This window comes from Halichoeres trimaculatus, unplaced genomic scaffold, assembly GCF_033239565.1.
Source record: "Halichoeres trimaculatus isolate MK-OKI-2021-1 unplaced genomic scaffold, fHalTri1.1 fHalTri1_scaffold_23, whole genome shotgun sequence".
In the NCBI taxonomy this organism is placed as follows: Eukaryota; Metazoa; Chordata; class Actinopteri; order Labriformes; family Labridae; genus Halichoeres; species Halichoeres trimaculatus.
The window spans coordinates 12,247,228-12,303,264 of NW_027437201.1; the positions used below are offsets into that span (position 1 = coordinate 12,247,228).

Genomic DNA, 56,037 nt, shown 5'->3' on the forward strand with positions numbered 1-56,037 from the left:
TCAATGTCACTTTATATGAACTGTGAAACATGCACTCCTTCATACCTCTGCTCTGTGCATGCATGATTTTATGGACTTCGCTTTATGACATCTGTTGCAACACAGGCAGCGTAGGGTACGATCAGCTGGAGTAAAATACGACGAGCCTTGAGGTATTATTACCCCATAAAACATACACATCAGACTCTATTACTGCACATGTAAGACCACTGCAGTCTGTGTTTTTGCCATTCAAAAGGGCGTATTGATTCAGCTTTACACAAAAACATTCCTGCCTTATTTCCCTTAAGACCTCTGACTTACCTCCTGCTCATGTTGTATATATTGAACTGTTACCTCTATACATCAACACACAGGTGCAAACCTTCATCTCTCTTCTCTTTGTCACCTTTCAGGTGGATTTGATGAAAGACTGTGAGTTTTCTCATGGTGATGACGCACTTGGTCTCTGGTGTAGCTTATATGCTGGAGGCTGTTTGGTTCTTTTAACATTTAAAACACTGTAATCCCCTAAAAAATGTGTAGGAGCTTTGATTTCAACCTCTGGTGAATTAGCCGTCAAAGTCCTGGATATATGTTTCACTAGATCCATCTTAAAGTCTGCTTCAAGGCCACACAAACCTGCACTGGCTTCACACCATCCCTCTCACCTCCTTGTGAGTTCTTTAAACAGAGGCTCCACATCTTCCTACGTAAGGACACACTCGGTTGTCGTAGGCAGTGGTTTACGTTGGCAGGAGCAGGTGGCTGGTCCTGATTTGATTAGACTGATGACGAACAAGGACGACCACATGGGAAGAAAATGGTTGCGGATTCATTTCCTGAGAGTGAATTTCTGTGTGGAGGAACAAAAAATCTCTTAAGTTTGTAAAACACAAAGTACCATCGTACCAAAGGCAAAAAGTGAATGTATGGAATAACTAAAGTAACATTTATTGAAAACATGAAATATTTCATTGTTTGCCATTGAAATAATTCTTTAGAAGGTACACAAGTTCTTTTCACATGTAAAATTTTATAACCTGTTGACTGGAAATGCAGCAAAAACAAAGCAAGTGCAACAGAGGCAACATTTCAAATCAAGAAGCAAAGAGCACTGGTAAAAAAAAAAAAAAAAAAAGGTATAGAGTTGTTTGCCTGGACTGACACAATGGATCTCTTCCCACCAATACCAATTGAGCTTTAAGGGGCATCGGTACACCGATAACCGATACCACCGATCGGTATCGGTGCATCCCTAGTTTTAGTTGCTGAAAACTTGTCTCCAAATAGTTATAACATATATCATATAAAAGCTAAGGATCTCTGTGGGCATATACAAAAACACAACAGAAGATAAACTCTTGAGACCATGAGGAAACAGCTAACTTTAGGGTGTATTTTAATCCTCCATATATAATCTCTGAACCTAAAGACAACATATAATGCCCTGGGACATAAATGTATACATAGTTACTTACAGATTAGACTTCCCTTTCTGCGCGAACTTAAACACCAACATTTCTTTCACCATCAGTCGACCATTAATTGTGCCCGTTAAACCCTTTCTGGTAGTTTTCAGTATATAATAAGTTACAAAGAAGCTTCACTCCAGTTTACCACAGTCCAATAAGCTCCAAAGAAAGCCAATTTTCTTGTGGCATACTTACAAACAGAAATGCATGATCATCTGTTAATGGGTTTACAAAGATTTCAGCAGTAGATCTGTAAGTTCTGTTCAAACTCAATCCAGAGTTAACATTAAAACCTCAAGAAAGTCCAGTGGTTTGCCCCCTTCCTTCTATAGCATCAATGGTTACAACTCTCCAAACCAAGTAAAACACTGGATCCACACATTTCTACCCAGGAAATCTCTCTCTCTCTCTCTTCAGGAAATCTAAACGCGGACCCTCAAGCTGAAGTTGGTGTTGCAGGAGATATACGCCCAAAAAGATAAATTCAGCAACACCAGATCACTACAGATGGGAGGCATGATGTGTTTACATTTTGCCTGTTTTTGCTCATCATACAGACTTTGATTTCCAGCATATATCTAATCCTGGTGCAACTGGTTAATCACGGTAAGAGTTGCCAAAAACAGAGAGAAAAATACTTTTTATCCATCCCACGTGTTGCTTCTGCAGCCAAACAGGAAGTAACAACAAAAAGCAGCATTCATGAGTCAAAACCTGCAGGACTGAACTAAGGAACAATGTAAAAAGCCAAACAGCTGCTGTGTGACTTATTAACCACGCCCAGTTGGAGCCCAGTAGACAACATCTTAACAACTGCTCTCAAAATTACACTGTGCAGTAAAAGTGATGAAACAGGTTTAGGTTTTCAGTGGCTGTGTGAAAAAAAAGGTAATTTATCAGTTTTAACATTTCTTTCACTTCTTGCTCTAATTTTCCTCGCAACAATAAAGGCAAAGCCTTAGTTTTCTGTTTCCCCCAGATTGCCATGCCTCTGTGTATATCAGTAATTTCTCTCTATCTGATCCCCCGTCGCTTAAAATCCCACCTGCCTGCCTGGGCTTTTTGCCGGAGCTTTGTTGGGCTCTGAGAGCAGCTTAATACCTGTGGCTGATCTTAAACCAGCAAAAGGCTTTCTCTCCGGCCTCCCACTGCACCTCATTTCCTTTCACCAACTGTTGTTTGTAAGAAAGACGCAAACAGGATTTGTAAAAGACGGAGGTTGAACCGTGGCATTAGAGGGGGGTGCAGGTGGGTGTGGAGCTGATAGATTCAAGGTCTCTATTATGAATCCAAAGCAGCAAAAGAAGAAACCAAGTTCTCTCAGGGAGTTTGGATCATTGCATGTCCGTCTAGGAGTGGATGATATCATAAAAAGCGGTTGCAGGGTCTTGTTCTTAATCAGTGTGGAAAAGGACAAATCCTTTGCAATCATCCGAAATGGCGATTCATCAAAATTGTTCCCGGCAGGGTTTTTTTTGTGTATCTGCTTGTTTGTTGAGTGTAATAGAGTCAGGAGCCTGTTGTGTTCAATGTGGCAGACTTTCAAAGAAGCTGAAACTCAAAGGGAGCGCCTACAGCATCCATTGCATCTCAAAGCATCGAATGCCGTGCCAAGGTAAATACGGCGGTAAGCCAGCTGATTTGTAACAGCACTCACCTAAATGGATACCACTCGTTTGGAATGAAAGCAGGCCTGTGTACAATGACAAATTCAAACCAAGAGTAGATGTACTCTGTGGCCAGTGATCACAATCAAGCCCAAAGACACTAATACCCTCAGTCTCAATCTGTCATTTAGCCCACTTTAAATCAAGGAGAGCAATGGAAAACAATTCAGGGCCTCGGAACAGGCGCGGTCAAATGGGGCTAAAAGAAAGCAAATTGGATTAGTAGTCTTCGATCATTCAATCCCACCATTGATCTGCAGCCAGAGGAAATATCTGGATAGCTGCTGCAGTATCTAAAGTGGGATTGATTGGGAGAATGGGACGGACACGAGCTGATTAGTTGATGCATCCAATCACTTCTAAGTTTCACAAACACACAGTGAGCTCTAAACTCTGTTCACCTCTAAGGGACATCCACATACACACACAAACAGCATTAAAAGTGAAGTTTCCAGAAAATTGTTGTCAGTCGGTTGATCAAGCGTTTTAAATCTGCTCAGATGATCAGTCTGATTATTTGCTTATAATCAGAGTGTAAGGTCAAAGGGCCAGCTTTAACAAGACATGGCAACTTGTTCAACAACATGTTAAACAATTTTGAACACAGAGAATTAAAAAAAGACCTTTTGGAGCTGGGGAGCTCAAACAAAAGGAGTGAATAGGCGGTGGCTTTCCTGTAGAGTAATTAGATCTGTCCTCAGAATATCACAGAATCTTGTGCAGATGTAAGTTCAGGAAGAAAAAGAATAAGTCATGTGTGTTTGAAAGTGTACACCCCCCACACACATACAGAGAGACATGTGAAAATTACTTGTATTGACTGAATCTGAAGGCTCTTATGATTCAAATGAGAGAAACTCACTAAGTGCCGCTTTTTCTGCTTTGCCACGGCACAGTGGGCTGATTGGACTGATTTTTCTGGTAAAAGAGGCCAATCAAGACCAATTCCAGGTTTTGATTTGCTTTCTGGGGTTTTCTTCAAAACTAGATTTTAAAAGACTGCGAAAAAATTTGAAACGTACCCATTCAAAATAAACCAGTTAAGGTTTCTTCCTCAAAAATTTTATTGCATTTTTGCAGCTAGAACAAATGAATAAGCAGTCATGGATGTACCGTCATAAAGCAGCAGATTTTTTTTTTTTTATGACAATGATTTCTGAAAAAAAGCCACAGTTGCCAAAAGAAAAACATGATGGTGACATTGTTTCAAAAGCAAAGGGCAATTCTGGAGTGCTGAAATTAAGCCTTAAAGAAACAGTAGCTCAAATGAAATTTTCATAGATCTAACAAAGTTTACAAAAAGGCATCAGAAGTCCTATTGAAACGTTGGCATGTTGGTTTATTAACAGTGAGGGTGCAGATAGACTTCAACTAAAGCCAAAACTATCCCCAAAGCTTTTTACTGTGCAACATCCTGAGTAAGGCTACTGGAGCCAGAAGACAACAGAAATGTTTAGTTTTGAGGTGATATATCACAGCATTCAATATAGACATAAGAGCACTGCTCCACTTTGCTTTTAGTCTGGAGTAAAAGCCTCTTTTGCCTTCGTGCCTGAGCAAACATTGAGTCTCTGGTATTGATCAACAGCTCCCATCGGCCCCCATCAGGTCATTTTGTTCTCCGGGGCAATAAAAGCCTTACTTTCTGAGAACAGCTCTGTGATGATATGAAAACTTCCGACACCAGCAGCTCTGCCTGGTTGCATTATGTTTCTGCTCATTTTCTCAAGTGTTGCCGATTCACTATTGTTCACCAGGAAGTGAACAACACATGGTCAGACCAGTTGGACTGCAATCAGGTTTCTTGTTTATCTGCAGCCCCCTCAGCATGCTTTTCCTGTGTCCTGTGAGGCTGTTGTTCATTTTAGTTGAAAAGCATTGAAGCATGTGAGAAAAACACACATGCGTGACGACACACAGTAAGGCGTGGTCTGCTGGAAAATCAATTCTTATGTCAGTGGTGGACATTAGGGTGAGAACTACAGAAGAACTACAACGGGTTGGATTGACTTCTACTAAAGTTTCAACCCTTTTACATTTCACTGGGTAGTGTCAGTCTCTGGGTATCAATAACCACTAGCAGGGGGAAAAACCTTCTCACTGCTGCTTTCAGTCTTCAAACCAATCACTATGTATGTAGCACTTGTGATGTCAAGCAAACCTTGCTATAAACTAATTAGGAAACTGTGATGGCTTCACAGAAATAAATCCTGTTTTCCAATATCAAGCTACAAAAAGATTATGGGAGTCATGTTCCTATCTGTTCTGGATTACAGTGATATAATGTACAGGCATGCAGCAGCTTTATCTCAAGCCCCTGGACTCAGTTTACTACTCTGCTCTCTATTTCACGACTGGTGACAGGTACAACACGCTTCATTGTCTCTTTTATGAGAAGGTTGGCTGGCCATCTGTTAATCAGAGACAGAACAAACTTTGATTTCTGGATATTTTCAAAGCATTTACTGGCAAACTACCACCCTACCACTCAAACCTGATGGGTCCTAAATGACTCATAAGTAAGTGACTCCAAAAGTCCCTTGAGTCAAAAGTGAATTTGGCAAATCTGCATTTTTATATGATGCCCTTTTGTTTGTTGCTAGGCCCAACCCGTTGTGGTTGCCTGTTACAGCAGCTCTCTCTTCCTTGTCTGTTTCATGTGATGTTTTCATCTCTTTTTCTACATCTCTGCATTTGGAGTGGATCATTACTTTGTATGGTTGTTGGTCGTGGACACCAAACTGGTTTTGTCTGCAGTGATATTTTTTACTATTTTGCTCCTGTGTTTGTCTTGTTAGCAGTCTGTAGCATTTCAATGCTAACTGGTGCAAGGCCTGATGTTTCCCCACAGGGTGAGGACAACGTGCTGGTACTGAGGTGCGAATTAAGAAGTGACGTCATGGACCTGTCCTTCCATCCATCGTTATTGGGAACGCGAGACGTATCTCCAATAAGATGAACAAGCTAGCCATGCTAACCCAGCAACAGAGGGAATACCAAGGTAGAGTAGCATCGTGGTATTCACAGACATGGCTAACAGAGCTAACAACAGACACCAACACCACATTGGAAGAACTTCACCTGCTGTGAGCAGACAGGATACAGGAGATAGAAACTGAACAGACTGCTGAAGAAGCTCAGTCCTGGACCCTGTGGAGGTGGAGACTGGCTGAACTGGACAATGATGGACAAGCTGTCATCATCTATTTTCTTATGGGCCTTTTGGCACTTTCTATACACTTTCTTTCTTTTGTTTTCTGATTGCTGCTGTGACTCCTGAATTTCCCCTTGGGGATAAATAAAGTGTTTCGTATTCTATTCTATTTTGTTCAATTCTATTCTTAGTCTTATAATACAATCCAACAAACTCTTAAGACAACAACTTTTCCCTTTCTTTCAAAGTTTAAGAGCTTGATTACACTGTAAGGATGTATCTTACACTGTGGCTATGAACAAGCATTTGAATGGTATCATCGTGATACCAGATGACCGTGAGACGTTACAAATAGGGAGTACAGCTGGGGAACGGCTTAAAAAACGGGTGACTCCCCCAAGAATCATGAGTGTTGGGGGGGTCTGTTAGTGAAGAGGTGGGATTATCTGGAAGGTTATAAGGATCTAAGTCACTTAACGCATCGACTACAGCGGGTTAGCACTGCCCACATTTGCAAAACTAGTTTTTCATCTCTCAGTTGTCACCAACAAGTAAATGGATTGAGTAATATGCACAGTTCAGGATAGCACGGAGTAGCTCGTTGTTGACATGTGATGATTATTGTTTAGTTTTCTTTTGTGGGTCATAAAGATGCATCAGTATTCATTTCATCCTGTTTCATAATCAGCTAGTTTCCCCTCACTGTTTCAGGTGAGCTTTTTTATCCAAAAGGTGAAGCACACTCTTGAATTTATTTCTCATACCCCCAAAAATCAACACTCTATATGCCCATAAAACCTTTGGCAGATATTTCCCTCTTTCCACATTCACTTCAAAGCAATAATCACTCAATTTATCTTTTGAATTTCTACGGATAAAAAGGCCTGTTTGTAAATCAGAAGACGCTTCCATTAAAACTGAAGGTGGATGCTTTAAACTCATGGCATCTGTTATTTAAAAGATAGACACATGGAGATGGTGATAACATACATGAAATATCACCATCATTATTAACCACCCTGAGCGCCTGACAGACGGCGCCCATCACAGAATGGCCAGTGTTGTCTTATCTGGGCAGCGGCAGATTGAAATGTTAATGAGGCCTTTTGATCAACAGCAGCCCTGTCTGTCAGGCTTCGCCTTTAGACTGATCGTTTGTTTGTTGGGAGGATGCAAAAACAAGCCTAAAGTCCAATGACCTCTTCAACAAAAAACTATTTGTATCTCTTAATTCGACTGTGTTCTCTGGTTGGTTGGTTCCCCCTTATTCACCTCCTGCCGAGTATTGATTTAGTCCTGAAGAAAAAGGCAGAAGAAGAAGGTCTTTGATGGGGAATGAGGATTTGTTCAAGAAATCCCGTTTGGGAATGAGTTTCAAAGCTCTCAGTCTGGCAAACATCAGCAGAGAGAGCGATGGTGAAAGGGCTGAAAGAGAAGCAGAGATGAGATGAACTAGAAGGAGAGAAAAGGAGAAGGCTGAACATATTCAAGACTAAAGAACAGATCTTTGATGTTTCTCAGTCTCCACGTTACAATGAAGAATGTAACTTCATTATGTCTCACAATACAGGCTCCAGCGTGCCTCACTATGTGGCAATCATCGTCACTTAACCATCACTGAGCCTCCTCTGCACAGTCTTAATGTGAGCGCTGATTGCAAATTGATCCCCGGAGAGGGATCTGTCACACAGCTTCACACACATCCTTTTGAAGTCTTTCTTCACCTTTTATCCAACAGTTAGCATAAAAATAATTACATTTGCCATGATGTCAATCTAAAAGCTTCGGTCAGAATTCTTCATTTCTTATTTTAGAAAGCACCTGGTGCTGTAAAAACATTGTACATGTGAGCATCTGAACAGGTTTCAGAGAAAAACTGATTCCCAGAAGAAATGATGCATCTGTTGCCTCCTCGAAACGATCTCCAATTTTCTCTCCGCTCACAGCAAACACTGAGCTGACAGGGGTGTACAAGGTTCTGCTGTTTGTGCTAAAAAACAAAAAAAATCAAACAAGAATAGCTCTGCATATTTTCCTTGAAATGAAGAAATAGTTCCTGAGAAAAAAAATCAGAATGAAATTGGAATTCATTTTTGTGAGGAAGCAGGTTTATTTGCACAGATTGTTTGTGTGCATGTGGTGTGTGCGTGTGTGTATCAGTTTGTTAGGAACTAATCCTGCAGACGACAGAACCAATCAGCCTAACAGTCTGTGCACATTTTTGATCCTGTATGCAAAGAGATGTCTTGTGCTTGCCCTGATAAACAGTTTTTAAATGGTTATTTAGTTACTGCTGTCTTCTAAAGCATCAATAGGAGCTGACTTTTCCGTTTACCTACAAGGTTTTCATGGGCCGAAAGGAGAGGAGAAACTTCTCTAGATCTGAATCCTGTTTTTAAAATAGACAAGCTCATGCCAGTGGAGTCTCATTTTGCCTTTTCGACAGCTTACATGCTAAGATGACTCATAAAGACTTCTCATCGTCCATCATGTATGTGGACAGGAGGTAGCTGGAGCTGGCTGCGGCACATGGATCTTCTGTCTGTGAAGATTAAATAGAGATGTCCTTGCTGCTAAACGACCCATGAGACCTGTCAGCTCAAAGAGGATTGTGTACAGTTTAAACCTCTACAGTGACCCTAGGCCATAATGACCAACGGAGTCGTGGACAGTAGATACTTTTTGTCCACGTTGCTCTGCAATACCCCTCCAAGATGTGTGAGGGCAGTGTAGTCTGTACAACTATCAGATCACTATTTTCCAATCCCACTAGGTTTTCTGCTTGCTTTTTCACGGCAGGGTTTGAGCAGGCCATTCTTAAAATGTTATAAATACAGGAAACACAATACCACTCAGCAGACTAATCACAGGGTCCAGTCGTCTCTGTGTTCCACATCCTTTTATATTGTTACATGTGAGAAGAGGTGCCGGTCAGGCTATACAAGTGGGCTTTTGCGTCCAAAAAAAGGGCTACACAGAGCACACCATAGACAACACCATTGGTTAAACCAATAAGTGTAATCCAAGAGTTCTGTGTGAGCTGCTAGCATAGACTGTATAAAACATAGACATAGTACAACGCCATGTCTGTTCCTGAAACAGTGAAATTAAGCCATTCAACAGCCACATTGGATCTGACTCAGGCTTTGAACTTTCTTTCTAACAGCTATAGAGCCCCTGTTGGTCAAGTGAGCTAGGCTCTGTGTCTGATTGGACAATCAGACAATCCCAATATCTTCTAAACCAAGGGTCCTCAACCTGTGGCTCTGCAGCCTCATGCAGCTCTTTGATTCCTTTGCAGTGGCTCTTTGTAGCTATAAAAAAGTATTATTGAAATAAATAATTTTATTTTTCCTCAAACGATATTGATGATTAAAGACACGACACTGACACCAATTTAAGTTTCTAAATTTCTGTTAAAGATTTTATTTATTTATTTATTTTTTTTTTTTTGGGGGGGGGGGGGGGGGGGGGGGTTGAAAGTATTTTTTTTTAAGAATAAACAAATTCTTCCTTTTTTTTGCAACGTTTTTTTTTAAATAAAGCATTTGTTTTTCAAAATCGCACTTTTTTATTTTTAATCTTTCTTGCAAAATTAAGAAATTTTGGCAATAATGAAATTTCAAAAATTTTGAAATTTTTACCCAATTTTACATTTCATTGTTTTAAATCTTTGCAAATTTGGGAATTCATTTATTTTTTTTGCAAATTTTTGCAAAATTATGAAATTTAATACATTTTGCAAATGAAATTTATGATAATACATAGTTTTATTTTATTTTTTGCCAATTTATATAGAATAAAAAAACAATACAGTACAGATTTACAATTTTATAACCACAAAAAACTTCTTGTTTAGATAATTTTCACTAGATTTTTACTATTTGCAGAATTTTATACACTTTTTTTGCCTTTATTGTGAAGATTAAGCAGATTTTGTGACTCCTAAATGACTATTATCCAGGAGAGCTGAGGGAAAATGGCTCCTATGAAAGTAAACAGTGTGTTAGTGTTTTAGACCTAAGCTGTTTTGAACTCGGGTGTAAATATGTTTTTATATGTTTTAATTTTTATTTTTTTTAGCTTGGTGTGTACATGGTTTTTGATCTTTTTGCAGTCAGCCCCGCAAGGATTTCAATGAACAGCAACTTTGAGCACTTCTGGTGGAGAGCAGAGGAAGCTGACCTTTATGAGGGCTGGACAAACTATTTTACATACATGTGACAATCAGTAGATAAAGCCAATGACCTGTAAGTCTGCTACACCGCCTCCTTGTAGTAACGACACAGTAGTCCACCCATGGATGTTTTTAAGGGGGACCAACAATTTAAACACAGCAGCTAATGCTGTTTGTGTTTTATCTGTTTCTGTCAGTATTTGACGCCTGCTTCCCTCCTATTAAAGAGTGTTCAAATGTGCACTTTCTTTTTTTCCATTAAATTAATTCCAGCTCTCTGAGGCTAAACTGCTCATCTGCTGCATGAAACCCCTTCCACCACTACTTATTCCATCAACACTCATCCACACCCACAGTCACCTTGACCCACAGGTTAACATGTTCACAGAGCAAACAATATGTTCTCAGAAAGCCCATGACCTCAAACGATACAACATTTGTAGAGAAATCTGAAAAGGTAAGCTATTTATGTGTGCCGACACACCTAGGATAAAAGAAAAACACCTGAGAATTGATAAAATGTGGTTTAATTCACTGTCATTTAGTGACGCTCATCTTGTTGCTCAAAGGAGTAAAACTGTGTGGCTTGTACTCACAAATATTACTTTCATTAAACAGTCACACGCTGCTTAATGGTCTGTGAAATTCTCTAAAATCTTTGGTTTAACAGCTTTTATAAACACTAATTTATAAATCCTGAATAGAAGGAGAGAAAATATTTTCTATTACATCCTGAAAGGAGCGTTTAAAGACTGCAGGGTTTCATTCTTTCAGAAACTAAGAATATGGACTCTAGCTGTGAGGCACTGCTGTTGAATTTTAAAGAAATATATGCATTAAAATAATATTTATACTCCTTCACTTTTCATATGGTCAAGCCTCATTCAATAGTAGCCTGAATGACCCCACTGCAGATAATTCCAGGCTCAGTACTCTGTAATGGAGAGAAGAAAATGAGATTTGGAATATTTTGCATATTTAAAGAAAGGAAGAAGAAAGTTAAATGAATATTTGCAGGATGGGGGACTGGAATATTTATTTTAAAGTATTCAGACTCAGTTTGTGATAAAAGCAACAACGACATCTGTAAGTCTTCTTGGGTTTGGTGTGACAACCTAAGCACGCCTGGATTTGGGGCTTTTCAGCGTGTCCTCAGCAGAGCGTCTAAAGCTCAGTCAGGTTAGAAGAAATCCCTCAATAAACCCCCGCTTCAGGTCTCTCCAGAAATGTTTTGATTGGGTTCAGGTGAGAATCCTGACCGGGCCACTCAAGGACAATCATAGTGTGATCCCCAAGCAGCCCCAGCATCACCTGGGCTGAGGGCTACAGCCTAATGTCCTGTTTAGCCAGATCAAGCTCTCTGATCAAGGCTCCATCTTTGGCAGTTTTCCTCAACCATGACGGTGTTACTAGCCTCTGTTACAGCCCCATTAATGAGATGTGTGCCTACCGTTTTAGCAGTGTCATCTCATTTTTTACATCATTCAGACTAATTTTTTATTTTGTGTTTTTTCATATCATTTTCATCGGTATGTGAGAGGAATTTTAAAAGTATCACGTCCTTGTAAGTGATGAAAAACATTTCTGCCATTGTGAACAGCGGTGAGAAGTTGAATGCAACACATTCATTTTTCAGTTCAATGAAGTAAAACTACAATGTAGAATTCTTGCTTTGCCATGAACTTTATACTCTCAATTCCTTTTTTTGAGACGGTCAAGACCTCAGCCTTTTCATGATACAAACATGCTTTTTTTTCTCTCAGCCACAGAGAAGTTTCTCTGTGAAACGGCCTTCACAGAATCTTGTTTCTCGATCTCTCAAGTCCTTCAGTTTCCTCTTTGGAAACTTCCAGCGAGCATTCATGTACTGAGAGAAGTTCTTTTCAGGCTACTCCATAACAAAGCACAGATTTTTCAAGTGTTGCATTGATGGATTGCCTTCTTGGTGATCTCTCTTTCAGAGGCCTTTCTTCCTCGATTGCTTGCTTCGACCAAGCTGCCAGCTTAAGGAAGAGTTTTATTTGTTCCATACTTCAATATCAGAAGTTTTTTTACTCTTAGGAGCCTTCAACGCTGCAGAAACTTTTTGTCACCTGTTCTTTTCCACTACACTATCTGAGCTCTGCAGGCAGTTCCCCTGACTACATGCTTTGGATTTTGCTCAAATGCAGATTGTCAGGTGTGTGATCTTGCAACAGTCCGTACCTTTCAGTCATGTCACATGTGCTGATGGATTCCCAGGGGAACTGGAGGTACCTGAGCCAACTCGCTCAATCTGTCTAATGAAAAAAAGGGACTGCTCTTTGTTTTTGTATGTTTTAAGGGTCCCATATTATGCAAATATTACACAATCACTTTATTAAGTCTTTTAGTGAAATTTGTGGTTCTTTGGCTTTCCTCCTAGCCCACAAAATGTGATATTTAATGACAAAACCTGTACTAAGTAGTGCTTGTGAATGTAAAATCCTGACCTAAAATGAGCTGTTTGGATTTTGGGGATTTGCTGACGTCAGCGATTCCCTTTTTTGACCAATCAGGAGCAAGTCTGACTTGATTGGTCCACCGGAGCAGATACTCCTGCATCCCCTCCCCGCCACATGCACAAGCTTCCCATCACGGGAGAAGACAAGACTAAGTGGCAAGAGTTCATTTATCAGGAAATGTGCCAGCTACACTCAGTATAACTGTGCATGTGTGTGCTAGTCACTTCACGGCCGACTGCTTTTCCGACTTTGTACAGTACAACAGAGGGCTAGCAAATAGACTGGTCCTGAATCCACGCGCATTACCAACCGTCCGCCAACAAACCTTGGACCCTGGAAATGAGAGTATTTTAAATGCTGTGTGCTGTGGAGCAGATGTAAGAGCTTTTCCTCAGTGTCCCCCTGTCTCTGTGTTAGCTTCAGGATGCTAACTTTAGCTGCGTAGTGTTACGGTAAACGTGCTTCGCTCTCAGTGACGCTGAAGAGCAGGGCGGTATCAGCGGTGGCTCATTTACATACGAAGGTCGCGCCCACTAAATCAGAGCGTTCTGAACAGAGGGGCTATGAGAGCCTGGAAACAATGCTGCTGTGCTTGATTTATTGGCTTTTTGGACCAAAACATGTTACTACCATTTCATGAAGACATCAATGATCAATGTTAAACTGCAGAAATGGAGCATAATATGGGACCTTTAACAGTGGTTTCAGCTGGAATAGGTGAGTAGAGTGTACTGATACATATATCGCGCCAGATATCAGTTTCAGCTCTGGAAAATCCCTTTCATGCAGCTATGGTTAAAATTCTTTAAATTCGCTCTGCATTTATGAACTGTATGAGTTTTTCATGGATAATCACAAGATAATTTTCACAGTACAAGAACAGCATACATCATGAAAGCCTATCTGTAGCCTTGAGGACAAAGGCCTAATCATCGCCCATGAGAGGAATAATAACCTTCATTACTTCCTTTCAAAAAAAACTCCTTAAAGTAAGACCTCTTCAGTGCTCACAGGGCCCGGGGTCACAAGGAGCATAACTGCTCCGAGTGCCTCTCAACTGCACGCCTAACGTCATTCGATCATTGTTCCAACATGAGGTATACAATGTCTCATTTATCTCACTGTGCTCTCCTCATTAACCACGCTGCTCTCTGAGACCGTCTCTGGAGGCCTAATAGCTGCAATTAGCAAAAGAGCTGCTCAGTAGCACGAGACACACATGACATCGAGACCCCTCTCCCAGCCACACACGTATTGTGGGGCTGAGAACCTGTCAGAGGGAATATATCCCCGGTGTGTTAAGATGGAGGGAGAGCCGGAGCCAGCAGGCAAAAGCAGAGAGTCTTGTGCATTTGCTAATAATGTTGGGCTGTGGGTGCCAGGCCTGATTTCATTAGCTGTCAGGATGAGGACCACTGGGCTCGGATTAGAGCTGGAGGTAGAGAAAAGAGAAAAAAAGTCACGATAAATTAGGGTTTGTTCTTTACCAAGAAGAGGAGCTGCTTTTCATTTCACTAAAAGATCCTCTATTAGCTGTGTTTAAAGCGCTCTATCCGGTTAAATATAATCTCAGCCTAAGTGGATAAACAATCGACTTTGTGAAGGCTGCTGGCAGGGATCTGTCTTAATTTTAGTCCCATTAGTTAATCCTCATTTGGAAAAGGGTTTCTCATTTTCACTTCACAAGATTGGCAGGTCTAAGTGGGATGATGGATGTCACGTAATGTTATAATCTGTAACCTGTGGTTTGTGATGCTCAGATTGTAAACTCGACCAGTTTGAATGATTGATTAGTAGATCCATTATCTTATTGGTTTTCCCTGACATGTCTCATTTGTTACTGATTTATTTGTAGCATACATTTCCCCCCTTTATGTATTTATCCATTCACATCACAAGTTATTGATCAACTGACAGAACTCTGATTTTGATTTTTTTTTTTCCTAAATAATCTCTCTCAGACTTAAGAAAACAAAAAGATCTTGTACCATAAAAGAAAAAAAAGGACTGAAAATGTTTAAGACATGTGACTTAGATTTCTGCTCACATCCATGCACAGCTATGGGACAAGAGACAGGGCTCAGATACTGGAATCTAGTAGAAGCTACAGGATAAGAGCTAACCAGCAAGTGTTCAAAGGTTCAAACCAAAGACTGTATAAAGAGTGGACAGCGTGGCTCCGCCATTTACCATTGTATGGTTTTGAAGCCAAAATACCCCGTCACAGGCGCCGGCATTAAAGCAGTTGTGCAGCCAGAGTCTGCACAGTAGAGACTGTGAGGGATTCTGGGAGAATCTGAGTGGAGCTGGGCGACAGATTTTTTTTTTTTTTTTTTCTTTCAAGAGTCTAACCACTTCTTGACTCTTGACAATCATCGTTAAACGTGGCGTAAAACCTTATTTTTAACCTCCTATAACTAATGAAAATGAAACTCTTCAGAAAAAAAGAGGACTGCAATGCATGGCAGCCAACTGATATCTTCAAATCACTACAACAATCAGACGTGAGAAACATTTCTACAAGGTGTATTAATTTTTTAAAGTTTGACCACAGCCCATCTGGAATGGCTGTAGAGTTGGAGTTTTTGCCCTATACTGCAGCCAGCCACCAGGGGGAGCAGTGTTTGTGGCAACCTCACTCCGAGCCGAGCAAGATGACGTCCATTTTTTTTTTTACAGTCTGTGGTTCAAAATGACTGTCCATCTTTGCATTACAAAGATCTGGTGTGTTTAAAATGTTCACAAACAGAAAATGTCTTTATAATACTGATTTAAATTATCTTGTGATGTTACTGATTTAGTCTGGCAAGGTTTTTTTACTTATTTGATTCTTTCTGCTGAGCCAAGTAAATTATTTCCCCTCTGTGACTCAACTAGTTAATGTACAGATAGGAAAGTATTTGAAATTATTCTTCCAATAGGAATACATTTGAGCATGTTTGCCAAAGTGTCGTGATAATGATGATAAAATGATCCCTTTAAGTACACATTTCCTGTCAATTGTTGGCATTTCACAGAAAAACAAGACCTAACATTGTTTGTTTTTTATTTTAAGGGGTCACATGACATACTTTTCAAGAGTGACGTCTTATTTATACTCTTCCCATATTGAATCTACACTGCAGCATAAAGTGCAACTTTGCTAACGGCCCAGCATAAGCAGATCTGGTCTGGTCAAATCCAGCAGATTAGAACTATCAGGAACTAGGTCAAGGACAAGATTACTTTAGTGGAAGAGTCAGTCTTCATTTCACAATAACTGACAATCAGCATAAGACAAGACATAGCAAATAATAGTGACAAAGTACTCCGTACTGAAAAGAGAACCCTCATAAAAAAAGAAATCAGCAAATAATTAAACCAGGATGGAAATGAGAAATGGAGAAAATGAGGTCGAACGTTAGACCCTTATTTCTGCAGGATGCTGAAACATGGTGCATGCAATTGTATAAAGCAGATCATGTGTCTCAGGACGATATGACACCCCCCCCCCCCCCCCCCCCCCCAAAAAAAAAAAAAAAATCAAAACATGTGGTTGTTTTTTCAAAATTAAACATCCCATTTTGACACAAGATTATACTTTACTTAATATCAGAGTGTTATAATGAGCAGAGCCAGAACTGGAAATAACAGGTGAGAGGTTCCTCAGAGGCCAATTAAGACAACAAACACGACAAGAGGCTCCTTATAAGGGTGGAAAGAGTGAGAAATCCACAGTCATGTGACTTCAGCATTGGTGAGGAGACAGATTGGACAAAGATCTGGTTTCCGATGAGTCTGATCTAAAGCTAGCATGTTGATGAAGTGTTGCAAAGTGAGTAGGACATTCCCAATGTCCAAGTTTGTAGCGCTAATGACGGCATGGATAACTGGCTACAGCATCAAATAAACACAGAGGTTGTTGCTGCTGCTGTTATGGATACAGTAAGAAGAAGCGGAAATGACGGACATTGCATCATGAGATGTTGTCCTCGTGTCACTGTTTTGATCCGGAGACCATGTAAACAGGCAAACCCTACTACGAATGATTCAGAAACCGGAACATTGACCTTAACCCAAATATTGACTGCGTGTAAACATAGCCAATGTTGGTCTATTCTATGCAGAGAAAACTCTCAGCCCTCTGCTCCTTGAACTCCCAAAAGAGGTAAATGTTTTCCCACTGTGCTCTCTTGAGCATTAACAGAAGCAGCAGGTCAACTCAATTCAATAACTACCCTTAAACAGAATAAAACTTTCACATTGCTCCATAGAATCTGTGCTGCAGCTTCCTCCATGAGCACAGCTGTCAAGGACTTTCACAGAATGAAGGAATGGAGAGATCGAGGAGAGAGGAAAGGATGATATGAAAAAGGAATGAAGGAAGATGAGTGGCTGATGTCCAATTTCTCCCTTCCTGGAACCATTGTCGGTCTATATTGAGCGTTCAGAAAAGGGAGGTCGGAGGAAGATGAAGAAAAAGATGGAGCGCGTGGAAAAAGGAACGAAATTTTAAAAAAGAAGGGTGGCAAGGAGTGTGACAGAGAGGGAGCAGGTTTAATTGCTTCAACAACCTCCACAGCCTGGTTTTAAACGGAGGGGGAAGTGAGAGACTGACGGGGACAGAAAGAGGCCTAGAAATGTTTCAGAGAAGCTCCTATCACCTGGCGTGCTGAGTGTTCAACACATGTGAACATGAAGGAAAACTCACGACTACATACAAGAGGACAAGAAATATGACTGATACACTGACACGGAGGGTGCATCACATCATGCAACCAAGCAGGCAGACAGGTAGAGGCGGGAGGAAGACAGGCAGGAGGGCAGGTCGGCTACGCTCAAGCACCCAATGTCCCCGAGCAGCTCGAGATATTGCTGCTCCACTGAACAGCATAATGACAGTCTCTTCTACTTCACATGGGCCGGCCGATGTGAAAATCTACTCAGTCGTTCTTTGCTTCAATTTCATGAGGAGAATACGCGGCGGAGGGTGGGGCGCTAAGAGAGCAAATATGAGGAGTAAATGAGCGCAGGGTGAGAGGAGGGGGCGTTGTTTTTGGGGCTAAAATAAACCCGCTTTGGATAGTATCAACATGAGAGTAAACGAGCAGAAATTTCCAGTTCCTGTGTTTGAGTAGCGATGCTAGCTGCTGGCGAGATAAAGTAAATCTGTGTTTGAGGGATTGGAGCGCGCAGATTCTTCTTCAGATGAGCCGGAGAGCGGTGTAGGCTCCACAGGGAGCTCAGAGCAGCTTCTGGTGAGGTCCTGACACACACACACACACACACACACACACACACACACACACACACAAACACACAAACACACACACACAGACACATACACACACACACACACACACACACACACACACATACACACACACATACAGGAAACACACACAGGAAACACAGACCTGTCCTTGATTAAGACAAATGAACACTTCTCTCAGGGCGTTGCTATGGCTACTTTGTCAAAACCAGCTCAAAGGTTTGAATTATAGCTCTGGATTCCCGCCGCAGTGTGTCTTTTACACACACACACTCACACGCACGGGGATGTGTGCACACACTCGGGTTTAGTTACCCCATGAGTCAGTCACTCCTCCTTTTCGTTAGCCGGATGATTCACAGGGAAATTATATCAGTCGGAGCAATGATGCAGACTCCAAAGTGTGATGGTGTGTTTTATGTGGTCTGATAGGACGGCAATTAGCCACGTAATAGATGGGCAGCCTATCATATAAGGCTAATTAAACACGCATTCACGCTACAGTAAATGGGTATTTAGTTCAGAGAAGCAGCCAGACAATTTGGAGTCATACTTCAAGGTGTTGGACTCACTTCCTTTATTCTTTTCTTTTTTCTTTTTTGATAACTTTAAAATTTTCATCCCCAAACCTCAGCTGTGTGACATTGGAGATATTTGCTTTCCCCTGCGTGGTAATATCTGTATTTACCTGGATGTATATTTGCATATAAGGTGTGTTTCTTTGAAGAAAAGTTTGTTCTTTTGAAATAACCCAAGAACTGTGAAATGAATCAATTAGGCCGTAACCACAGATAGGTGACTGCTACTTTTTCTCCGCTTTGTTTGAATGGAAATGAAAATTCCGTGCACATCGCCTAAAGGCCTTTATTTTTTCATTTTCAAGATTGCATAGCAGCTATTGTGGGTTTTTAAATTACAGTAGTTGCGGGATGGTGTGTGTGTTTTTTTGTGCAGCACAGACTCAAACTTTTAATGCACTATTCATTAATGTGCTTCTTCAGCAGATAGTGCAGTGAAGATAACCTCAGTCACTCACAGCCATGCCTCCTCCTTTTGGGAGGGAACTGAAAAAGACAAGAAAGCAATTATATCTCTACCACCACACTCATTTTCAGGTGCTCCCTCTCTGCCTCTCCCTCTCTGTTCTCCCAGGCTGATGACAAATGGAGGAAAAGGAGCAGCGCTGCAGGTGCTGATGGTGTGTGTGTGTGTGTGTGTAAGGGGGGATCATGCTTCATTTCAGCTCATGTTATGGTGGGGGAGCAGCGCTGACCACGGGCAATGACAGTTTTTAAGGCTTTTAGCTGCAACTCTTCACTTCTAAAATCAGACCTAATGGCTACATTTGAGAGCGCGGCAGCCGTACGCTGCTTCCTGAGTGAGATCTTTTTCTGGTTGAGTTGTTCACCTTTCTTACTCTGCAGCTGACCATGAAACTGAGTGTGTCTGTCACAAATAGAGCAGTTAAAGGGTCTGTTCACCCAAAATACAATGTATTTTTTTAAGTGTTGACCTGGAAACGTACAGTATTTGGCTGTAGATTTTCTTTATGCCTTAAATACACTGGATGCGTCTGCAGTGGGACTCTGTTGGGCTGCGTATTGACTGTGCTTGTCAACTTACACCGGCTGAATATTCACTACAACAAGCAGCGTGACTGACAGACAGCTGGAGTCATAAACCGAGGAGTTCCTGCTTCATTGATAAGTCTCTCTTAATTCATGTTGGGCTGAAAAACCTCAAACCTGTTGACTCCTGGTCTGGTTTTGCTCATTATGTCCGTTTATCATTGTAGTCAATCTAAATATGAACTGATTTTGACACAGTCTGTTTTATTTTGAAAGTACTGGGTGTCTTTAGCTAGTTTCCGGTCACAACTTCCTGTCCCACTCAATCTTCCCAATGCTGATGCTAATTTATGTGTCACAGCTCCACATCTGTCAAAAATAGGATGGCTGTGTATTACCTGCAACATGACAGACCAATCAAAGTTGACACATTGATTTGATTGAAACCTATTTGATAGGTTTGCCGTAACGGAACTGAGACGCACTGCAGAAGCATCCGGTGCATTTTAGCAGTTACTCTAGTTCATTTTAAAGGCCCTGTGAAGACTTTATATGCAATACTGAAATAGTCTCTTTTTTATACAAATTCCCTTTCATGATCCGTGATTTAAAATGAGATTGTCAGCTCCAAAGTCGATCAAATGTTTCTCTGTATCAATGATCGAAAGCAAATCCAGATAGGAAACCAAGATCAAAAGTCCTGATGACAACATCACATCTGCCATAAAAGTAACATTGGGAAGCAAATTCTGATGACTTGGATTGATATTGTAGTAACATGAGACACCAGGGCTGGATTGTCAAAAAGAAAAAGGACAGAAGAAAGTTAAAAGGGAGAGTGAGAGTCACTTTGCACCTGACAGAAAGTTTTCATTAACAAAAAACTAATTTTAAGAGGGAGATCTCTTTGTATGAGAGATCAGCAAGGTTTATGACAAGAAAATGCGAATGTTATAATGGACTGGCGAAATGTTGCAAGTCAGAAAGGATGAGCTCATAGTGTGTTGTGAAGGGTAGAAAAAAAAAGAAAACTGTAGAGAGGATCAAAGGATGGAGCTTCGAAGATAAGCTCTAAAAACTAATCAAAGTTTTTTTTTTTGTCAAATTTTTGTTGTGGTGAAACCAGTCCATGTTCTCCTGCGATTACTAAGAAGAGTAAAAAGTAGTAGAAAAAAAACAACAATTTTTTCCAATGAAAGAAGAGTCTACTCTTTCTCTTTGTAGTTTTAGTGTTTTCATAGTCACACATTACAACTAGAAAAGCACTCAGAGAGCGCAGACCTCCGCCAAGCATATTGTGATTTAACCCTTTAGTCCTACTTTAATGTTATACTCCCTTTCAGCGGACTGTCTGCTACAATTTGGTGTTAGTTTTTACGATAATTTGTTACCTGACAGTGTTGAAAATTATGTTGACCCAGCACATATTTCATATTCTGGATCTTAGTATCCAGAATATTGCCAGGATCTGGATCGTACTTTAACATCTGTCAGAAATTATGGTGACCTTGTCTTGTATTGTTTTTCGTAGCAATCAGACCATTCATAGTGGAGTTATATACACATATGGTGAAAACAGCCCTATCTCACAACGATAAAGAGTCCTTTCATGGATCCAGACAGTGATCCAGATCACCTCCAAGATTTAATCACTTCTTCCTTATCCCATTTTAAACATTTCCTGAAAATTTCGTCAAGATACATTTGTTACTTTTTGGGTTATGTTGTTCACAAACTCACCCAAAAACATAACCTCACCTTGCCAGAGGTAATAATCTATGAGTCTCAAAAGATTGGTCAAAATGCTCTTAAATGGCAAGCACTGTGGGGCTCTGCTCTGAAAATGGCTGGCAGCCGATGAGTTAATTTTCTGTATGTAAAGCACTCTGAGTTACTTTTTTATTGTGGTTGAAAGGCACCATGTATATAAAGCCAAATTGATTAATTGATCCCAGAAAAACACCACTGATTAGCTCTCACAGCGTCTTCAAGATGATTATTTCAAATTTGGTGATAGCTTACTCAAGCTAGGTCCAGGTGATGTAATATGCTTGTGACGGTGGTTACTAGAATATTTTATCCTTCTTGTATTGAAATCAAAATTTCTGAAATTAAGTAATAATTTCATGTGGTGGATTTGTTGTCATTGTTACAATAAATTGACAATCATACACTTAGGTTTTGTGATCAATCTAAAAACTTATCTGTATCTGTCTCCCTGAAAAATCTGGGCCATGCGTGTGTGTTTGTGTGTGTGTGTGCTTTCAATTACCTTGGCTGAGAAACTCTCAAAACCAGTCAAAAATGAGAATGCAGCGCTGCAGCGTTTTCTGACAGCTTTGCAAACACAAGGAAATGCTTTGTTGGCTCTTCTTCCCTCGTCTTTGTCTGAGTCAAGGATCGACCTGTGAATGCTGCTGCTACCATGGGTTTTATTTGAACATAAATACCCTAAACACAAAGCATATTTCCGACAGCAGCCTTACATTATTAAAGCACAAAGGAGATGTGTGATATTATACAGCTGTAACTGGAGCTGATAGCTTTTATATCTGCAGTGACGGCTGTGATACTCTGCTGCTCTTTGCCTTGAGAGAAAGAGGCGACTTTCTTCTTGAAAGGATTTAGTAAAGCTGAAACAATGACTAAATTAAAGAAATAGTCCTTTCCCCCTCTCTGCCTCTTTCTTTTCATCTCTCGTTCTCTCCTTTTATCGCCTTTCAATCTCTGTCGCTCTGTTTTTCTGATTGATACACCCATTTCATGAAGATTTCACGCTTGAGAAATCCCAGATGGGTCTCCTCTCATGACAAACAGATCAATTTTTATAGACCTGAAAGTTGCTGGTCTTGAAAATTGTTTGACTATCTTGAAGACACCGCAGAGTTTTGTTGCCATGTGCTCTCCCTTTTTGTTCTTCCTCTCAGTTTTTTTTGAGTCATGGGTTTTGTATACTGTTGTTGTGTCAGTAAAGCATTTATGAAGCTGCTAAAAAACTTTAAAACTGGGGAAAAAATGAGTGTATGCTACAAAATGTTAACCTGACATGCCAGACAAACAGTTTTATGTATCCGCCACGGAAATATTTCACTAGTCCATCTGGGTAGCAGCTCTTCCGATTTGTTTTCAGAGGCGGGACTCTGCAGCTGGTGATTGGATGACCGTTCTGATTAACACACTCACCACGGACCAATCCACATCAAGCCACAGTATGACGTGGCTTATGTGAGCCGATGCTTCTAAGAAACAATAGATGAACAACTACTGAATCACAAGAAACAGCTCTGAAAAAGGCGTTAGACGACAGCCTCCGTTTTTATAAATTTAACTTAAGAATCAAAGGAATGCTGACAAGTACGAAAGTCTGCTGACGTCACGTCCGCTCCCACAGCTCCCGCCTCTCTTCCCTGATTGGGCCGGTCAGAATTTAGCCGAGTGAATTCGTTGGTCATTGGAGCCTGGCAAGATGGACCTGCAGGAGTTCAGAAACTCAATCAGGCAGGTCTGTCTGCTCTGCACAGTTAACAAAATGTGTCAAATGGTCAAAATGCAGCATTTTTGAGTTCTGATTGGTGTTGAACATGCTGGCTCAAAGCCCTGGCGGTTTGCTTTATGGTCTGCAGGCTTGAAATGTAAACAGCAGGTGGCTAAGCTTCTGGACCGACACTGCGGCTGCAAGAAAAGATGATTCTCAGAGATCCACCTGCCCTTCTGAGATGTTATTGGCAGCCTGGAGTCCCACTTTGGACTGTAAACACATGCTCCCAGTCAGAGTCATACTCTCACATACCATAAAGAAACACAAAGAATGCAAACAAGCTAGCTGTACACCTCTACAGCCATGAGGTGCACGCATTCATCACTTGTGTGTGTGAGTCTGTAAGCGCACACACAAGCGATAATTAAAATGCCAGTGTCTCCACCTGCAGTGATATTCTTCTGAGCAGACTTTCACCGAGAGCAGAGCAGTCGTGTCTCTGAAAAGGCTTTGATCACAGCGGGATCCTGTGGTGCCAAGGTGAGCAGCACATTTACATCTCATTCACAGGGTACACAGCAAGGTGAGCCAGCCTGCCTCGCTGCTCCTGCCTGCATGTGTGTAAGAGAGTGTGTGTGTGTGTTCGTGGTTATTTCTCATTCCTCATATCACATCTCGTCTTTGGATCCTGTGTGCATGCATGTGACTGCAGCAGCAGCGCTAAGGCTAACAAGTTTTAAGATGTTCTATAACAATAGTTTCACACACACATGCGTTACCTGAAGGTTGCTCTCAGCCAAAGAAAATAAGATGCTGCTTTTTCTTCTAGCTATTGATTTTATAACCCTGTTGACTCAGTCTTTTGGTTTGCACTGGGATGCACCCATATATCTTTTAAATATAAATAGCCAACGAAACAACATACAGTATAAAGCAATAGATATTGGGGTCATCAAATAGTTTGGCATTTACTGGGTTCAGTGGATAGTGCTGGCACCTCACAGCAACAGTAGTCCTTTGGTTCAAATCTCTAGGTAGACAGTGACCTTTATGTTCTTCCTTGTGCATGTATGAGTTCTCTGTGTGTGCACAGGCCTCCTCTAAAGCCCTGTTCCCACCAAGTCATTCAGCTTGGGTCGTCTCTGTACACAATTTGTGCCGTTTCCTTTGACTAAAGACGCAACAGGTCCCCAAATTACTGACCTGTACCCTCCTATTTTTTAGTACCCTTCTGTTGGGGTGCCAGACATACCAATCCGACCCCAGAAGGTGACGCTAGAAACACTGCAGTCTGTTAAATTGGTCAAAAGAATCGTCACTTCCCGAGGGACAGCGGTAATCAAGGACAACATATAACCTTGTCATGTTTAAATCTTCAGTCAACATCATGGAAATAACTTTCTTTTTGTTAAGTAAATGGCGTCACGAAACAGCGTGAAACTGTGATCAAAACAAAAGTTCTCTTCTCTTTTTCATTGGATTAATTTGTGGGATACACTGTGTTGCACTGCTATGCTATCACGTTGTCAAGCTAGCTTACACACCACCTACCAAGAAGGGCATGGTTGGGTATAGATAACGCGAACAGGATCACCCTTTACCATTCCGATCCAACTCATACCAACTATAATGATCCATACTGGAGTGCTTGGTGGAAACAGGGCTTAACAGTACAAAAACATGCTTGCAACATAAATCGATCACTCTAATCTCTCCACTGGTGAGTTCACCCTGCAATACGATGTCAACCTGTCCAGGGTGTATGCCACCACTCGACCAGTGACCACTGAGATTTGCTCCAATATCCCGACGATCCTTCTGAGTAGATGGTTGCAGTGGTTAATAAAGCTAACAAACTCACGTTTTCAGCCTGTGGTAAGATTTCTCTTTTTGGAAACAAATGAAAAGTTAAACTAAACAAAATATAAGACCTACCAGAAGTAAAATATTGCTGGAGTTGAAAGGAATTCCCACGCTTCCCACTCCATGAACCTCTTTTTAAAATGTTGGGCTGTAAAACCTCAAGCCTGTTCACTCCTGGCCTGGCTGCACTCAGTATGTCCGTTTGTTGTTGTAGTCAAGTTAGATACAATCTGGTTTTACATTGTTAGTTTGATTTTGAAAGTCCCTAGGCACTTTTAGGAGGTGTCTGTGCATAACATCCTGTCCTGCTCAATCTGCATTTTGTAAACTGACGTGTCACAGCTTCAGCATCACGCAAAATTAGGAGGATTGTGTGTCTGCTGTTATGTGCTGGAGCAGGGACGTAGCTGGACTGCAATGGAGTGGATCCACAGAGTTAGAAAAGTGCTTTGATAAAGCAGTACTGGAGAAGCATCTAGTGTGTACTGGTCATTTTTTCGTAAATTTCCCAACTCTTTTTAACTTTCCAACCAAACAAAATTTAAAAAGCCTAACATTAACATTAATTTTTAGAAATAAAGTTTAGGGGAAAAAACAATCTAATCACAGCTCTAAAAGCGTGGAAGCTAAAGTTTGAAAGTGGTGGAGGAAGTGACTGATAAGTGGCTGTTTTTAGCCAAATTGGTCCATCTGTGGCTTTTGTTTTTTTCTGCAGCAATTGAAAACAAAAATAGGTCCTTTGTATTGTGAGGTCAAACTTTACACAGTGAAACAAAGAGGCAAAGAGGCAGACATGAGGGTGCTCTTTATTCTCAACAGTTTTTGGAACAATAACTGGACAGAAAGCAGAGTTGTTAAATCTGCTGAAAATCACTGAAGAGAAATTGTTCCAGTTGTCTCGTTAAAAACAGTCGCTGCTTTACTGTACATAATGACATGAACCCTGCAACAAGTGGGGCTTCCATTGTTTTTGATGTTTGTTTTTTTAAGTATGCTTTCTCATCCATTGATCACCACTGAACAAAGTACTGAGAACACTTGAATGCAACATCACCTGACCTTAAACCTACATCCAAACAAAACGCTGGAGCCCCGTATCCTCCAGGTGAGCAAAGACAGGGTCATACTTTGACACATTGGCCGACAGACCTATTAGTGTATTTAATAACTTGATAATGAGAACAGGCTGGTCATTTCCCACCCAGGGTCTAACTTCCTGTATTCCCCACCACAACATCTCGCTCTGACTCCATCTGTGTGCTCCAATCTGTGTCACAGTGTTAAGTCCAATTTCCTGTGACTGACTGTTTGCAGCATGTGAGTGAGCCACAATTCTCAGCGCTGTAATACTCCATCTGTCTGACTAACAGGACTCTACGACACCAGGAACGACTGAGGCCTTGAGTGCGTATGTGTGTGTGCGGTATGGATGACAACATTTACAAGTCTACTAAATCCTGAGCGGGCAACCACATAAGCAGCCAGAATGGTGGATTGTGCTCCGGAGAGCAATGACTCGTGGCACTGATGTGGAGGGGGGGGCAGTAGGTGGAAGGACAAGTGGAGCTTGATTTACCTCTGGCCAAGAGTGGAGCAGCTTTCCATTAACGCTTGTAGAGATTCATGCAACTAAACATTCTTTGTTTTGTACTTGATGAACATGGAGCAGAAATTCAGCATCACCATCAAAAAACAAGCTCCTGGCCCTCATTTATCAAACGTGTGTATGACTGAAACATGGGTGGACGGTCATATCCATGCACAGATCAGCATTTATCAATCTGAACATGGTCTGAGTTTATGTTGGCTAGTTTCATGTCAGTGGGAGGAGAACTATTAGATCATATGAGCACAAAACATTTTCAGATAGAAAATCTGATGTTTTTAGATTAACATATAGATTTGTTGAATTAAATACCACACAAAAAATGTTTCTAACAAATCACTCTTCTTCCGCCGCTCTTTATCATCGCTGTGAAAGAGCAGCAGCGCGAGCTGTCAGCTGCTTTCTCCGTATAAAAATAAAAAATTGTTTCTATATTGGTTTATGGCTACGGCTGCCTTTTGCAGAAGCTCTCTCTTCATTGTCTGTTTCCTGTAATTTTTTTTCGTCTCTTTTTCGTAATCCTCGTATTTGGAGTAGATCATTACTTTGTATGGCTCATTTGTTGGTGATGGACACCAAACTTTTTGTGGCTTTTTACTACTTTTTCTCCTGTGTTTGTCTGAAGATCCTACATGTAACCATGCCTGCATTGTTTACATGTGAACTCAGCTGTGAGCTGCCTGTAGCATGTCAATGCTAACTGGTGTAAGGCCGGATGTCTTCCCCACAAGGAGGTGAGGACGACGTGCTGGTTCTCAAGTGTGAGCGAAGAAGTGACGACACAGATCTGTCCTTCCATCCATCGTTATTGGGAACGTAAGATCTATCTCCAATAAGATGGACGAGCTAGCCGTGCTAACCCAGCAACAGAGGGAATACCAGAGGGCAGAGTAGCATCATGCTATTCACAGACATGGCTAACGGAGCTAACATCAGACACCAACGCCACGTTGGAAGAGCTTCACCTGCTGTGAGCAGACAGGATCCAGGAGATAGAAACTGAACAGACTGCTGAAGAAGCTCAGTCCTGGACCCTGTGGAGGTGGAGACTGGCTGAACTGGACAATGATGGACGAGCTGTCATCATCTATTTTCTTATGGACCTTTTTGCACTTTCTATACACTTTCTTACTTTTTTTTCCTGATTGCTGCTGTGACTTCAATTTCGTTGTACTTGTTACAATGACAATAAAGTTCTATTCTATTCTATTCTATTCTATTCTATTCTACTTAAAAAAATAGAGATGCTGTTATCAGTTTTTAATACACTACCACAATAAAGTCTCTGCAGAGAACTTACAGACAACGCTGAATCAAACTTTTAGCCTGGATTTTTTTCTAAGGAAGCTGTATTTTGCTGCTTACGTCCCGTACGCTCGTTTTTACACCCAAATCTTCACCAACTCCCACGCAAGATTGATAAATGAGGGCCCCTGTGATTTGCCAGCTCTGTATGTACAGTCCTCTCCAGCCCCACCCTTGTTTCCTTATGTGGTAAGCTTTGGCTCATGAAAACAAGCAGAGCTCTCAACCATATTCCAAACCCAAGTCTTTAAAAACACAGTCAACAAACTAGTCGGGGACGTCACCACAATTCTGCCCGTTGTTTACACCGTATATAGCAGCAGATTGTTATAATGCAGTCTAACCTGGCAGAAGAAGCAGGTGCAGAGCCCCATGATGGCCGTCTGCAGCCATCCAGCTCTAATCAGACCAGGTAATGATGCGCTGCTCAGTTTGTCCAGTCCCTGACGGAGCCCGAAGCAGGTGAGTCTGATTAAACAGGAAGCAACTCTACAGCTCTGGTAAACACAAAGCAGACACAATTCATATATCAGTGCATGATTGTTCTCAGCTGCACAGGATGGAGCTTATTTACCCTGAATCATTTCTGAAATATGCCGCAGCTAGCAGGGCAGAGCTGAAAATTCAGAGTTCATCATTCTTTGAAGAGGTTTTGTCTTTTGTTTGCCTTTAAAGCCCAGCACCTTTGAAACATTTTAGATAATATTTTCACATCCTGCAAGTCTGACAAAAATCTCATCAACTGCTTCACAAGCTGCTGATATCCTCACACCGTCCTTCAAGGCTCAAGGCGCTGAGAAAGTCACCCAAATGTTATCCTTTCAGCATCTTTATTCACACATTGTAAGCAGATACACGCAGAATCAAGCCGTGGTTCTTTGTGCCAAACATCTCCAAGGCTGACAGCTCATCAGCAGCATCTATTTCTGAAATAATTCTCTGCTTAGCCATGAACTGACAACAGATGAGGCCGAGGCCATTGGTCAATGCATATCATGTTACAAAGCTGACAGCAGCATGCGTAGGAAACATGCTTTCATATTGATTTTTCTCTTTGTAGAAGAGACGTGTACTCATCCAGGATAAAGTCAGTCAAAATACAGTCCGCTAATGTTATTGCATCCAAACAATTGTCCCCTTAATCTTACAAAGTAGAGGAGGACTGGCCACGTTCCATTTCTGTCTACAGGCAATTCCATGAAGTCATCTTGCAAAGCTTCAAGCAGATCTGCTTAGTGACTGGACCAATCGCAGTTGTTGTTTTTTTTATAGTGAAGTCAAAATTAAGTCTTTGTCACTAATTTTGTTCCATACCACTCAGAGGGTGGCTGACTAAAAATGTTGACTCTTTAAACCTGAACTCATCACCAGATCATTGATTCTGCAGCTGCAGAGCCAACACTGGGAGTCAAGATTACCTGCAGTTCATCTTCTATGCTTTCACTTGTTAAATCATTGGTAGCTCAGCAACAAGATTCAAAGCGTCTCTATCAGCATGTGAAGGAGCATGCAGGTGAACACATGTGCCAGCTCTTGCTCTTAAATGAATAAATTATTAAGGCCTTTTCAAACTAACGTAAACATCAGAATACTCTGTAAAAATAGATTCATCCTCCTCTCTATCCTATTACTGCAGTCAGTTCTCAATTCTGAGTACAAATTCAAGTCCACAATGCTGCAGTCCAAGAAGACACATCAGTCCCAAAATTAAGAGTCAGAGGCCTGGACTCAATGTTTCCAGCTACAAAAAGAAGTGGTAAGCAATAAGGCTGGGACGATATGCTATTCTCACGATTCGATTCTATTGTGGTTTTTGGTGTTCGATTTAAATCGAAGTTCTTCGATATTTATGATTTTTGTGATTTTTAGTTTGTTTTTTAACACCAGACCATATGAAAAAAGTTTAATGATGATGATAATGTCTACAGGCTATATCAGGAGCCATATTTTCCCATAAAATGCACATTACGTGAGTCAGAGAGAAACATTTCACCCTCTGCTGGAGAAAAGTAGTAACTTTTTTTTCCAATCCAGTTTATAAACAAAGACTGAAATGAAGACTTTGAATTTGGAATAAAAAATCTGTTTGACAAAGAATCCTAATTCTGATATTGTCAAAGAAAAATTTTTTCTCCCACCCCTAGTAAACAAAGATGGCGTGGATTGAGACACATTGCTAAGACACTGAGCTCCAAACACAGGGGTGGGCACATAATTTCTACAAGGAGCCACACGAGAAACCAGAATTGTTTCAGAAGGCAGCACCAACATGGTAGGGCATTCACATTTCTGCTCAGCTCTTTGAATCGTACACAGACATACAAACTCATGCGCACACACACAAACGAACAGACTCTATAGAGCAGACAGAGAGTTTGGAAAACCACCACATGAAGCGCAGAAAAAAAAAAAAACATCTCTGTGACGAGCAGTGCTTGCACTCCTCTGTACCTACTCCTGCCGATGCCTCCTTGAGGGAAAACACTGAATGCAAACGTCACGCTTTTAAAAATAAAAGCAATACAGCTGTGATGCGCCCATCATATGTTTTTGCCATTTATATTTCAATTAATGATTGACCCAATGCCGGATTTAGCTCGCGGGCTCTAATTTTCCCATGTCTGTCCTAACAGAATAAAGAATCAGGATCATTGATTAAACACCTCATACAATCATTAATAGTTTAAATATAGAACAAATCAATAAGACCTTGAGAAAAGTAGCGTTCTTATTCAGTAAGTACAGAAGTTAAACTGAAAACAAAAGCAGCATTTTTCCATTTGCAGGAAAATTTGACAGCACATCTTTAACCTGCTTAAATTCATCCACACTGTGCTTATTCGTGCAAGCTGAGAGGAAACTGGCAGACACTATACATCATGCCATAAATGTATTTCTGTTCATATGACTGTGGGACAGGAAGAGGAGTATCTTGATGAGCTAAACAACAGCACCTGAGCCCCGTCACCTCTCTGCGGGTGAGAAATGTAAAGCACATTTACAGTATGCTATATTTAGATGTCGGAGCTCAGAGAGGTGTACGGTCATGCACCAGCTCCGGATGAAAATGCCATATGGCTTGTTTACATCAAGCCAAGCATGAAAAGGAACACACACAGGCCACAGGAAAGCAAAGTGAAGTCAAATCACATGAAAGGAGGATTTCAACATCAATAAAGGACAGTTTTTGAGGCACAAAGCGCCAGATGCCACATGACTTTCCCTTGTCTTGCTCATACATGGATATTATCACCATGCTGCTATGACTGCCCTCCATTTCCAACGATTTCCTGTCCAGGTTGGTGCATAACGAGCCCCCCATTATCTCCTGAAACTCAAGAGCCTGACCATAAAAGACAATTTCACCAATCAATACAGTAATTTCATACAGGAATATACAAGGAGGTAGAAAAAGGGATGGAGAGGGAAGACGTGTCACATTTTATCCCCAAGATACTGAGGATAAAAGCAGACATCAGTGGATCTGTCTGGCGGCAGTGTGTGTATCAGAAAGAAAATGGACAACTGGACACTTTTATCTGCTTGTTTGATGTTTGCCAGGCTGGCAGAGGTTCAAGGACGAGCTATGGAGGGGGTGGGGCAGGGAAAAGAAATGGAAATATGCACGTCTGCTGGAGGAGAAAAAAAGAAAAGCAAGAAAGAGATGAACGAAAAGGGAAAAATAACAACATGAGCATAAAAGGAAGAGACAGATGCATGAAGAGTGACTGGTCTTTAAACATTTACCTGAGCGTGCTGATGCTGAGGGGAGAAATGGCTGTTTGATTCCATTACACTTCTATTACAGCTGTAGTTAATGGCTGTGTCACAGTCTATTAACTGCATTCATCTTTCCCTCTGATATATGACAGGACATCAGTGTGAACAAAGACAGATGACTGTGGCTCCCTGCTGCACAGCTATTTACCACACACACCTTATTTTCATACATGGACACATGAAACATATAAAATATTCTCTCTAAACACATATGACCCGTATTCTAATACACTGTGGAGTGTTTCAAACAGAAAAAAACAAACATTCATCTTCCTGTCTGCTCTCTTCCAGGGCAGTGACGTGCAGCAGTGTAGCGTGATAAGGGTAAACAAAAAAAAGGATTCGATCAAAATATGACACTATCAGAAGCATCAGAACATATGATTGTAAGCATATTTCCTGCTTTGACACAACGCAAACAGCAGAAGAGATAAGCGGTATAACACATGACTGATTGCGTGTGTTGGCAAACATGAGCTGTATGTATGTGCGGCTTTATTTACAGCTCAGCTCTAGACTCAAGCCTGCATCTGACATCTTTGACTGACTGCATTTTTATATTTAAAACATACTGAAATCTTGTTTTTCTTCAGCGTCGCTTGTTTGGTCAAAGGAAGCTCACAAAGAAAATACTTCATTAGACTGTTATGGAGTCAAATAGAAGAATCCATCAACAGGTGTAGGAATATATTCAAACAAATCCTACGACATAGGTGTGTCAATATGTAATTATCAGTCATCACAAAAGTAAGATACTTAAAGCTCCTGTGGGGAGATTTTTGGTATTTGTGAAACATTCCAACATTTTTTTAAATGTCCTTTTTATGAGCTTAAAAATCAAACAAGACTATTTTCAAGGTAAGCAAATATTTCTGTTTAGTCACAACTAATGTGTGATATCGCTGGCAGGGGGTAGGTGTCAGACTTTAAGATGAGCATCTTTTTAGTTTTACATGTTACACAGAAAATATGTGTAACTCTGAGTGAGTCATTTAACTTGTATGAGAGTGGAGGATTTATTTTACACAGGTACGAAATGAAATCAGACTGCTTTGGCCACAGGGGGCGCCAAATCTACACAAACTGAAAGTTCTGCACTGGGGCTTTAATTGCCAGTCCAGATAAAGATGAGAAAATGCAGGCTCAAAATTTTACCTGGTGTAAAAGATTATCATTATATTTTAAATTGTACCATAAACCATATTAAAGAAAGAAAAAGAAAGAAAGAAAAAGAAAGAAAGAAAGAAAGAAAGAAAGAAAGAAATGGTAAAGTACATTTCCTCATTGCTGAATGTTCTGCTGCTCTGCACTCATGAATAACAGATTGGCTGGTTCACTCTGTACGAGCCTTTGTGGTCTTGTAACATCTTTTATATTGTCTCTTCACTTACGACTGTCAAGTGTGATATACTCCAATGGATACACAGAGGAACTGTCCCAACCATTACAGCTGGAAATTGAGAAGGCAGCAAACAACAGTGCCAAAAATGACAAACTTGATCAATTTCAAAGCTTGAAGCTTAAAGTTTGTTAATGTAAGAAAAGAAAGTAGTGAATGTTAAAGCTCCTGTGAGGAGTTTTTAGCTTGTTACAAAACTGACTGAAGTTAAAACTGATGCCTCGGAGTGATCTACAAAAGCCAACAAGAGCCTCAGCAACAAGTCTGATAACTTTTCAGTAATATATTTTCATGTACGTAACAACTGCCACAGGGTAGGTGTTGGACAAGATGATGCTGTCATTAAATGTGACACTATGAGACGCCATTTCTTTATATTTTCCAGTCAAAGAAGGGTTGCAAAGCACTGGAAAAGGGGTAAATTTCAGGAAAGTTTCCTGAAAATTTCCAAGTGAATTTTATCTTGGGGATATTGGACATTTTCAGGGTTTTGTGTACTTAAGGTAATTTTTCAAAAAAAATCCCGGAAAATTCTGGCTTTGAATTTTTTTTTTCTTGTAATCAATTAATATAAAAATACTGCATTATACATTAGATTTTTTTGCATGTATGTCTCCTTATAATGAATAAAAATGTCAAATATCTGTACGTGCATATGACCAGGTAAGTGCAGTTAATTTAAATTCCTGAAAATTCCCCCAGAAAGCTTTGATTTATTTATTTATTTATTTATTTTTATTTTTATTTATATTTCAGAAAATTCCCATGGGATGATAATCAGAATTTTGCAACCCTACAACAAATAATTAAGTGCCTGGATGTGTAAGAGGCAGCAGGCAGGGAGCTTTAAAGATGTTCAGGGTTAAGGCACATATTTGGTAGTGAAACAATTAATGCTGGGGGGGGGGAAATGTATGAATTATGGATTATGTTTATGAACGTTATGATGATAATGATGATTTGAAAAGTGTAACGATCAGTTTTAACACAATTTAATTACTTCAATTGTGCTACAACCAACTGTTACATTTTTTAAATCATCATTTAAACATCAGCTTTAAGCATGAGGGACAGCAGACATGGATAAGGAGCTCGCTGCACGTTTATTTTCATCGGGGATTACTCACAGTTTCAGCAGCGCCTTTGAATGAGCTGCTCTGAGATGAGGCTCTCCTCCCTGCTGGCTCTCCCTGGCCAGCATTAACCTATTTAGGGCGGCTTTTAGGCGTCTCCATCGCCCCTATACTCTTTCACAATTTATGAGTCCTAATCAATACTGAATGGAGTACCCATATGAAAAATGGTTCAGAGGGAAAACGCAGAGGAGAGCACATCAAAGAAAAGAGATACCACTCTTGGAATTAATCTAACCTAATACACAACGAGAAGAGACCCAGACCCCCCAGAGGATAATACCCTGTGAGAGTACTTTTATTTCCTCGTCCTCTTTCCTCCCTTCCTCTACTCCTCCTCGTAAGGCTTTATCAAAAGCTAATTATCCTCAAAAACAATGAAATAACTCACAGGATGGCAGCCTGTTCAGAGTTTATTGTATGAGCCTGTTGGCAAGAGTGCCCTACAAAAATTATATTGTCACTTACCTATTAATGAAGACAAGTTTGCAGGCAGTCTTTGGTCCATTTTAATTTATATTAATTCTCTGTCAGCCCTCATTATGGGTGTTATTAAACTGCATCCGGAAGCAGAACGAGGCTTTTGACCCGCGCACAGGTTTGAATAAATCTCTCTCTATCATTGAGAGGCTTTGAGTGGGCAAAATACCTTAACAAACAACCTGCACAGAGAGGCACGTGAGGAGAATGTGGAAGAGTTTAGATTCACTGAGTTTTCTCAATATTTAAAAGAGTCTGTGCTAATGGTGCAGATTTACAGTACAGATCAAAAGGACTTAAAAGAGGAGAATATGAATGGTAACTTGTGTTGCATATTACATCACTGTCCCAGTATGATCAAGGTCTGTTACGCAGTCATGGAAAACTGGGGCACATGAAAATACATGATTAGAGTTTTAAGTATGGGTTATAGAGATGAAAATTCAAAACCTCTCAGACTAAATTGGCTCAATCAGAACAAATTTGTGAAGGAATCGGGCCAGGTCATACCTGCGATCGATCCATTACCATTAAAACCAGCTCTTCTCAAACAGATAACCAGATAATGATGAGCCATTAGCACTGAAAATAAATCTATACTAGGACAGAGACTGCCTTAAAAGTGTGTCAGTAGCTGTAGTATTATTGTAAAGAATGGTTTATTATCAGTCAAACACAGAAGAGTCAAGTAACAAAGTAAATTATTTAACATAAGTAAAATTTTTGAGTATTTATACTTTACTTGAGTAATTACTTTTTAGCCAACTTTTTACTTCTACTCCTTACATTTTCAGGAAAATATCTGTACTTTCTACTCCACACCTTTCAAAAATAGCCGCGCTACTCCTGTTTCATTCCAGCTTGTCCTTATTGAAAAAAAAAACAAGAAAAAAACTATCCTAAAATAGCTGTAATCCCACCATCCATAAAGAGTGAATTTGATTGTGAACGGATGAGACGTATAAACGTAACACCATTCCAACACCCTATTGGTTTGTATGCGTTCTATCAGACCTGCACATATGTAGCATCGTAAGAAGATGTCTGTGGAAGAGACTCGGGAGTGGGGATGAACTATATGAATTATAGGCCTCTGTGGTACAGCCCAAGCTTTTGACCTTAATAGCATTTTTCCCTCCTTTAAGTTACTTTTATACTTTAAGTAGTTTTGAAACAAGTACTTTTACACTTCTACTTTAGTAAAAAGTTCGAGTTGATACTTCAACTTCTACAAAAGTCTTTTTGAACCCTAGAATCTATACTTCTACTTGAGTAACGAATGTGAATACTTTTGACGGATGGACAGCAGCTCCTTAAAAGTGAAGTCTAAACATTTGAATCCTTTCCTACTAGCTGCAGTTCATCTCAATAAACTGTGTCTTCATTGTAAACACAGGGTTAGGGTTAGGGACAGTGGTTGAACAAGAATGTGAGATTCTCCATATTAATTTTTTTTGAGCATGTTTTCAGCCACTAGAGTCAAGTATTACACCACTGATTCATGTCTGAGTTTATTTTTTTAAGTGTCTTCTTAAACTGCTGAAAGGAATATGACAAGCTAAATGGAGAGGGAAATTCTTTACCCTTTTCTAGACGGATGTGTTCCTGGAGCAAACTATCAAGAAGCAGCTCACTTTAGTTTAAATAAAGGTGGAAAAAAATGTGCTCTGCTGCACTGTACAGAACATACGCACATTACTATTGTCAAAGTAACATAAACAGTTTTAGTTCAGATATCAGCTTGTAATAAAAATTGTCCGTACCTTTTTTGTCATGTCAAAATATGAATATCTCCTCACTGAGTCAAAATTAGGGATGCATAATACATCAGTATCAATATCGGTATCGACTAATGTTGGTCATTTTTTTTAGCATATCAGCACTGGCGGATGTGTAAAAGTGGGCCGATATTTACTCATTAGCTGCCGGCCATTTTCAGAGCATCTTGAACGCTCTTTCAAGACCCAAATAAAACTGTTTTCTATGACTATGTAAACACCAAAACTATCTAAGAAGAGTGGACCCTTTTCTTTTACATCAATCTTTCTGTTTTTGATCCAAAAACAGACAAAACATACTTTTTTTTGATCGCATTTATCTCGGGCGCTCCATCCTTTGATCCTCACCATGGTGGTCTTTTCTCACAATTACGCCACTCTTTCTCTCTGAACAACCTCAACACATCATTTGTGTCAAGGTTGTTTTTTTCTTCACCAATATTGATATCAGTAAATATTGGTTATCGGCCATAACAGCAATATTATTAAATTAATACAATTTTCATATCAGTGCATTTGTAGTCAAAATCTTTAATTTGAGAAACCGTTAAAACAAAGCTGGTTAGAGTGAATAGACTCCTCCGTTTAAGACAAACAGTAGAGACGGATAGCACGAGTGTCAGTGAGCTGATAGGCAGTTGGTCTGTGCTGATAACTGGTGGTACTGTAAAGAAGGAGCTACACAGTTGCTAGAAGCTGCAAATTGCTCAATGCAGGGTCTTACAGTATCACTTTCCCCAGCCACAGTAACCTTATGCTAGTGTCATGATGTCAGATAACAGTTAAATAACCTCCTGATACAGTTTCATTATGCCGTACCAATTTTCTTTGACTGCTTCTGCACTTTAGTCACGAAGCTGATCCATCACAGGGTCCCTGACCACTAATGGTGCTGGAGAGAAGGTCATGGATCATGTGCACACTAGAAACTCGGCATTACATTGCTGAGTCTAACAGAATTAATGGGCAGCGATTGGCTAATGAGGCTGAAACTGCACCATTCCAGTCAATTTAACAAAGCATATCAGTCAGAGACAAGAATTAAATAAAGGTCATAAATCCATGCGTCCATTGCTAAAAAGATATTTATAAAACAGGTTTACTGGAGGCAGACCTGGATTTTCTTAATAATTGTCTTTTCCAGACCAAATCAGGCATCGCTCAATCCTCCTGTGTTAACAGTTGTCTTCCTGGCAGCCATATTGGTTGTTCACCCCCTGCTCTCCACCCGTTCCAGGAAGAAGGAGCTATTGTTAAATGATCCATTCATTCTCTGTGGCTCTGTGAAGAGCTTCTGGTCAGTGGAGAGTGTCTAATCTGCCATGCTGTCTGTGTTTGTAGGGCTGTAACACCAATGACTGAATGTTATTTGTATTCCCTTCACAACAGCCCAACTATTGGTCCGACTGCCTGTCTGTCTCTCTGTCTCTCTGACGGGCACAAATATCTGCACCGTCTGCCTGACTGCGGCACTGACTGACCACCTGTCTCAACACCTGATTGGGTCTAACTGCCTGTCTGACTGCATCAATATCACATTTCCTAAATGTCCGCCTTTGTGTCTGAAAACCTGACCGTTTGAATTTCTGCCTGGAGGCTGAACTGCGTGACTGCCTGTCTGTCTGACAGCTTGTCCGCTTGACTTCCCAAAAGCTTGAATATTTGACTACTTGAGTTTGCACACCTGTCTCGATTTCCACCTACTTGTGTCAAAAGCTGAATGCTTAAGTGAGCCAGAAATTGAATAACACACATCCACATCCAGTGAATGAATGGAAATCTGAACTTTCAATAAAAAACGGACCAGGCATTTCGGTTTGAAAAGGGAAGTCAATCCTAAAGTCAGCTCTTGCTGCAGGGGGGAGACTCAATTGTTTGCAAAGTGAAGTAAAAACTGTATAAAACTGGACAGGTAAATGACCCTACCTTTCACTTGCTTTATTCCTTTGGTGAAACATTTTCTAATGAGTGTATCATTCACAATCACAAGTTTTCAGTTACCTTTCTCCTCTCAGGTCCCATTTCCTCTGCCAAACATATCACAGCAGACAGAAGTCCAAACCTTTGTGATTGTGTTTAATTTTGTTCGGATGTGATAATTTGATTTAGAAATTAAAGAGCATTAAAAAACACCAAATTTGACCTAATTATCATCACTGCCAGTTAAAACTGTTTTCTCTTGGTCTTTTTTAAAATCACTTTTGAGTAGTGGGTGGTTGTTGCCATAATTAAGTTCACCCTCTATTGGGGTTAATACGGTAACTAATGACTGATAATCATGAAGTCATTATTGAGTTCAGAGAAAGCACCCATTAAACTAAACAAATAGTTATTTTATTTGTCAGTCATTCGTTCGAGAAAAGCAATTTTGGTTGAATATTCTATTAACAAACACAAAACTAACGCCACATCACATTTTTAAATTTGTCCATTTCATACAGTTAAACTCCACTCATAGGAATGAGTGAAGCCTAAGGCTTATTTCTGCCATTTGTAAACAATCCAGGGTATTAGTGGAAGCATCACCAGTACAGAAAAGAAAATTATGAGCTGATATGTACTTTTAATTTCATTCCTTGGGGCGTTAATTTGGCTCAGTGGTCACAATTTGTGCTCAATTCTTCTACATCTCCCCTTCACCAACAGTTCTATTTCTCAATGAAGGCGTAAAAAGCCCCTGAAATATTTTTAAAGTTATATCCTTTAATTCTCAGTCGTTTAGTGTTATTATCTTTAATTAGTTTTCATTTTTAATCCTTATTGGCTTTTGTTTTGCCCCCACAGCCACGCCTCTTTGTCTCGTCCCCTGGTTTTAATCAGAATTTCTAATAACTGAATTTTTAATCAGAATTTCTAATAACTGCAACTGCTGTCATTTTTGTTTATACCATTTATGTTACCATCTTTCTCAGTTTGGGATCAGTAAAGACGCAGCAATGTGTCCACATAAACTCAACTTAAAGGTCCCATATTATGCTCCTTTCCTGCAGTTTAATATGGATCATTGATGTCCTCATGAAATGGTAGTAACATGTTTTGGTCCAAAAAGCCAATAAATCAAGCACAGCAGCATTGTTTCCAGGCTCTAATAGCCCCTCTGTTCAGAACGCTCTGATTTAGTGGGCGTGACCTTCATATGTAAATGAGCCACCGCTGATACCGCCCCGCTCTTCAGCGTCACTTAGAGTGGTGCCACGAGCTCCGAGTGCACAATGTTTAGAAAACAGCGAAGCTCGTTTACCGTAACATTACAGGCTAGAACAACAGGCTAACTGTAGCTAAAGTTAGCATCCTGAAGCTAACACAGAGACTTGGGGGACACTGAGGAAAAGCTCTATCATCTGCTCCACAGCACACAGCATTTAAAATACTCACATTTCCAGGGTCCAAGGTTTTTGGTGGATGGTTGGTAATGCGCCTGGATTCAGGACCAGTCTATTCGCTAGCCCTCTGTTGGACTGTCCAAAGTTGGAAAAGCAGTCGGCCGTGAAGTGACTAGCACACACATGCACAGTTTTACTGAGTGTAGCTGGAACATTTCTCTCATAAATGAACTCTAGCCACTTAGACTCGTCTTCTTCTGAGTTGGGAAGCTTGTGCATCTGTTTACAGCCAAAAACAGAGCAGTGATGGCTCTTCAACATTCTCCTCCCCACTGCTGGAGAGATTTGCGCCTGACTTGCTCCTGATTGGTTAAAAAAAGGGAATCGCTGATGTCAGCAAATCCCCCAAATCCAAAAAGCTCTTTCAAAGTCAGGATTTTACATTCACAAACACTTCTGAGTACAGGTTGTATCATTAAATATCACATTTTGTGGGCTGGGTGGAAAGCCAAAAACCCACAAATTTCACTAAAAGGCTTTATAAAGTGATTTTTGCATAATATGGGACCTTTGAAATTCCAGAAATGAGATGATGGGAGTCCATATGTCAAATTTTAGACCTAAAAATGAAGGGTGAACAAACAAGTGGTGTTATTTGTTGGTCAGTGGTTAACACAACCTGGCATGTGTCTATGGATAGAGAAAACGACCAACTCTTCCTAACCAATTCCCTGCAAAATGTTTTTCTCAGCAAACTTTATGTCCTTCAAACTCCAGTCATTTCCCTTTTTCGATTTTACTCCAGATTTAACTGGACGGTCAAGGTGAAAAGCTCAGTGCCACTGTAATAATCAGAGCAGGAGAAACTGGCCGGAGCTTGCTCCAAAAATGGATCTCTTGCCGGGGAAAAAATTGCATGTGGTGCATTATTATTATTTTTTATTAGGTCAAAAAACGCTTTGTAAAGCGTTTTATTGTAGCGAGCGGGAATAGCAGATGAATTTCTCACTGGGATAATGTGCAGCCGAGCTTCTTCCTCTGCATGTTGTCTCTATAAATATTCAGAGCCACAGTCCAGGGGTCGCGTTGGGCGAAGGGAAAGCAGCGCTTATTCAAACAGTGTTTTGCTGACGTGTTTTAAAAGGTTGATACAGGTCGTGTTGACTGAATGATCCTGGTCTGCCTTTATTTCTCCTTTAATATTAAACATATCCTCCATTTTATCATCCCTCTGTTCTCTTTCTCAACCTTCCACCCCCATATCGCCTCTCATCTGTTTGCTTCCTCCTTCGAGCCTCACTTTCTTACATTAGCTCCCTGGGAAGCTGCATTCGTCCTCCCTTCCTGTCACCCTGGTTTTACCTTTATATGTTTCTCTCTGACTCATCCTCAGTCTCAGCTTCTGAATAACCTTCCTACAACCTCTCATCTGCCCAGGTGAAACTCCCTTTAACCCCTGAACAACTGCAAGGTCATTTTATTCTTTAGATTTTGTAATGAGTAAGCTTTTGATGTGCCTGGGGGAAGTTGCTTGCATAAGCTTTATATAAACCTAACTAGAATATACAAACTCACGTAGAACCTTGTTTTTGAAACTCTCTGTGTTGCGAGTTTCAAAGCATCCAAAAGTTTCAATCACGATCTGACATGAGTTTGGCAAGTTTTGGTGCTTCAAAGGCTCTGAAAAAGAGCTGAATTGATATATGTCTGCGTCACACATTCAGCCACACTCACACCTCGTCTCTCATCTTTCACTTTGGTGCTATTTTTACCTTTTCTCAGGATCCGCTGCCGACCTTACATCCCTCCCTTCGTTCCTCTGCACCTCAATCCTTTGTCCCTCCTTCGCTCTGCTTTTTTCATCTGTTCAATCTTTTTTTTTTTTTTTAAACCCCAGGCTCATTCAATTAGCCATCTGCTAGCTTGACCAGCAGCAGCAGCAGCAACGACAGCGGTGCGGCCATCCTGTTTGATGGTGCGACCTCGGGGGTCAGGACAGGTGAGTGGGCGGCAATCAGCCCGCTTTGATTACTCCCTTAACCACTGCAGAGCAACCAATCTACCACAGGGTTACCACTGAACCTATTAACCTGCGAGCCCGCACACACACACACTCACACACACACACACACACGCTCACTATGAGGAAATTGGATGCTGGAGGAATGGATGTAATGTGCTGTTTTCTAATGGAAATCATGTAACATTTGTCAGGTGGAGCAAAATAAGATGGAGGGGTGGTTTGTGTACATGAGGCTTTAAAAAACATCTGCTTGTGTTCCAGTCATCAACGTGAAACCAGGAACATAATCCAGGAGATTGTGCTCACTTTTCATTTTCTGGAATCCTCACTGTGACTGATACTATCACTGCTTTTCACAGTCAAACTCATCAGATCCTGCTCTCTATCCTCTGGAACATGACGAGAAACATATTAAGTCACACAGAAATATCTTCTACATGTATCAGTGAATGTGCGTGCGTGCGTGCACAAGGTCAGCGAAGAGGCAGTAATTAAAGAGCTGCTCGTGGGCCTCGTTGATTATGCGCTTATTGTTTTTTCCCTTGAACTGAATTTTTAAAGGATCATTTGCATATTCACCGCTAATTATAATATTAAAGATAAGACCGGCTTTACCTGACAGCTGTACAGCACTGATGTGGTTATAATTCTTGTGAGACTCATGTTATGGATCAGGACAGGAGGTGATGGTTACTGTCAGGTGACATTGTACACACAGACCATAATGAGACAGAGCATTCCCAGTTGGCTAAATACAGCTGCTTTGCCTGTTGCCTGAGGCTTTAGGCTTCAAAAAATGACTGTCTCTGTACAGCTCTGGAGCAAATTAGCAGGATGCAGCGGCAACATCTGGTTGGAAGGTCAATGAAAGCAACGAAAAACTGTAGAATTAATCAGTTAGGGTAGAATTATGGAAAAAAAAGAAAAAATGTTGATCTTTCGTTCAAAAAATTCATACAAGCTGATAATAGCAAATAAGCTTCAGTCAGTACACATCACTGACATGAAAGGAACGGGGGGTGGGTTTGGGTGAGTCTTGCGGTCTAGAGGAGAGCACAACTGAGGTTGAGAACTGCACAACTCTTTTCAGTGAGCAATCCAGTTCATAAACGACACATCGCCATCCAAAAGTGACTAAGTCTGGATAAGGACAGAATCAGCAGCAGCAGATTAATTTAGGAAACAGAAAAATGTCTCATTTTCAAAGATCAGATAAATTCAGCATATTCTTCTTCTTTTGTTTTTGTCTCTTTTCGGATTGGCCTACATGTGAGCTTCCTCTGCAGGTTTTTTTTTTCTTATATCACTTATGTGATCACTTACGTCACTTTTAACCCCTTAATGCCTAAATTAATTAACAATTATAAAATATATTGTTTTAATATGTTTTTGCATTCTTACAGATGTTAAATTTAAGGTCCCATATTATGCAAACATCACTTTTTTAAGTTTTTTAGTAAATTTTTGGGTCCTTGGCTTTCCTCCTAGCCCACAAAATGTGATATTTAATGACAAAACCTGTATTAAAGGGCAACTCCGTTTTTTTGACACCCGGACCTTATTCATAGGTGTGTGCATGCTCATATACTCTCTCAGACAAACATCGTGCAGCTCGGAGTCCTTCGGAAGTTATTTAGAACCAAGCGATTTTAGCCGCACTCAGCGGGAGCCAAGGCAAGGGAGCTTCAGCGCGCAACATAATCTCTGCCAAATTGCTCATTTCGGCTATATTTTTTCATCCATCGCCAGTGTTATCATAAAGTCAGATCGTCTATTGTCTAACTAAGTTAGATTGTTTATGGACATGAGGCATTTATCCCCTGACCAATATATTGTTACACAGTGGATGCAATAGGATCTTTGGTTTGTGTAAAATATGAATCAGTAGGTGATAATGACATACAAAGGCCATTTCAGCTGCATCAAGACCTGACAGGGTATGTCACAAATTTGCGACGACAGGTATCAAGGGGTTAAAATGGGGCTCTTATGAGGCTTAAGAGACTGGAAACCCCTGCACAAGTGTACTGTCATATAGTCACCAAATTTAAGATTTCGGGAGCCGGCACACATAAAGATTTCTTTTTTACGTGACCATTTCTGGATCACACCCCTTTGGCTCTGGGGACAGCTTTGTTCAGTTCACTGCGAGGCTCATGAGGTGTAACTGCTCCTCCCATTGGTTATAGCAGACGATCTGTCAGAAGCAGTTTGACATGGAATTGTAAATATGAATTATGTTTAGTGCTTATGATTCCAGATCAAGGAGGCTCCAGGAGCTGTAAAATAGTCGTATTGACAGCACATTGGCCTTCATTTATCAAACGTGCATACAACCGTAAAATGGGTATACACTTCTATCTTTGAACAGATCAGCATTTGTCAACCTGAATGTCAAATCCCACACCAGGTCTGAGTCCATGGACACAAGTTTCATGACAGAAAGGAGCGCTGCCAACGATTTCCTTGCTGATGTGGCTTTTCAAACTCTATTAAAAGCCACTTTTTCAGCTGCAAAACAACACAGCTACATTTCTCTGTATCTCTGTTGCTGTGGTGTCCCTCAGCACTTTTCATAAACTGGTCCTCCATGTTGGTTAGGCTAGCCAAACCATAAATATTCAAAGGTAAATTATTTAAATTATGGTTGTATTCAGCCACCAGATATATCAAAACCTGATTAGATGTACGCTGTGATTGGCCACGATTTAATAAACCACACTTGAAAGTTGCACCAATCCCACGCAAGACTGATAAATAAATGTAACAAGCAGTGTATAAGCACTTCAAGTGGTTACAAAGACAAGAAAAGTGTGGTATAAGTTCGAGTCTATTTTCTATTTTAAAATAGAACAGCCTTAGAAACCAGAGGCTCAAGTGAAGCTCACATCAGGGAGTCCAACCCGCTGTAATCAAAAACAAAAAAGTGATACCAATAGTTATTTCAGTGCAATTGTCACATTATTATCATTATTATGAAGTTTCTGAGAGCAATTTCCTCTCTACTTTGCACTTTGAGTCCTTTACCCAAGGCTACGCTTACATGTAATAAATGAGCCTGCAGGAGAAAAGGCTGCCAGCATGGGGATGGATGAAAGAGGGGATCAGTTGGTAGCAGCTACACAGTTTGTCCTCACATCGGTGCAGAGGGAGGTTTCACTGAATACTGAAGCTGAAATGCTCCTCCTGCACTGTTCTAACAAGGTCCTGGAGTGATGCTGCCGGAGGTGTTACATGTGCAGTGGGGTGGATGGAGTTCAAACTAGATAAATTGGTGATTGGAGGAAGTACAGGAAAACTTTTGTGAGTGTTGAGAGTCTGCAGAGTGGCAGGAGATGTCACAGGAAGTGGTGTGAAATGTTAAGATACATGAGATGAGCTAAGCTAAGCTGTACTAATCGGCTAATTAAGCTAGCTTCTGGGGCTCTCTTTAAGTCTCACAATCCCCTCAACTTTTTCTGGAAGTTTCACACTCATTGTCTGCAGAGGCACCGTAAGATCTGCATGACAGGAGCAAAAATAACCCTGCACTCTGAGGTCACATGCGGGTGAACTCCAGCACCTTTTGAGCAAAACTTGAGTCTCCTGATTATAACTCAGTCTGTATCTCTACCCTTTAACCTCCCACATACAGCACAGAAATAGATCAAGCTCAGCCACCGCGCTTCCTCCTCACACTTTCACACATACGCTATCTTTCTAAGTCTCATTATGAACTCTGAGCGTCCTGGTTTATATACTGGGATGTAATTCAGTGCGACTCTGTGCTCTGTTCACATGTCATGAATCCATAAGTGTCTCTAATTTTGGTCAGAGAAAGGAGAGATGGAGGAAGGTGACCTCGGCTGTGTTCTTAATCATCAGCTGGTCTGGATGAGGTTAAGAATGGAAATTGGTTTGGCTCTGTAGTGAATCTATTATCATATCTCCACTGTCCTCCGCCCCCCTCCGTCTTTGTTTCTCATCTCTGTTAGACACCGTTTTACATCTCGCCCGCTCTTCTTCTCCATCCGTCTCCTCTTTGTCATTCACTTTTTTTCCCCACATCTCCTCTGTGATGTAAAAACTGCCTCAGCATATTGATAATGGGATTTATTTAAATAGCCCTCCTAAAAGCGAAGGACATCCTCTGTGACATCTGCAGTTATTATATGAAATCATGTAGGTGTCTGCATTATTCCCTCATCTACCGCACCGTCTAATCCTGGAGAATCTTCCTCTGAACTTTTATCAGAAATATCTTCACAAGTTATCAGCCAGCTTTGGTGAAACTTTCCCGTGTACATGCGTTCGCACTCTGTGAGGTTTCCTCCCACCGCTAACACTTGTTGATTCATTGGGATCCTGTCAGAGAGACTGACTCACCGGGCTTTGTTGGGCTGATTAAAGTGTTGCTTCGATCAGCGGCTCATGATGGAGCTTTGGAAAAATGACTGATACACTACAAGCATTCAGAAATCCCTGCTTGGTTGGAGTGTAAAAAATGTGTAAGTAATGACTTAAGTATCCAGAAACTGCTGGAATGGTCCATATTTCCAGTTTTTGGAAGAAATATTTCACTGTTTTAGTTTCACACTTGACCCTAGCAGCGTGATAGTCAGCTAATCAACGTCAAGAGTGGATGTTGGTTACCACATTTAAGATATCAACTTTTGAGACAGCCATTTTTAACCTTGCTTAATGACTGACCAAAACATTGCCTGACAAACAAAATGCTCTATGAATAGATGTTTCATCACTGAAATAATAACTTTAATGAGATTTGTTCTGTCAAGTATTTCTGGTAAGTTAAGAGACACCAAGAAAAACCACCCCAACCTTTGTCAATCTGATTATTCTCCAGCAACATGTTTCACTGTGTTTGTGAAGATGTAACCATATGTTCCCACTGTGAGCAATGTGACAAGCATGTCACCCAAGATTCATTCATGTCGATGGAGCCCAGTGAGGAGAGGGAAGCAGCCAACACGATGACAGTGAACAGACTCAGTGGCCATAAATAGACGACCACATAGAGAGAAGATGAGAAGAGTTGATGAGGATGTGCAGGAAATGAAAAGTCTGATGTTAGCATTTAAAGGTTGTCACAGAGGTATTAGTGACTGTTTAAGAAAAAATTTGAAAAACATAAAGTAAAACAGTATATTTATACCATAACTCTGTATGGCTGTACCATCCAGAAAGTAAAATAGGACCAATTCAAGAGAGCTGCTTTAACTGGTTCCAGAAGTCTGGCACAGAGTAACAAAAAGTTGTCTTCCTGTTTCTGACCTGATCAGGGAACATGGAAAAGCAGCTGGTCTGAGGAGAGTGTGTGATAAAATCTGAGGACAGAGAAGCTCTGCCAGATATGAAGCTTATATACTGAAAAGGGCATAAAGTAAAGGGTAGTGTATAGTGAACAGGTGATGATTTATATAAGGATCCTAAGAGGCAGCGTACAACTTCAAGTTATCACAAAGGTATCACTTTTAGAAAGACAACCATTTGCACACTTGACCAATGAATGACCAATCTGACCAGGATGTTTTTGGATAAAAACATGTAAACTCTGCACCTGCCAAGCCCTTCTCACAGGCTACTGTTAACTTTAAATGAGGCAAAGTCACAGCTTCCATAGTGTGAGTGGTTTTGCTGTTTAATTTCTTTTCCTGTGAGGCAGAAGAAACAGAAGCTCTGGTGGACAGTTCTAAGCCAGAAGAGTGATCAGTATTTGTGCCTGGACTCCACCTTCAAGGCAGAACCTCAGGACAGTTGTGGCTCACTGAGCTCGGCTTCTGGCATCTTGAACATCTTATTATTACATTTCAAGTCATTGCTTTGTACTTATATTCACCAACAGACAAGTTACTATGGAGCCAGAACATTGACAGTAGGATTTGGTATTGAAAAAGAAACTTGGAATTGCTGAAAAAGTTTAATTGAATCTGAAACAAGTATTGACATTGTATGATGTTGAATTTAAAAACAAAATACAGACATTAAAAAAGTTTTATTTTTTTGTTATAATGTGTTTTTACACTTCTTTTTTTTCGAGCATCACTGGCTTTCAGTTTAGATTCTCCTTTTTTCAGTTTTAACTTACTGGCTGTGTTTTGACATGGAGGGAGGGGTGGGGGTTGGGGGCGGGGCTTGGAGCATGAGAAAGCATTTCCAGAGACCAGCCTCTGTCGGCCACCAGCAACTTGTCGCCTCTGCTGCTGTGATCGTACCATAGACTGTATGAAACATGGATGTAGTCTTGCTGACATCACCTGTCTGTTTCTGAAACGGAAAATGAAGCACATCCGCTATAGCATCCATTTTCCCGCGTTAGAAAAAATTCACCCCCCGTACAGTGGGTGCCGGTAGTAAAATTAGCGACTCAGACAGGAGACGTTTTTTGAACCTGGCTGTAAATAGGTTAATTTCTGCTTTGAAAATGACTTTTTTTGGCTTGGTGTGAATGTGACTTCCACTACTTCCAGAGCCAGCCTCAAGCGAACACTCCAGAAACAGCAGATTTTAACACATCAGCATTGTCTCATATTCTCAGACCGGAGGTTGCCGCTTGGATCGTACACTGGACAGTAACGGATGCAAGTTTACCTTGAAATTTTCAAAACCACCAGTAAGTCTGTTTCCCCCGGTCAGCGACAGAAGCCGCTCTCAGATTAAAACTGCAAACCAGCGACATTTAAAAAAAAAAAAGTGTAAAACATCCGAATATTGACCTTGAACAACAAATCATAACAATAAAAACATCTTCAAAAATAGTGTCTTTTTTAATGTCTGTATTTTGTTTTTCATTCAACATTTTACAATGCTACTTGTTTAAGTTTCACTTCAACTTTTTCTACGTTGCCAAATTTATTTTCAATACCACATCTTACTGTCGGTGTTCTGGCTCCATAAGTGACACCTCACTCTGCATAACATACCAGGCACCAAGCTACAAAAAATGCCCAAACACAGCTGCCACTTGTAAGTTACTTTTCTACCATCTATAACTTAAAGATGCACTCACCAGCTCTGCTGCTGTTGCCTGGATTGCAGGACAGGGTTTTGTTCCACTCTTTCTTATCAGAGATGGTCTGGGCCCCTGGCTCATCAAGCTGCTCTCATCTGTGCTTCCAAATAAAAATAAATAAAAATTGATAAATTAAAAAAAAAAAAAAACAAGCACACTGAGATTTCACACCATTGCAAAATAATTCACCCACATTCAACAAATATTTTATATAGTTATCATCTTTCTGTGAAACACATGTGCATAAACATCCACAAACCTTTAAAAACATCACATTCAATAACACAGATAAACACATGGTGCTTGAAGCAATATTGCAACATTTCTTTTTGGGAAAAAATAATTGAATTCATCAACAAGGTTTAAACACACAGCTTATAAATGTTGTGTCAGGTTTTCACAAAATGTACCTGCTGCTAATCAAGGGGTAAACTTTTCCAACACATGCCCAGAAACTACACTGATCGCTGATAGAAGCTGCATGCTATGCTTCAAATATCAACACGTTTCATTTATCAAAGCCCCAAACAGACAATGACAGGTTGACAAAATTAGCAACAGTCTTAGTGTCACGGCGGGTACAAAGGAGGAGGACTGCCATGCACGAGGAAAATAGTGACAAACAAAAACTTACCGAAAATATCCGAAGTCAGAGACCAATTAAAGAAACTCCACTGAGAGACAGTTGTATGAGAAGTAAGCAGGGATAAACCATAGAAAGTCCCAGGAGGACACTGCAAACCCAGAAAAATACAAGGGACTAAATACCCAAGACAATCAAGCGTAGACATGACAGGGGGTCATTTGCGACTAATCAGGCTAATCAACGTGAAGGGAGACAAACAGGAAGTAAATCTATAGTGAAGACAGGCGGAGAAACCTTCAAAATAAAACAGGAAGCACCGCAAAATATGGCACAAGAAACTACAACTACTTCTTCTCACTCGTTTTCAGATGTTAAACCCATATTTGACCAGTTTGAATCTTTGTATTTTTTGTTTTTTAAGTGTCGTTTGTACAACTATTCAGTTTTCGTTGTTTTGACTTTCTGTTGTTTGCATTGTCCTTATTTCATTTCAACTTTTTTTTCACATTTTAAAGAAACTACTTCAAATCCAACAGAAAGAATAGGTCTATTTCTATAGAGCAGGATGAAAAATAAAACTACCAATGGCTGTTAAAGTCAGAGAATGAACTAGAAAATAAAAGGAAACCAAATACAGACACTCATGGTAGTGTTAGCATTTATTTATGCAATTTCAAGTCACTGGTTTTTGTTCCATCCCTGAACAGGAATAACAAAAAATAAATCTGAAAACAACAGTTATAAATTCTATCACAGAATCTGCAAAATCTTGTCCAATACTGTTTTGTTTCTGTAAAAAGATCAGCATGATTGAGTTGCTGCATAAACTTTTAACTCTTTTTTATACTTGAATTAAACTTTTTTAACTGCTAAACCGATAAGCCCACAAACAAAAGGGGAAAACATTTACTTTTGATGATGTCTGTTTAAAACTCTAAAATGCTCGACAAATCAGAAGCAATGCCTCAAGAGATAAGTTAAAATGATGTTTTGGAAACAGTGACATCACCGGGGGGTTAAAATCAGCCATAAATACAGGCTCCAACTTCCTAACTGCAGACCACATCCAGCCTGTAACACCTCCCATTAGCATGCATTATAGCAACACATTAGGAGAAAAGTGTGAACCCTCAGTCAGCAATTATCCCAATTAACTCATTCATGTCTAAACTACATTATAACTGCCTCATTATCCAAATTGTTTGATGTAAATTGTTGTCTTCGCCTTTGAGGGGATAATTCCCCCATTATGCTAGCTTGCTTGCGTGATGGCTGACACACACACTGCCAAAATAGCCCTGTTCCCTCCTTTAAAAAAGCCTGAAAACATGCTGTCTGATAATACAAACAGATGCCACAAGAAAGGCGCCACATCCTAAACATCAGTTATGAACAATTCACTTGATTTTTCTTCTGCTGCGATTGAATGAGCCTGCAAAATGAGTCGGTGGAAAGATATCAATGGCAGGAAATAACACGTCTCAGTGCGCCGTAATTAGAGATTCAGCGAGATGAAAAGGGAAGATTTGCTCTTTGACACAGGTCACCCACAGAGAGACACAAATACTATCTAAATGTCATCAGGCGTACTGTAGCTGCAGAATGTGCGTAGTGAATTCATTATTTTTCATCTGTTTTCATCTCCGCGCCATTATGGCTCTGTCAAAGGAGTGTGGAAGAGAGGAGCCTCGGAAGCGAAGCTGAAAGTCGGAGCCAAAGAAAGTGTAGGATTCTCTCAAAATCAGACCAGGAAGGCGATTTGAAACAGGGTCCAGCATTAATTTGTCGAAGCAGATTTCTGTGATGATCAAACGGGACGATCTCTTTATTAAATATGACAAAGTGCTCGATTGAAAACTATCTCCTCCTCCATCTCCCATCCTCGTGCTCGCTAGCCGAAGCTATCAGCGCGCAGATCAGTAATTACTGCAGGTTGTCAACAATTTATCACAGAGCTCCCACAGGCCCTGGTAACACTGTGCACATGCGGACGCTCATGCAAGCAAAGAATGTAAGTGCCGACATGTGGGTGCACACAAAGCCGCCTGTATGCACAGAGCCTCAGAGACACACAGGTGTCAGTGTGACAGAACATTACCCCTCTGTCCTCGGTGATAACACTGAGCGCCTTGGGAAAGGTTTGCACGGCCATTTTTTACACACACACATTTACACACACATACACTCACACACTCAGAAAATCATTTACAGAATTGTTTGTGAAGTGGTCGACAAATTAGCTTCTATAAATATCCTGTTTTGTTCTTATTTTATCAATTTGCAAGTAAACAAACCCCTTCTGTCTGCGCCGTGCAACATTAGCACAGAGACCAATTAAGCAAATTAATTTCAGCCCAGATTTTTTTAAAAACATGCATCAGTATTAAGCGAGTGTAACATTGAGGCAAGCCTTTTACACTCAGTGGGAAAAAAAAACAGTTGTCCAGTTGTCGGCAGGTTGTCACAATAATTCTGTTACTGACATTGAACAACGCAGTAATCCATCATCACACAGCTAAGGTCATGCTGTAAGTCATTTTCTCTCACTCACACACGTGTAACCGCACACAAACCTCCATCCAGCCCACTGTTAAAATCTGATTTATGACAAGTGACAACAGCATCAGTGTTTTTTAATTATTAATAAGACCCACTTTGTGGAAGTCATCTCTCAATCCCCCCACAAAGGTAATGGGGTTATTTGTTGTGGTGGAAGCTTTTACACCTTGATTCATTTGACAACCGTCCCTTGTGTCAAGTGGAACAGCAACGGCAGGTAGATAAGGAGGCTATTCCCCGTGATCCGCCGACATTGACCCGTCTTACTGAAAGGCACAAGCACACACATGCATCCACAATCTGCACACACACATACACATTTGCACCCATTTCATCCTGCAGCATGCGTCACAAGCCCTCTTATAGAGATACTGACATTATTACAGAGGCTGAAGGTGAAGGGGTGACCTCTTTTTAAATTACACTTCTGTCGGACTGAATGAAAAAAAACACATTAAGAGGTTAAATGAAAAGGTTAAGTGATCCTACTCACGTTGTAACAACCTTCCGTAAAAGCTGAATGTCAACACTCTTAAATTTCATGTTTACCCAGACTTTAAAATGTAACAGTAAATGCAGTTTCCTATATTAGCACGCTGTGTTTATCATTCCAGGCATCTGTCAGGCTGCACAGCACTTCAATCTGTGCTAATTACAACCCTACTGTGAAGGTACACTGTACTCCAAAACCTTTCCACCGCTCCTCTTTCAGGGCTGCAGGAGCTCCGAGCAAATTAGTCTAATAGCTGAAAAGTGCCTTCTAAGCAGTGGCAGAGGTCAACTAGCTGGAAACACGCTCAGGTAGGCTCAACAAGGACAAAGCAGAACACGGCTCACATCATTGGCTGTGAATATGCCTGGAAGGTGTTTCTGAAGAGTGGGGGCGACAGCAGAATTAAAGACAATTCACGAGGAGAGACGACGGTGAAACTCAGTTGTATGGGTTTGATGTTCAAGTTAAAGTCACCATTAGACCACAAACTGTTGTGACTTTGTTATGACAAATTAAAATTAGAGAGGCATGTTGTAGAGATCATATGATAGGTTAAAACAAGACAGATTTCAGCATTGAGTGGTTAGCCTCACAGCAAGAGGGTACCTGATTCTAGTCCCCCAGTTTGAAGAAAGCCTTACTGTGTGGAGTACGCATGCAAGCATATTGTGATTTTCATGCAACACTTAAGTCCTACTTTAATGTTATACTCCCTTTCAGCAGACTGTCTGCTACAATTTGGTGTTAGTTGCAGGTTTTTACCATAATTTGTTACCTGACAGTGTTAAAAATTATGATGACCCAGTGCATATTTCATATTACAGATCTTAGTATCCAGAATATTGCCAGGATCTGGATCTTACTTTAACACCCGTCAGAAATTATGGTGACCTTGTCTTGTACTGTTTTGCAAAGCAATCCGACCATTTATCGTGGAGTTATACACACATATGGTGAAAACGGCCCTATCTCACAATGATAAAGAGTCCTTTAAAAAGTCCTGGTTTCAGATCTGGATCACGTCCAAAATTTAATCACTTCTTTCTTATCCAATTTGGAACATTTCCTGAAAATTTCATCAAGATCCGTTTGTTATTTTTGAGTTTTGTTGTTCACAGACAAATAGACAGACAAACTCTCCAAAAACATAACCTCCCTAGCGGAGGCAATAAAAGAAAAAAAAAAGATAGAAAATGTGCAACAGCAAATGGGACTGATTAAAACCAAGATGAAAAGCAAATATGGTGGAAAAAGGTGATGAAGATCCTTGGAAACAAGTTATAAGTCAGTTAATAAAAATAACTTTAAACTATGACACACGGGTAGCGTGTGCAGTTGCATGCATTACAACTTTAATAACCAAATGTATGAAGAAAGGAAATACAAACAATGCAAGAATAGAATAACACTAACTGACTTCAATTATCTCCATCAAAAACAGGATATCTACATTCATTTGTGAGCCCAAAAACAAACAAATGTTTTATTTTGAGTTTGTGCAGCAGTACTGTGGTTAACGTGAGTGTCTCACAAGAAGGTCACCGGTTCATATCCTGGTTCCTGTGGGCCTTTCTGTGTGGAGTTTGCATGTTCTATTTGGGTTTTCTTTTGGTACTCTGGCTCCCTACCAAAGCCCAAAAACATTACATTCAGGTTAGACACTGAGTCTAAACTGTCAGTAGGTGGGAGTGTGCGTGTGAAAGGTTGTCTGTCTCTGTGTGTCAGCCCTGTGATTGACTGACCCCACTCCTTGCCTGAAGGCAGCAGGGATGGGCTCTAGCCACCTGCGACCCTGGTGAGCGGTATGAGATGAAAGATTAAATTTTATTTTGAAACCATAATAAGACAACTAGTTTGTATCAAATTAACAAAAATCACATGACTATTAGCCGATAACTGGGCTTTTTTTGTTTGCTCTCCCATCTTTTTCTTTTCAAGTTGTTGGGTTTTTTTTTTTTTTGGCAGCTTGTTGCTTTTATTCAGAGAGGATAGGACGGTGGATAAAGGAGGAAACAGGGTAAGAGTAAGGGTTTACATGTAGGAAAGGGGTTGCAGGTTGGATTCAAACCCAGATCTACCACCCGACCATGTGGGCACCCTTTGTTTTTTCATTTTGACTGAGCACGTTTGCTATTTTGTGTGTCTGTTTTTTTCACAATGGAGGGAGAAAATGTGAAAGAAGCTAAAACTGTATTTTCATATCTTATCCAGGCCATGCAGTGTAGGGTGGGTGTGCAGTAAAAGGAAGTGACATTAAAAGTTTCAGAATAAAAGCTCTGTGTATCAAAGAACTATGCAGGTATGGGGTCTACTTATCAGAATTACACCCCAGGATAATAAATGACAAAGAGGACCAACACAAGCTTACCAAAGTATCTTATCACATCATATTTTTGGGGGAAATTGTTCAAATAGTACGAGTTGAGCCATGCAGCTAAATTTAAAAAAAAATCCCTTAAGTCACCAGCATTGACTCAATAGATTAGCTTCATACTGATAATTGTGTTTGTGTCTTACCTGATTTGAAATGATTTGTGTATATTCTATAATATGTGACATGCGTACATCGCCCTGACCAATTCTAGTACCAAGTTTTAGCCTCCGTGATGAAGTATGAAATCAACTTACAAACACTTTTCATCAGCTGCAGCCAGCTCGACTTAACAACAAGTAGAGCTAACTTCCATTTAAATGTCATTTAAGCTTCAAATTTCTATTACCGTGCTGTAACTTCATGCTACACAGGCAAAATGAAGCATGTCAGAGTAACCAGGAATCCCATCTGTGTCAGTCTGTCCAAAATCACTGCGCTATCTATTTGTTCATCCCTCCGACTGCATCAGCACACCAAATTAAAACTCCTATCTTTGTGCTCCAGGCTTCGCAATATTATTTTCAATCAGCGAGCGGTTTATTCAGGAAAGCATGGCTAGTCATGTTTTATATTTGTAAACGGTGAGACTCCATTGGCGGCATGGGAGGGTACTGGAAGGACAAGATTAACTGCTCATGTTATAGGTGTTTCTACTGCATATTTGTATTTAGCTCACCTGCTGGCTACACTCAGCCATGGCCTGTGTATCTGTTTTGTAGAAGTCTGTTTATTGAAGTTGTTTATTGATCGCGCTAATGTGATCACTGACAGAGGTGAATCAGGCCTAAAACTGTCTGATATGAGGCCACACCTAACGAAAAGACACTATTTGGGCGTCCATGGCCAAAGAAAAGTAAAGTGTCCTGCTGGTTTCAGTTTTAAAAAAAGTCTTTTCTGTAAATAAAATATCATTTTTAATAACAGATATCTGTTACCTCTTCGCCCTATGGTTTTGGTTTTTGCTGCAGTAAGTGTCAGTGCTGCTGCTGGTATCTGCCGAGGATCCATTTACTCTGGCAGCCTCTCATTAGTTCCAATTTTTCCTCCTCACACTCGTCTTTTTGTGCCTTAAAAGTCAGAAGGTCTCTTTTCTT

The 56,037-nt window shown here is 40.5% G+C and overlaps 1 long non-coding RNA gene across 1 annotated transcript; it reads right to left on the reverse strand.

Annotated features, from left to right (window-relative positions):
* Positions 1 to 597: 597 nt before the first annotated feature.
* LOC141785240 (uncharacterized) lies at positions 598 to 49,734 on the reverse strand. The gene is made up of 3 exons (XR_012597509.1): positions 49,566 to 49,734; positions 48,929 to 49,026; positions 598 to 835 (listed from the first exon to the last, which is right to left on the reverse strand). It is a non-coding gene; the product is annotated as an uncharacterized LOC141785240 (long non-coding RNA).
* Between the last annotated feature and the right edge of the window lie 6,303 nt (positions 49,735 to 56,037).